Genomic DNA, 72,089 nt, shown 5'->3' with positions numbered 1-72,089 from the left:
ATCTGAGAAGAACCACATATGTCAGACATTCATGAAGATCATCCAGGTCAAGTAACAAGAAGTACAAGAAGGACAAGCAACCTTTCATCAGAACAGAACACACTCAGGCTTTGAGTTTGAGATGAGAGGGGAAAGAATAAAAGTGAATCTGAAGGACAATCTTTTTTTACACAGAGGATGGTATGCATATGGAATGAGCTGCCAGTGGAAGTAATTGAGGCAGGTACGTTAGTAATATTTAAAAGGCATTTGGACAAATACATGGATAGGAAAGGTTTAGGAGGATATGGGCCATGTACAGGGAAATAGCATGGATGGCCATTTTGGTCGGCATGGACCACTTCGGCCTGATGGGCCTGGCTCCATGCTGTCGGACTCTGACTCTATAACGTAAGTAATAATATATTCAAATCACACAAATATCGAGCAATGCCTATCTCCAACAGCAGAGAATCCAATCACTCTCTCCATAATTTTCAATGGAATTATGATTACTGATTCCATCAGTTTCAGCACCCTCAGAGATAGTATTGACCACAATTTGACCAGCAGTTAAAATATAACAATTTTTACAATTAATACTGAATTGCAATGCCAATGAGAAGACATCTTTCAATGAACACTTGAAGTAACCTTGACTACCCAATCCCCATGCACATATTCTGTGTCAGGCTGAACTTTGTGACTAGCCATTATCTTCATTCCTGTCTTACATAGTGCATTAGCAAGATTTTAGAATAAAGATGAATATGTTAATGATGAAGGTGTCAGTGGTGATGCTCCTCTGATATAAGCAGAGACATGTTCAGTGTGCAGAAGAAGAGTGGAAACATTGGACTAGAGCACGGTTATGAGTATAACATAAATCAAAATGTTCAAAAGGAGTTAATAGCATTTACAGAGAATGAAGGTGATTTCATCTTTGCTAAGGCCAAGATAGAGCTGCACAAGCCTAAGAGAATGAGAAGTATGATTAGACAGAGTATCAGCAAAGGTATAATACAGAAACATCCCAAAACCCTTGGCAGAGAGTATTAAAAAAGTAACAACAAATAGGGTCACAACACCTCAGATGAAGGCAACAGTTGTGAAGGAGCAGCCTTCATAGTAATCTCAGCCTGTGTGGGATTTGAACCCAAGCTGTTGGTGTTACTCTGCATCCCAAACCAATCATCCAAAGTCATCTGTATTAGAATTGCTTCAAATTCTTGAGTGATTCACTCAAGCACATCACCAACTTTACTAACTGGTTATTGGTCTAAAACAGACTTGGTTATCAGTGTCAGAAACTTGACCATTGGAGCAAATTGTTTTCAAATCATTAGTTCAAATCAAATGAGAATTTGTAAGCACAAGTTCACTCATAATTAAGCCTTGATATAACCTTACTCTCCCACTGAATTGTCAAGCTCAAGGTATTGGAAAGAAGTAAACCTCTAGTTGCATTTGCTGAAATTCTACTGAGGAATCAGCACTGCTGCTGAGAGAAACCCCTTTGTAACTACCAACCTAATTACTTAAAAATGACTACCTTGCTAAATGGGAGTTTGTTTCTGTTGAACTCTAATCAAAAACCATTTCACTTTAACAATACTTTGCAGGTAAATGCAGAATTCAAAGTGGTCTGCATTGGAAATTAACCCTGAAAGTTAAACCTTAGAACTTCCTCAATCACTAATTTGCTACCTCACTCATTGACTACTAGCATTCAGAGATTTGCGTAGTATTTGCGCTGGCTTAAAATGTGCATTTAACAAAATTGCTTATATTTCTCCAAGGTGAAATTATGGAGAGCTGACCCAACACTGTTGCGAAGAGAATGTTGTTCCAATAAACTTGTACATCACCAAACTTCAGCTGCCTTTCCATATGGGAGATAATTTGCTACTGACTATGATGAGGAGAAGTTTGACTTGAATAGTAAATTATTGTTAAGCATTAAATGCAACTAGTTTAGATTTTAGAAAGCCATGAACACTTAAATTTCACTTATCCACCCATTCCCAAAGCACATAAAGCTACACTCAATGATTTGCTGCTTTGTTTTTTGCTGACATTGTGAATTTAATGAGAAAATCTGCTGAAATTTGGTCGAGGTAAACTAGCATTGCTTTCTTTAGGATTGGCTTCAAAAATCAACGGAATAAGCTAACAGTGTCTATATGAATCAGAGTTTGTTTATTCCTGACAATGGCTGAAACTACTTTAGTAGCGATTTTAATTACTTGCTAAATGTAAACCAAGCTAGATTTTTAAAAAAACTCTTAAAATTAACCTTGAAATACCCTCACTTACCAAATTTCCAAGTGATCTCTCTGTTGATCTACATTCAATGAAATTATGCCACCTTGGTGTTTGGTTTTTATTATACACTTGACAACAACACCAATGTTGGAATAGGTTCAAACTCAACTGAGATGAGTCATTATCACTGACAAGTGAGTTGAATTCAAATGAGCAACCAAATTAATTAACTTTAAATGGGTTAGTCATTAGGGCAGATCAGTAACAGATGGAATTTAACCCTGAAATGTGTGAGTTGATGTACTTTGGAACAAGACAAGGGAACACTCAATAAATGGCCAGGCATGAGGAAATTCAGAGGAACAGTGAAATGTTGTTTTGCTTGATCCCTGAAGGTGGCGGGAAAGATTCATAGGATAGTTTAGAAGGCATAATGGAAACCTTTTATCAAATGTGGCATAGATTATAAGTGCAGGGAAGGTATGTTGGAGGTGTACAAATCTTACAGGCCACAGATAAAAGCCAGTGTGCAGTTCTAGTCACCACAGTTCTGGGTGGCTGTGATTTGCGCTGGAGGGAATGCTAAGGAGATTCACCAGGATGTTGCCTGAGTTGGAGCATTTTAGTTTTGAAGAGAGACTGGATAGGCTCAGGTTGTTTTTTTTTTAAGAGCAAAGAGGGTCAGGGGGAGGGAGGGGCGCTGATTTAGTTGTTTAAGATGATTAGGGACATTTGCACAAGAAACAGTTATTCCTCTCAGTCGATAAAGTCAATATTGAGGGAAAATGAGAGGAGATGTGGCAACAGTGAAAGTGTGAACAGATTGAAAACTAAGTCAATGTGGATTTAAACCCAGAAGAATAAAAGATGGCACTGGAAGACAGTGTACCACATAATGTCACACTTGAGATAATACTCAGCAGTTTATCTGGAACACAAATGTTAAACCCATGGGTTGTGGAAAGAGCTGTCGAAAGGTTAAAGTCTTTTCAGGTCATGCTGCAGGTTGCAAAGGCATCAACAAACTGCAGAAATGAAAATTTGCACAATGAGCCTCAGAGACAGGGCATCTCTTTTCAGAGTCCCCAAAGTGGGATTACAGCAGAGGTGGAGGAATTGGGAGAAAGTGATAGCATTTTTAAAGGATGGGTGTGGGAGGACGTGTAGTCTAGATAGCTGTGGAAGTCAGTGGGTTTGAAGTAGATGTCTGTGTTGAGTCATTTGCTGGAAATGGAGATAGAGAAGTCTAGGAAGCGTAAGGAGGTGTCTGAGTTGGTCCAGGTGAACTTGAGGTCAGGGTGGAAGGTGTTCATGATGTTGATGAACTGCTCTACCTCCTCATGGGAGCATGAGCTGGCACTTTTACATATAGCAGAGGAAATGATGGGAAATAGTGGCAGTGGAACTACAGAAGTTGACTGTTCCATGTGTCCAATGAAGAGGCTAGCATAGCTGGGGCCCATAACTTAGAAAAGGAACCAAGTCAGAGCAAGTTTGTGTTGTGTCTCAAGGTAGTAAGATGAGGCTGTGTGGTCTCTACTGCCAGGAGTGTTAGATGTTAGACAGATGAACTAGGTATGGATTGACCCAAGGAGCTGCAATGTCGTTGCCATCACAGAAACATAATTGGGTGTGGGATAAAGCTCTCAACTTAACATTATAGGTATAAGATCTTTAGGCAGGACATGGAAGTGTGCAAAGGTGGAGGTGGATCAGTGCTGGGTCTGTTATTGTTTGAGATATTCATAAATGTTGTAGGTGAGAATGTGGGGGCGATGTTCAATAAGGTTGTGGATTCCAGGAAGTTTGGCCAGATGATTGACAGTGAGGTGGAAGGTGTTAAGTTACAGGCATTTATATGCAGGTTGGTCAAATGGGCAGATCAGTGGCAGATGGAATTTAACCCTGATAAATGTGAGGCAATGCACTTTGGAAGAAGGAACAAGACAAGGAAGTACTCTATGAACGAGAAGCCACAAGGAAGATCGGGGGAACAGGGAGATTTTGGGATTATTGTCCACAGATTCCTGAAAGCACAGTTTAATGGGGAATCTAAAAAGAGATGTTGGTTACTTACTTTTATCAGATGTGGCATGGATTATAAGAGCAGGGAGGTCATGTTGGAGCTGTACACAACTTTGGTTAGGCCACAGCTGAAGTGCTGTGTGCAATTCTAGGTAACACACAGTTGGAAGGATGTGATTGCACTGGAGAGGATATAAAGGAAGTTCACTAGTGATGAAGCATCTTAGCTTTGAAGAGACACTGGATAAGCTTGGGTTGTTTTCTTTGGAGCAGTGAAGTTTGAATGCGGGAGCTGATAGAGGTGTATAACGTTATGAGGGAAATGAACAGCATGAATTGAGGTTCATGTTGCCCTTAGTTGAAAATTCAAGAACACGGGGGCATATGTTTAGTGTGAAAGGCAGGAGGTTTATGGGAATTTGAGAAAAAATGTTCTCATCCAGAAGGTGGTCAGAGTCTGCAATGTATTGTCTGGTTGGGTAGTTGATGCAAGAAACCCCATAACTATTATGCAGTATTTGGATGAGCACTTGAAGTGTCACAACATTGTAGGCTTGGGGCCATGTGCAAGAAATGGGACAGTGGGCTGAAGAGCATCTTCTGTACTGTATGATTTTATGATTCTGCATGAATGTTGTTAGGATCCATAGCCTTGCTGTGTCCATTGCTTCCAACCAGTTTTGACAAGACATTGAGTGTGTTCAATTGGCAGGTGAAATGCTAGGGACCTCCAGAGGAGACTGGGTTTGATCATCCACTCAGCACTTCTAGCTGAAAGTTGTGATGAATGTATCAGTCTCATCTTTCCAATGATATGTTGGGTCCCCATTATTGTGGATGGAGATATTGGTGGAAGTTCCTCCTTCAATGAATTGTTTAATTGCCCATTCTTCTCATGAATGAATATAGCAGGCCTGTAGATTTTAGATCTGATATGTTGGTTATGGAATCATATATTTCTGTCTGGTACTTGTTTCTTTTGCTGATTAGAATGCAAATTGTCCTGCATTGTGACTTCACAAGGTTCACCAGGGAGACTGCAGACAGACTTGGATAGATGAGGAGAGTGGGCAAAGAAGTGCCAGATGGAATACACAGTGGGAACTGTGAGGTTATGCACTTTGACATAAGTAAACAGGGGTAGACTATTTTCTAAATGGGGAAAGGCTTCAGAAATCTAAAGCACAAAGCATCCTAATTCAGGATTCCTTTCATGTTAACTTGTAGGTTCACTTGCAATTTGGGAAGAAATATACAATGCTAGCATTCATTTTGAGAGGCCTAGAATTGAGTAGATATGTACTGCTAAGGCTGTATGAAGCTCTGTTAAGACCAAATTTGGAATATTGGGAACAGTTTTTGGATCCATGTCTGAGGAAGAATGTGCTGGTCTAGAAAAGGGCCAAAGGAAGTTTACAAGAATGATCTCGGGGATGAAGGGTTTGTCATATGAGGAGTAATTGTGGGCTCTGGGTTTGTGTTTAATAGAGTTTGGAAGGATGAGGAGGATCCCATTGATATTTACAATACTGGGTGGCCTGGAGAGAGGGTATATGGAGAAGATGTTTCCACTGGTAGGAGAGGCTAAAACCCAAGGCCACAGTGAAGGGATGATCCTTTAGAATGCAGATGAGGAGGAGTTTCTTCAACCAGAGGCTGGTGACGATGTGGAATTCACTGCCACAGAAAGTTGTTAAAGCCAAGTCATTGAGTGCCTTTTAAGACAGCGATACATATATTCTTGATGAGTAAAAGAATCAAGGGTTACAGGGAGAATAGGGCTGAGAAAGTATCAGCCATGATGAAATGCTAGAACAATTCCAATGGCCTAATGGCGTAGGTCTGCTCCTATATTTTACGGTCTTATGGGCACTTCATTTTTAGGAATGTGTGGTGGTGCTCTTGGCACCGATTCTTCAGCCGAGGGTGGGCAATAAGTGGTAATCAGCATCTGGTTTCATTGCCCATCTATAATCAGGTGCTATGAGACTTCATGGGGATTGGAGAAATGTTGACGATTCCCAGAGCTGCTCATTCCTGACTGTCTATTACTGTGCTGTTACCTCTGCTAGGTCTACCATTCTAGTAAGACAGGATGCCGCAGGGATGATGACGATGATGGTGCCTGGACCATTATATGTAAAATATGGTTGGTGCAGACCATATTTGGCTCTCCTGGTGTAGTGGTGGTGTTCCTTCTCTAGACCAGCAGACCCAGGTTTGTGTGTCACCAGATCCAGGCACGTGCAATCACATTCTGAAGCAGAAATATACAACAAATAGGTTGTGGAAAAGGGGGTTGAAAGGCTGAAGTCTTTTCAGGTCATGCTGAAGGCATCAACAAATTGGAGTGATGAAAATTTGCATTTAGCTCAGCTGACCAGTTTAGCAGGGTTTACAATGCAAAATGATGCCAATAGCATGGGTTCAATTCCTGCACTGGCTGTGGTGATCATGCAGGTCTCTCTTTTTCAATCTTGCCACGCTTCTGAGACATGGTGATCCTCAGGTTAAACCACCACCAGCTGTTTCTCTCTCTCTCTTAAATGTGACAGTAAGAATACATTAATGTTAACTTTAATGTATTTAATGTGCTCTACATAGGCTGTTGATAAATTTCAACATCGCAAGTTGGAGAAGGAAGTAAGAGGCTGTGGAATAAAAGGCAAAGTAGCATGTCAGATCCAAAATTGGTGACAGGCAGGAGGCAGAGGGTGATGGTAGAGGGATATTTGAGACTCTTTGATGTGCAGACTTTGCTGTTTGTGATGTAGATTAACGATTTGGCCTTAAAAGTAGGAGTATCATCAAGAAGTCTACAGATGGCACAGAAGCTGGTCATAGAGTCAGAGGTGTACCGTATGGAAACAGACCCTTCGGTTCAATTCTTTTATGCTGACTAGATATCCTAAATTAATCTTGTCGCATTTGCCAGCACTTGGCCCATATACCTCTAAACCCTTCCTATTCATATACCTATCCAGATGCCTTTTAAATGTTGTAATTGTACCAGCCTCCATGGGTACTTGAATGGGCCCTAGCTACCCTGCGTCTTTGTCGGTTATGTTGAACAGTCCCTCTTCAACACCTATGCAAGTACTGTGCCTCAACTCTTCCTCCATTACATAAATGACTGGAGCAGTTCACCGACTTTGCTCATAACTTCCACCCCACCCTCAAATTTATGTGGTCCATCTTGGACATCTCCTTCCCCTTTCTTGACCTCTCCACTTCCATCTCCGGTGACAGTTTCCAGATGGACATTTATTATAAGCCTACAGACTCTCACAACTATCTGGAGTACACCTCTTCCCACCCATATCCTGCATGAACTCCATCCCATTCTCCCAATTCCTTTGCCTCGGCTGCATCTGCTTGGGCAAGGAGACATTCCACTCCCAAGCATCCCAGATATCCACCTATTTTGAACAACATGCTTTCCCCCTTTTGTCATCCACAGAGTCCTCCACTGCACCTCTTCCATTGCCCACTCCCCTGCTCTAACTGCTCCCACCCCTCAAAAACAATAAAGACAGAGACCCTCTTGTCCTCACCTATCACCCCACCAGTCTCCACATCCAGCATATCATCCTTAAACACTTCCACCAACTCCAACTAGACACCACCAGTAAGAACACCTTCCCCTCCCCACCCCTCTCTGCTCTCCTCAAGGACCACTGCCTTCACCAATCCTTGGTTTGTGCCACTCTCCCCATCAATCCTCCCCGAAAATCCAGGTATCTTTACCTGCAACTATAAAAAGATGCAAAATCCTGCCAGTGCACCACCCCTCTCATTTCCATCCAAGGCCCCAAACAGTCGTTCCAGGTGAGACAGAGGTTCACCTGCCTCTCCTCCAACCTAGTTTACTGTATCTGGTGCTCCCAATGTGGTCTTCTCTACATCGGGGAGACAAAACGCAATATAAGGGAATGCGTAGGCATTGAAGAGGGACTGTTCAACATAGCTGAGTCCGCAGGGGCCGACCTGACTTCCCAGTCACTGGACATCTTAATTCCCCTTCCCACTCCCCTTTCAACATGAACATCTTTGGCCTCCACCATTGCCACAATGAACCAAACTGCAAATTGGAGGAACAACACCTCATCTTTTGCCTGGGCAGTCTACAGCCCAGACGACTCAACATTGAGTTCTCCAATTTCCATAACCTCCTTTCCCATCCCCCAACTCCTTTCCCAGCCCCTCCTCTTCCCTTCCATTCCTCTGACTGACCCTTCTCTCCAGCTACCAACTGGATTCATTCCTCCCATCGACCAACCAGGTCATACACTCTTCCTGTGTTCACCTATGCCTCTCCAATCACCTCTCCCCTCTCTCCACCCAAAACCCTCCCCCACACCCCCACACATTTACCTGCAGCACCCCTTACCCCCATTCCTGAAGAAGGATTACACCCGGAATATTGACTTCCCGATGCTGCCTGGTTTGCTGTGTTCTTCCAGCCTCCTGCTTGTCCACCTTGGATTCCAGCATCTGCAGTTTCATTGTCTCCACCACATCCTCTGGCAGCTCATTTCATACACGCACCATCCTCTGCATGAAAGATTTTCCTCTGAGATTCTTTTTGAATCTTTCCCCTCTCATTCTGGTAAATATTGAGGAAAATTGTCATAAACTGCAGGAGGATATTAATGGACTGTTCAGGTGGGTGAAGCAGTGGCAAATGGATTTCACCCTGGAAAAGTGTAAAGTAATGCCCTTGGGGAGGGCTTACAATGTAAGGGATTAAATTATGAATGGCAAGGCCCTAGAAAGTACCTAAGATCAAACAGACTTTAGAATTCTTATCCACAGGTAACAGAGCACATAGCTGAGGTGGTTGTGAAGGCATATCTTAAACTTAGCAGTACATCAGAATTCAAGAGCAGGGAAGTTATATTGCAACTGTATAAATTTCAGTTAGGCCACAGATGGAGTATTGTGTGCAGTTCTGATCACCAGGCGCAGAGATTTACCAGGATGTTGCCTCGGCTGGAGAGTCTGAGTAATGCGTCATTGGAAAGGCTGGGGTTGCTTGTGTTGGAGCAGCAAAGGTTGAAAGTGACTTGATAGAGATAAGCCAGATAAGGAACATAATAAGGTGCATAGGAACATTACTTTTTTGAGGGTAGAGGGGTAAATAACCAAGGGGCATAGATTAAAGGTAAGAGGTAGGAGACAAAGGGGAGATTTGAGGAGCATACTTTTCACCCAGAGGGACATGAGAGTCTGGAACTGACTGAATGAATTGTTGAGTTGGAAACCTTCATAACACTTCAGCACTGTTTAGCCGTTCATTTGCATTGTCATTGCGTCAGAGCTATGGGCCAAAGCTGACAAATTGATTGAGTGTTGTCATGCTCTTGTTGACTGCTGGTAGAAAATGAGCTGAATGGTCTCCTGCTGTACTGTAAGTATCTATGAAACAATGGGTCAGTATGGAACGTGAGCTGTTCAAACATCTTCCTTTGGACCAGTGGGTACAGGTGGCTAATGCAGAGATACTGACTGTGATGATGCTGCTCCTTTAACAATGTTATGTTGCCCTTGGTTTTCTTTCAAGAGGGGTGATCAAAGCAGAGGTATTGATATGACTGGAAATGGCTTACTTTGAACAATGAAAGGGGAGTGGTCAGTTCTCCCAGTTCAGGTTTAATCTAGGTTGGTTTAGTTTTTAGTTCGGAGTCCGAAAAACTGCTGGGAACCTAGAGAAGCAGCTACAGTGAAAAGATTTTCCACGCTTCAACAGAGGTCTTGTCTCAACTTCCACTCTGAAAACTGTCTTGCCTGTAAGAACCTGTGTTTGAATTTACCTTTTGCCAAAGCGTCTGTTTATGGGATGTTATGGGGATTGGAACATTAAGTTGTGATGGAGTTGGTTTTGGTTATCAAATAAATTATGTTATTCTAAATTCTGTTTTATTTCATTCATGTTTCATCTGTAATGTTTAAATAAATGCTGGTTTGTTTAAAGCTGATTGGTTTGACCAGCTGCATCACTCCTGGAATATTCACTTTACATCTGCCTAAAAAAAAAGTTAGGGTCTCGGCTACCTTCTTAAAACACTTTGAGGGGGTCTGGCCTCGTCCATACCATGAACCATCTCCTCTTCAACTAATTCTCCTTGAGCAATTTAAAAACTCTATCCCCTTTCCAATAAAAATACACCTTGAGTAACAAAGTGTGACTGGGTCCAGGCAGACAGCCACACTGGCTGAGAATTCTCAGTTGATCCACAAACCCCTGTTCCTGCATAAACCCTCCCCTAGTTACCTCCAACCAACTGGAAAGGATCAAGGTGGGAGAGCAATAGGAAACTAAGCACCTGTGGGAGAGGGGAAATTACTAGGAGCCCTCCTCAGGATAGAAAGGGTAATGCTGAGATGAAAGTGAGATGAAGTATGGCCAAGAAGCCTGTCAGGGAGGATATGATTCACCCATTTAATGCAAATGCAGTTGGATTACCGAGTGCCCAATGCTGTAGGGACCGTTTGAAATTCATCTAACAAAATGAGCATCATCTTAGAAAGAGTACGGAACACACAATTCTATACAGTTTCTTATTTATTTACCATTTTCAAACCATGACCTCTGATGTAGAACATAGCCATCAGTGGGGAGGATACTAGCTGACTGGAGGAAGACACAGACAAACTGGTGACACGGATAGAAATTTGGAAGGTTAAAGTTAATCCAGAGAAGCAGGAGTTGATGGATTTTGGTACGAAAAATGAAGACAGGTAATATAAATTGGAAAAAAAAGTGTCTTAGGTTCTGTGTTATTGTACTGGTCACTCTAGTAAGGACATCAGTAAGACCGCATTGTCTCTATGATCCAGACTGTATTCTTTCTGTCACTGTATATAGGCTGATAATGAGACCCATTGGTATACAAAGAAAATTCATCTCCTGTATACCAGCAGCTGGAATGTGCTATGTGCCACCATTTGAATTTAAAAGGCATTTGGATGTATATGTGATTGGAAGGGTTTAGTGGAGTATGGGCCAAATACAGGCAAATGGGACCTGTTCACTTTAGAATACCGATGGCATGATCAAGTTGGCCCGAAGGGTTTGTTTATGTGCTGTATGACCCTATGACCCCATCTGCTGGAGTCCATTGGGAAAATCCATGGGATTTATCGAGGCACACATACATGGCCTGTGAAGAAATTGGGAATCATTTGGAAAGGCAAGGACTGGTAGGGATGGTCAGCATGGCTTTGTGCATGGAAAATCTTGTCTTACTAACTTGACTGAATTTTTTTGAAGATGTGACAAAGTAGATGAAAGCAGAGCAGTAGACATTGTCTATAAGAACTTTATCAAGGCCTTCAACAAGGTTCTGTATAGTAGACTAGTTAATAAAGCTCGATCACATGGGATCCAGAGAGAACTCGTCAAGTTGAAGAGTGTCACGCAGTCTTGGGCCAATGGGCAGAGAAGTGGGAGATTGAGTTTGATATAGATAAATGTGAAGCATTGCATTTTGGTGAGGCCATTCACTGCAGGGTCCTGGGGAGTGTTGTCGAACCCAAAGACATAGGGATGCAAGCAAGTACGTTATTCCTTGACAATGGAGTTGCAGGTGGACAGGATGGTAAAGAGGGCGTTTGGCATGCTTGCCTTGATGGCTCAAAACATTGAATACAGGGTTGTGGCTGTACAAGACATTGATGAGGCTTCTTTTAGAATGCCGTGCACAGTTCTGGTTGCCCTGTTATAGGAAGGATGTTGTTAAACTGGAAAAGGTGCAGAAAAAAGCAACAAAGATGTTGCTGGAACTGGAGGATTTGAGTTATAGGGGAAGACTGGATAGGCCAGGACTTTTTCCCTGGAGCACCAGGGGTTGCAGGGTGACCTCATCGAAGTTTATAACATCATGAGGGGCATAGATAAGGTGAATAGCCAAGGTCTTTTCTCCAGGGTTGAAGCGTCAAAAACCAGACAGCAGAGATTTAAGGTGAGAATTGAAAGTAGTAAACGGTACCTGAGGGACAACATTTTCACAAATGTGTTTGCTTAGAACAAGCAGCTAGAGAAAGTGGTAGACGTGGGTGTATTTAAAAGGCATTTTAAATTGGAAGGTTTTAGTGGGGTATGGGCCAAATACAGGCAAATGGGACCGATTCAGTTTAGGATACCTGGTTGGCACGATAAAATTGGATCAAAAGGTCAGTTTCTGTGCTGTATGACTCTATGACTCCATCTGCTGGTGTCCATTGGGAAAATCAATGGGATTTATCGAGGCACATACTGTGCAGAAAATGGAAGTCAGCAAATCACTGTAAAACCACTCCTGAGAGAGCAGATGAGATTAATCATATCCCTGAGAGTTACTGGACATTTGTATCTATAGGAAGGGAGCCACACTTCACCAGGGAGAGGTGAGTAAGTCTGTAGTGACACTGAGGGATACCGAGGCCAGTTAAACACTGCTGCTGGGTAAAGGGATGATCTTCCAACCAAAGAGTGTACTGAATGCCAAGGGGAGTGCTGCTGAAAGAGGTTAGAGGCGGGAATATTTCCAACTTCTCTTCCTGGGTAAATTTGGAGTGTGGTTTGATCTATTAAATTTTGAGAGGCAAAGAACTATCCCGAAGTTCACTACTTAAAGTAAAAATTAACAATTTTATTCTTTAAGTCCAACAGAGAATATTAAAACCAACAACTCTTTGTAACTCCTTTCTCTTAAACCTAGCTTTTACCTCCCACTTGACAATACTGGTCCAATAAAACCCTGATTAAGATTTAGCAAAATAAAAATCACGTTCCAAAACCAGTCATCTTTGTCAGTTCCCCTTTGTACATTTTCCTCTGTAGATTTTTCTCTTGGCCAGCTTTGATGTTCTGCTGCACAAACTTCTTACAGACAGGTACCTTTCAGAGAGCTCTTCAGCTAACAGTCTATTTGTTGGTGTCCTTGGCAGTTTTACCCCTAACTGTTCAAAATGTCCTGTTTTACACTCCAAATCATCAGAACATTTCATTGGTTTGATGTCATCCCAAATTCAAATTCGATTGGATTTTGGTATCTAGGGCATAATTTAAACTGATTGGCCAAATTTGAATTTGTTTGTGTTCCATAGCACACAACTCCACCTATTTATTCCAACCAAGTTTTACATTTGTACTTTGTTCAGGACTCTCTGTGCTGTCAGTCAGTCCTTGCTAGCTTTTCAATTATCTTAAAGGTATAGTACACACCTACACCTTCATAATATTACAGACCGAGATCAGAGCATCAAGATGGCAGTGTCTGAGGGATTTCTGATTCTGCAATAGAACTGCTACTGCATGAAGTGGGGAAATAAAGTGTTACAATTCAAGCAACTTCCTAATATTCTCAACATTTGTTAATTTTGTTCATTCTAAACACTAACTGCAATTTCCGAACATGCTCGATTTCTATTACCAGTTCTGCATTTGTATTGTTCTGATCAGTTATATCTGCAGGGGAGTAAAATTCTTTGTTCTTTTGGTGAAGTCACCAATGTTATGCTGGGGACATGGGAGACGATAAAAGGAAGTTAACCCCAATTGTGTTAAAGGATGAGGGGCTTTAGTTATCAGGAAAGACTTGGACCCGTCATTCGAACAAACAGGATTAAGAGAATTGGTGACAATCTTGAGCCGAGAATTTGTTAGGGAGTAGAAGGCAGACAGTTTGAATAATCAGTATGTAATCTAGTAAGCAAAATGTGACTCTGAGATCTATATTGAGGTCTTCAGCTTTTCATTGTATTTCTAAATAGTTTAGATGAAGAGCTGCATATCAAAGGTTGTGTCAAATGCTAAATAGTGTGACATGATGAGCAGCACAGATGCCAGTAGAAATATTCCCAAGTGACTGATCCAATATTAGGAAAACCAATTTGCACTGGTTGCCAACTTGTGGAAGTACTTCACAAGATTTTCCTGGCCCTGAGTCTATAAAATTTCCTGGAGAGCTGGGTTAATGCCGTCAGTTTATGAAATGAACAAAGAACAAAGAACAAAGAAAATTTACAGCCCAGGAGCAGGCCCTACAGCCCGCAAGCCTGAGCCGATCCAAATCCATTGTTTAAACCTGTCGCCCAATTCCTAAGCATTTGTATCCCTCTGCTCCCCACCTACTCATGCAGCTGTCCAGATGAATGAATCTATTATGCCTGCCTCTACTACCTCTGCTGCCAACGGGTTCAAAGCACCTTCCACCCTCTGTGTAAAGTACTTGCCGCATGTTTGCCCCCTTAAACTTTTCACCTCTCACCTTGAAAGCCTGACCTCTCGTCACTGAATCCTTCATCCTGGGAAAAAGCTTATCTCCATCCACCCTGTCTATACCCTTCATGATTTTGTAAACCTCAATCAGGTCGATCCTCAATCTACTTTTTTCTGATGAAAATAATCCTAACGTACTCAACCTCTCTTCATTGCTAGCACCTTCCATACCAGGCAACATCCTCGTAAACCTTCTCTGCACCCTCTCCAAAGTGTCCAAATCCTTTTGGTAATGTGGCAACCAGAACTGTACACAGTACTCTAAGTGCGGCCCAACCAATGTTGTGTATAACTTTAACATGACCTGCTAGCTCTTATACTCAATACCCCATCTGATGAAGGCAAGCCTTCTTGACCACTCTATCCACCTGTGCAGCAAACTTCAGGGTACAATGGACCTGCACACCCAGATCTCAGCTCATCAACTTTTCCCAAGGCACTTCGGTTTACTGTATAATTCGCTCCAGAATTAGACTTCCGAAAATGCATCACCTCACATTTGCCTGGATTGAACTCCATCTGCCACTTCTCCGCCCAACTCTTCAGTCTATCTACATTCTCCTGTATTCTTTGACAGTCGCCTATGCTTTCTGCTACTCCACCAATCTTCATGTCATCTGCAAACTTGCTGATCATACTAACAGTGCCCACTTCCATATCATTTATGTAAATGAGTTCCTTAAGTTGTCATCAATTGGCCACCTCCAACCTTGAATGGTCAGGGAGGAAGCATGGTCAACCATGAGTCATCCTACTCAGAATGTAAATCTAGTGGAGTTAGGAAGGTAGCAGGATTCAGGTACACAATCACCCTGCCTAGCTACATGACATTCCATGGGTGATCTGATGGTGAAGAAGGAAATCTACAGAGAAGTTAGGAAATTTACTTAAAAACATAGAATTATAACTGTATTATTCAATAGATTTTATATGAATTGGTCAGAAGAGTTAGATAAAGGGGATGAGGGGATTGGAGTTCCTGCAATGTTGACAGAAACCTTTTCTACTTCATCGAGTCTCATTCAAAAGCAGGTTCCAAACTTGTTACTTCCATCACTTAGTTGTCTAGGAATACCACATCCTCCATGGTCTTCTCTAAGCCAAACCCACTCTTCCTTCACTGTTGCTGTATTACAATCGTGATGTTCCCTTGGTGCAGGTGTACCTATGTAAACAAGCAGGATGCTGAAAGAACATAGCAAGCCAGGCAGCATCAGGAAGTGGAGAAGTCAATGTATATATCCCTAAAACCTTGACTTCTTCACCTCCTGATGCCTGGCTTGCTGTGTTTTTCCAGCCACCTGCTTGTCTATTTTGGATTCCAGCAGCTGCAGTTTTTTTGTCTCAAATTAAGTACGTGTACCTATACCTGATAAACTGCAATAGCTCAACAATGTGGCTGACTACCAGGTTCTCGACGATAATGAGAAATGAGCACCAAATGCTGTCCTTGTCACAGATGCCCTGCATCACAGGAAAGGATAAAGAAAAACCAGAATCTAATTATCCCATCAAGGAACGGTTGTGTTTTTCTATTACAACCAGTAATAGCCAGAATGAGCCAAAATAGATTAAAAAATAAAATTAGGGAAACACTTAGAGGATAATAAGCATAATATAATACACAATAAGGTGACAAGAGAAGTAGCCATAAGTGTGATCAAACCTCAGTGAATAGATTAGAGAAAATCTGGTTTCAATTGGTACATGCAACATGGTAAAAAAATGGACAATAGTTTGGAAAATATTAATGGAGACTGGCAATGGATTACAGCCTTATGTATTATGTACCTGTGGGACATTGGGGCATTGCATGCTGATCCAGTGTTTATTGCCCATGCATAATTACCCTGGAGAAGAAGGTGATGAGCTGAATACATGACCCAGTGCAGTCCTTTGGGCTGTAGAGACACCTACAGTGCTGTTGGGTAGTGTGTTTTGACCCATCAGTGAATAAATTGTGATATAGTTCCAGATCAGGGTCATGCGTGGCTTGGTGAGGGACATATAGACAATGGTGTTCCCATGCATCTGTTGCATCTACCACTTATAGGTGGTGGAGATCACAGGTTTTCAAGGTGATGTTGAAGGAGCCTTGGTGAGCTGTTACAGTGCAACTTGTAGCTGGTGCACACTTCTGCAACGGTGCATCAATGACAAGGAGTGAATGTTTTAAGATGGTGCGACAATCAATCAATTTCTTTTGAGTGGCTTGTTGAACGTTATTTAGCTTCATCAATAAATGGAGAGTAGGTCATCCCAACCTTCTATGACTGGTGGATAGTGCCTGTAACATGTAAACACTTTTAGACTTCTGTAAAAGTAACTTCCAAAACTGTGAACTCTACCATCTCAAAGAATAGGTATAGTGTTCATTGGGAAAATTACCCTCTGCATCTCTCCCTCCAAGTCATGCACCATCCTACTTTGAAAACATATCACTTTTTCTTCTTCACTGCTAGTTTGAAAAATCTGGAATTTCACAGCAAGCACCTGATCATATAGGATGGTCAAGTTTCATGTAATCAGTGTTGAGTGTACCAGAGACAGAGATATGAAATTAACATTTTAAACAGAGCCAAAGAAACTGGCCAAATCCTCCGGGGGGGGATGGTGGTGTGGTGGGGGTGTTTGGTCATAGTGGAAAAAACACTCCCATGTCCTATTTTAATTGGTACCTTTATGAGAGTGTTCAGATGGTGGAATTGTGAAGCAGTTAACCTAAACAGAAGTGCTGAGGCTGTGAACCTGCAGCTAGAGCATATTCATAGTACAGCAGACCAAGGTTTGCGTTAAGATGATAGATCCTACAGGCACAAGAGCAGAACAATCACAGACAAAGGTCAAGATGTTACAAGAAAAAGGCATATCTAGCATCAGGAAAGCAGTGTTCTCAAAATAAGAAGCTGAAGTACTTTGCACACAAGTGGCTGGCTAAAAAGGAGCACAACAAGCAGACAGTAGAGTTACTGGAGAGATAATGACTTCAATGAATCACTCTACTCCATATAAAAGATTGGGTCAGTCAAGCCAATTATAAGAAATGGTTTGCAACTGTTGGAATGAGGACTGCAGAAGGGGAACACCAGGTCAACATAAAGTCTCAGATTGACACTGCTGTATCATACAACATCAAGACCTCTCAGACCTGTGTGAACTGGTGCAACGTGGCATTGCAAAAATGACACCATTACAATTAAGAATAAGTCCAATCAAACAATTGCCTTGCTGAAAGGATAGATTAACTACAAACCCATTACACAACATGAATGAGGACCTGGAGTTCCAGATTACAGACAGAAAGCCTGAATCAGGGTAAGTCTGAACCTTGGATTGATAACACTCCACATGCCAAAAGAAATTTACAAAGGGTAAGCGCACTAAACGACTGACTGCAAACCAAATCCTAAAGGAGTATTAGGCAAAAGTGGGGACTGCAGATGCTGGAGATTAGAGTCAAGAGTGTGACGCTGGAAAAGCACAGCAGGTCAGGCAGCGTTCAAGGAGGAGGAGAATCGACATTTCAGGCAAAAACCTGATGAAGAACTTTTGCCCGAAACTTAGATTCTCCTGCTCCTCCAAAAAGAATACAGCAATCTGTTTACAATGTTAACATGTCTTCCAGCAGGTACCATCTCAAAGTTGATGAGAATGCAAAACCAATTCAGCATTTGACAAAGATCATTGCAGCTAATTTGAGGCCAGCTTGAAAGACAGGATAGAAGAGCTGGTTAGGAAGGGAATAGTCGCATAAGTGACAAATCCTACAGAACAGATTAGCTGCATGGGAGCAGTGAAACAACATGGAAGGCCAAGAGTATGCCTTAACCCAAATGGTCTCAATAAAGTCCTGAAGAGATCTCATTGCACCATGCCAATCATTGAAGGGATTTTGTCACAACTTGCAAAGGAAAACATGTTCATCACCCCAGATGTCACTGGCGAATGAAGCTGGATGAATGTGGCACTTCCTAACTACGTTCCGACTGTCCTGTGGGAAATGCAGTTGACTCCAGGTGCCATTTGATATTTTCATTTCTCCAGCAGAATATCAACACAGACATCATGATTTAGTGAACTTGAAACTGAAGGGGAATAAATTGTATTCAAAAGGTGTCTGAAGTCAAAATACTTACGCCATGCACCGCCTGAAAGATGTCTTTGCCTGGATCCCCAAAATAATGAGAGTTGTTGCAGTAAAACAGTAATCAAAAAAAGGTATAAATATATTGCACCCATTTGTTGAAATCATCAATAAATTGTCATCAGAGTATGAATCATTATGCAAATTCATGGCCAAGGATGTGCCGTGGTATTGGGATACAGAACAAAGAGCAACATTCACTAAAATCAAGAGTGATAGCAATGTGAAAATATAATGACAAATAATGAAGTTATCCCGCAGTGTAACACCAGTGAAGCAATCAGGAGTGTGATGGAGTACTCCCACTAGCCTGGATGGGTACAGCTCTAACAACACTCCAAAAACCTGACACCATCCAGGAAAAAGCAGCCATTTGTTTGGCACCACATCCACAAACATCCACTTCCTCCACCACCAATGCTCAGGAGCAGCAGCATGTAGTATTTACAAGAAGCAAAAATTCATCAAAGATCCTTACACAGCACCTTCTAAACTCCCAACCACTTCCACCTGAAACGGACAAGGGCAGCAGATACATGGGACCACAATACCGCTTTCAACTTCCCCTCCAAGCCACTCGCCATCCTGACACGACAAGTATAACACATTCCTTCAGTGTTGTTGGGTAAAAATCCTGGCTTGCCCTCCCTAAGGGCACAGTGTGTCAACCCACAGAACGTGAACTGCAGCAATTCAAGAAAGCAGTTCACCACCACCTTATCAAGGCCAGCTAGGGACAGGCAATAAAATGCTGGTCAGCCAGCGACACTCACATCCCACAAGTAAATAAAAAAAGGACATTCATACAAGCCATCAGGATTTCAATAGCGTCTGAGAAAGGCAAAAGATATCCTCTAACCAGGGCCAAATATGAACAACTATGCCAAAGACAACATCTGCTAGTGCATCCCTTGTAATACTTACCAGGCTAACAAGTTAGTGAGCTACCAACGATACATGACTAACCGATAGACCATGGATTAAGCTGAGAGTAGACCTCTAAACACTCACAGGAACATAAATGACAATGGCCCTTATTTCTTGAGTGAAGGAATCGGTCACATAGTGAAAGACAAAAAAAAAGTTTGGGAATCCAGCAATACATCATTTCCATCTTACACCAGTTAAAATACTGAGATGGCAATGGTTATCGCCAAAGGAATCATAAAACAACTGAGTAATTTCCAACCAGCAGTGTACAAGGTAATCAGGAACATGCCTACCCCAAAGACACGGAGAGGAGTCCAGTAATCTGACTAATATCATGCTGAAGACAAGGTACTCTTCCAATAGCAAAAGTGCTACTGATGCCAGAAGCAGTAGTGAATGCAAATGACAAATTCAAGGTGAAACGGCAGAAACCAAATATTATTTTGACAAGAAACCATTAGCCTATTGCCAGAGTTGACTTTTGGAGAGCCATTCAAGTTACAAGCATTCAATGCCTTCAACAAAAAAAGTGTCAAACTGGGACCTCTCTGATGCACTGCTTGGAATTGGCAGACTGGACAATATTCAAGAACTCAGCAGAAAACTTGAACGAGTATGCCACACTGTCACAGACTTCATTAGCAAGTGTGTGGAGGATTGCATGCCAAAGAAGTAAATCCAGATGTTTCCCAACTGGAAACCATGGATGAACTGGGAAATCCATTGCCTATTGAAGACCAGGCGTGCAGCATTCAATTCAGATGATCCAGACCTGTACAGAAAATCCAGATATGAGCTCCACAAAGCCATCAGAGATACCAAGAAGCAACACCAGACCAAGTTAGAGAACCAACCATAAGGATACCTGCTGCCCGTGGCAAGAATTATACAACATGATGGGACACAAAGTGAAGCAGAGCAAGACAGCAGATAAAACTACATCCCTCCCTGATGCACTCATTGCTTTCTCTGTTTGGTTTGAGCAGAATTCCAATGGCATGGTGTCATCTGCCCCAACAACCCCGGATGGACCTGCTCCCTCTGTCACTGAGGCAGTCGTCAGATTAGTCTTTGAGAGTCAACCTAAGGAAAACGATGGGCCTGGACAGAGTTCCTGACTGTGCACTCAGATCCTGTGTGGAGGAACTGGCAGAGGTATTCACCAACATCTTCAAACTCTGCTTCCTAGAAGCTGAAGTCCCTACCTGCGTCAAGAAGACCACCATCATCCAGCACCAGGGAAAGTACATGTAACATGCCTAAGTGACTACCACCCTATGCCTCTGACCTCCATAATCTTGAAGTGCATTGACAGGCCAGTCACAGCCCATATTAACTCGAGCCTCCCAACCTGTCTCGATCCTGCAATTTGCCTACCAACACAACAGGTCCACAGCGGATATCATTTCTCTAGCCTTACAACATCTGGACAACAAGGACACCTATGTCAGACTCTTACTTATCCACCACAGCTTCACCTTCAACACCATAATCTCATAGAATTTCATAGAATCCCTACAGTGTGGAAACAGGTCATTAGGCCCAAGAAGTCCACACTGGCCCTCTGAAGAGTAACCTACCATACCCATTCCCCTGCTACTCTACATTTCCCTTGACTAACATACCTAACCTTCACATTCCTGAAGACTATGGACAATTTAGCATGGCCAATTCACCCTAACCTGCACATCTTTGGATTATGGAAGGAGACCAGACAATCCAGAGGAAGCCCATGCAGACATGGGGAAAATGTGCAAACTCCACACAGGCAGTTGCCCGAGGCTGGAATCGAACTTGGCTCCTGGCACTGTGAGGCAGCAGTGCTAACCACTGAGCCACTGTGCCGCCCAGACAAATCTCATATCTCTGAGATCTAGGTCTCATCTCTCCCCTCTGCAGCTGGATCTTCAGCTTCCTGACCCATAGTGAAAGCTTCCAATCAATGAAAACAGACCTCCTCTATGATAACCCTCAACACTGGAGCCCTCTAAGCATATGTTCTCAGTCCCGTACTGTTTTCCCTGTACACCCACAACCATATGGTCAAATTCCAAATGAATGCCATCTACAAGTTGCTGATGACACCACCGTGGTAGGACAGATATCAAACAATGATGAGTCAGGATACAGAAAGTAGATAGAGGGCTTGGTGACATGGTGTAATGAGAATAACCTTGCTCTCAACATTGGCAAAACTAAAGAACTGACCAGGAACTTCAGGAAGAAAAGAGGAGGTTACGCCCCCATCTACATCAAAGGAGAGGAGGTTGAGAGCATCAAGTTCCAAGGAGTGACGATAACTGACAACTTGTTTGGGACTTTCCATGTAAATGCAATGGTCAAGAAGGCACAACAACACCTTTTCTTCCTCAGGTAGCTTCGGAAATTTGAAATGTTCATGACAACCTTTATCAACCTGTACAGATGCACCATAGGAAGCGTACTATCCACGTGCATAACGGCTTGGTATGGCAACTGCTCTGCCCAGGACCAGAAGAAACCACAGAAGGTTGTGAGCCCAGATCTTCACGGAAGCCAACCTCTTATCCATGGATTCCATTTATACTGCTTGTTACCATGGAAAGGCTGCCAACATCATCTAATATGCTGGTAAAGCACTCCCCCAACCTCTTCCATCAGGCAGAAGATACAGAAGCTTAAAAATATGCACAAATAGGTTCAACGACAGCTTCTTCCCTGTTGTTATTAGACTGATGAATGGACTCTCTGACTTCAAATAATGTTGATCTTGCTAATGTTGACTTTGCTTTGTGAACTTCCTGTGCAGTGTAACCTGTGTAGCCTCGCTCTGTGTGAGCACCCAATGATCTGTATGTCCTTCTTTGCTATGATCTACCTGCACTGCTCACAAAGCTTTTCACTACACTTAGGTACACGTGATCACAATAAATCAAATCAAATCAATTACTTTGGAAGCAAACAAACAGTTTTACAGTTACAATCACAGGCAATACACCCAACTGGAGAAGCTGCTCCTCAACTACAGATGGCTGAAGGCATCGTCTGCCCACACCACACATCAATTATCAGACCCAGTGGTGACCAGAAACCCAACAACTTAAAACAGCAAACTAACAGGTAGCACAGCAACAACACATCAAACAGAAATAAAACCATAGCAAGATGAACAGCAAAAGTAAATAGAACACATACATGCCATTAAAAGACCAGCAAGATTTAAGGACTATTATTTGTGAAATTTATATGCATGGAAATTTATATACCGATGGGAATAACAAGCTGCTAAGGCGAGAGAAAAGTCATGTATATGTCTGAAACTGGTAACTCGAATTGTACAGAGTAATGTGTACAGTTGCCTTGTACAGAAAGGAGGATGTTTTGATTGAAATGAAATCATGAATATATGTCCCTCTGGTCTGCTATAGCCATGAGACTTCTAGCATGAGGCATGCATTTTTTAGGCAGACATCACCAGCTCAGTTCAATGGTATCATTATATTGGACCCATTACTGCATAACTGTTATGACGTGGAAGTCGAACCCTAGTGCTAATTAAAACTAAAACACCCAGAAAAACTCACCTTGCCTCATAATCTGTTAAAAGAGTGAGTGAATGAAAGAAAACCCCTGATTTCCCTGGTTTAAAGGAAAAGAAAGGAATGATTTATTTTCCTAAATGTAACACTGAATACCAAACAGAAATTATTAATTAATCTGAGCGCCTTTTTAATCACTAATCACTATCTGAACTAATTCTATTTAAATGTCACTCCAATAACACAATTATTAAACATTAAATTGACTTAATCTCTCAAAGCTTAAAAATGTGTTGCTGGAAAAGCGCAGCAGGAATGGGCACACCCTCCTCATTCCTGAAGAAGGGCTTATGCCCAAAACGTCGATTCTCCTGCTTCTTTGATGCTGCCTGACCTGCTGCGCTTTTCCAGCAATGCATTTTTAAGCTCTGATCTCCAGCATCTGCAGTCCTCACTTTCTCCTACTTAATCTCTCAAAGTCCATGCAGTCTCTTACGAACCTTCCAGCTCAGCGAGCAAACCTACATCCAGTCTCTTATGCTGTCTTCCTTCTGGTCTTCCGAATCTGCTGCTTCTCCCTGGGTCTTCTCCCTACTATATACTGCAAGTGTCTTTGTATACAATTTCTTGGTACCTTTAATAGATGATGCCTATGGAGAGATTTCTTTTGAGAGCCCCTTCCAGAAGACATGTACTTTCCAGTTCAGAATGCAGTTAGTTCTCACTAATTTTCAAAATACCCTCCTGTACTGAAGCCCCAGTGGCTCAGTAGTTAACACTGCTGCCTCACAGCACCAGGGACCTGGGTTCAATTCCAACCTCAGGGTAGTGTCTGTGTGGAGTTTGCACATTTGCCCTGTGTCTGTGTGTGTTTCCAGTGGATGCTCTGGCTTTCTCCCATAATCCAAAGATGTGCAGGTGAGGTGAATTGGTCATGTTAAATTGTCCATCGTGTTCAGGGATATGTGTTAGTTAGGTGGAAATGTACAGTAATAGGGTAGGGGAATGGGTCTAGGTGGGTTGCTCTTTTGAGGTTGAGTATGGACTTGGTGGGCCAAATGGCCTGTTTCCCTATGATACACTTATAGGGATTTTATGATTGCTTTAAACACCCTACATCGTAACCTCTCATTGGTCTGTTGCTGACAATACAATAAATTCAAATTCAATTGGGTTTTGATAACCTGGGCATAATTTAAATGTATTCATTAAAATCAAATCCAGTTGCCTTAAAAGCAAAACAAAATCTCAAGCTGATTGTTACACATCATCAATTCTCAGCACTCTCTGCACCTGTCAGCTCCTCACAGACATGTGTTGTCATCATCTCTCAGCTCAGAAAAGCACTTTCTGCCTTAAAGTGACCATACCCTCTTTTGACTTTGTAACAATTACAAACTCGAAATATTTGTGATTGCTGATGATCTAGGACACCAAATGAACTATAATGGCCTCAGTTTAACAACTTATGCCTGTATATTATTTTATCTTTGTTTTGATTTTGATGTTAGAACCTTTTCAACTTTGTGTGTATTTGTGTGTGAGTGCGTGTGAGAAACTGCTTGAAGGATATATGCATACTGAGTCAAAACGCATAGCATTGGAAAAGCACAGTAGGTCAGGTAGCACCCAAGGAGCAGGAGAATTGGCGTTTTGGGCACAAGCCCTTCATCAGGAATGTAGGGTGGGGTAGGGGTGAATGGGGCTGAGAGATAAATGGGGGGTGTGGGGTTGGGGGGATGGTGACTGGGAATGTGATAGGTAGATGCAGATGAGGAATGATGGTGATAGGTCGGAGAGGAGGTTGCCTACTGTTTGTCTGTCAGAGTTAGCAGAAGTTTTTCACTAAAAAAATCTATTTGACCCTCTTCTTCCCCTGAAAGTAGAAATTACTCTTAAGATCCTAAAAGTGCAATAGAACAAGACAAGAAAGCTGCTTCAACAGCACCATCCAAACCCATAACCTCGATCACCTAGAAGTACAAGGACAGTAGCAACATGGGAACTCCATTTCTGATAGTTCCTCTCTAAGACACATACCATCCTGACTCAGAACTCCATCGCCATTCCTTAACTGTTGCTAGTCTGGAACTTCCTTCCAAAAAGCAACCATGAGGTTCAAAAAGGCAGTTCATTGCAAACTTCTCAAGAGCAATTAGGGATGGGCAATAAACACTAGTGTAGCCAGCCATGGACACTGCACGAATAAAAAACTTAATTAAGTAACGTCAATTAACTACATTTTAATTGGAAAAAGCTTTAACCTTGCAAGTATATGATCAGTCAATCACATAGATTTTAAAGAGGGGAGCCAATCGATCAGAGTTAACATTTTGAATCAGAACTGAAGAAGAGTTAGTAGACTTGAAAAATTAACTGTGTTTTTTGTCCACAGATGCTACTAGATGTGGTGAGTTTCTCCAGCAATTTCTGTTTTGTTTTTGTTTCAGATCTCCAGCATCTGAAGTTCTTTGTTTGATTATGATGATTTGTGTGCTTGCTCTGTGTTGTTTTTGAGTCTGCATGTGCCAGATTATTCAGGACGAGTTTGTATTTTCTTTCTCCACATTGTAAGAATGTTTTCTGATCTCCTACTCTGAGAGTTGGCCATGCTGTTAAGCCTGTTAGTGATGTCCTCTCGGGCTCTTGTGTGTGGATTGCAGTTCTTCTTCATTCAACATCTTGAGGGGATTTTCCAAACTCAGGGAAAGGCTCGTAACAAGCATTTAAAGAACATGCCACTTTTCCCATGTGAACTTTGCGAAGAAGATGTAATGACTTGTTTTCTCCCCATGGTCTGAGATCAGAGCATCAAGATGCCAGTGTCTGAGAGATTTCTGATTCTGCAATAAAACTGCTGCTGCATGAAGTGGGGAAATGCAGTGTTATAATTCAGGCAACTTCCCAATATTCTGAACATTAGAATCTCCAACCACACTTTCCAAAAGCACTCCATTTCTATTGCCAGTTCTCTATCTGCATTGACCTGATGTTTCTGAAATTGTTACAGTTTCTGTCAGTTCTCCTTTGGGGGTAAAACTCCTTTGGGTTTGACCCAGGGGAATTATCAATGTTATGGCGTGGCAGCAGGAGAGGATCTGAGGAAATTAATTCCACAAGGACAAGGTGTGGGTCTGGTGCTAGCTGGGATGCCCTTTGGAGAGTCGGTGTTGACTTAAGGGGCCAAATGGCTTCTTTCCACACTGTCGGGATTCAATGATTCTACAATTCTATGTCTTATGTTAAAGCATGAGGAGTTTTCATTATGAGGAAAGACTTGACACCTTCATTAGAACAAAGAAGGTTAAGAGAATTGGAGGCAAACTATTGGTCTGAATCAAGAATTTGTGAAGGAATGGAAGGCAGACTGTGGGAATAATCAGTGTGTACGCAACTGGCTGAAGGCGATTAGTAGTTTATCTTAGAGCCGCACATCATCCTAGCTGCCACTGGTAATAATCCTAAACTCGCTTCCCGACATCACTGTAGTTTCATTTATACCCCAAGATCTTCAGCAATTCAGGAAGCCAGCTCGGAACCACTTTCACCAGGGCAGTTAGGATGTGATATACATCCTTGCCCAGGTACTGACTTACAAATCCTACAAATGAAGAAAGAGAAGGTAATACATCCAGAATGCCCCTTCACTTCTCCTAGTGTCTGTTCAATGATTCATGTGCATTTACCTCCTCTCTAGCCAAGAGTTTATTCCATCTATCACACATTCTTTGTGCAGGAGCATTGGAACTGGAGGAGGGTATTTCACCTATTGAGTTTAAGACCATAAGACCATAAGACATAGGAGCGGAAGTAAGGCCATTCGGCCCATCGAGTCCACTCCGCGATTCAATAATGGCTGATGGGCATTTCAATTCCACTTACCTGCATTCTCCCCGTAGCCCTTAATTCATTGTGACATCAAGAATTGATCAATTTCTGTCTTGAAGATATTTAGCGTCCCGGCCTCCACTGCACTCTGTGGCAATGAATTTCACAGGCCCACCACTCCCTGGCTGAAGAAATGTCTCTGCATTTCTGTTCTGAATTTACCCCCTGAATAGATCAGAGTGGAGCTGGAAAAGCACAGCAGGTCAGGCAGCATCTAAGGAGCAGGAAAATCGAGGTTTTGGGCAAAAACCCTGCTTCTTGGATGCTGCCTGACCTGCTGTGCTTTTCCAGCTCCACTTTGATCTAAACTCTGGTTTCCAGCATCTGCAGTCCTCAATTTTGCCTATTTCACCTATTGAGTCTGCTCCACTATTCAATGAGATCCTGGCTGATCTCTGACTGAACTTAATTAGACCCTTTGTCCATGTACACGTTTGCACCTTTTGACAACAAGAAATAGCATTTGAAATTCACAATAGATGGAGAATCAGTTGTCATTTACTAAAGAGTGTTGCAAATTGTACTACACTTTGTACAATAAAAAAATTCCCAAACTCACTTCTGGAACTTCTAATTATGAATATAAGTCAGTCATATCTGTAAATGAGATATCAATCTGGTGAAGCTACAACACAAGACTACATGTGTAGCACACAGGAAAAGCAGTGAGTGATAGCCTGGGCTAAGTGATTCCAATAGAGCTGATCTACATCTAGTTTGTAAATGTGGTGAACAATTAAACAACTAACAGAGGAAGGAGGCTGTACAATTATCCTCATCCTGAATGACAGAGGAGCCCAGCATATTAGAGCCAACTATGAGCCTGGAGTATTTGTATCCATCTTCAGTCAAAGGTACTGAGTGGGTGATATATCTCAGCCTCCTACTGAGGTCCCCAGGGGATAGTCTTCAACAGATTCCATTGTCTCAAAGTGAAAAGAATAATCAGCTAAAGGCACTGAATGCAGAGAACATTCCAACTGCACTTTCTGAGGATAAGTGCCCCAGTACTAGCTGCAGCTCTTTGGTGAGGTATTCCAGTGATGTGATAACACTAACATCTACCCAGAAATACGAGAGATTTTCCATCCACAAAAAAAAAGGACATTTCTAAATACCACCCCATTAATCTTCTCTTGATCAGGAGCAAAGCGAAGGAAAGTGTAATTGACAGTGCCATCAAGTCGTACTTGCTCAGAAATAACATCACATGTGTATATGTACGTTTATACATACGCAAGTAGAATGAGGGAGAGTGAGTCTACAGTGAGCACTGGGCCGGAATAGCAGAGATTTAGATATTGTCCAGATGGGATGTAACTCCAGGCAGGTAAACTGTGTGGTCTACTGGTTAAACAGCAACGGCGGTGAAGTGGTGTTGTATGTACAAGGAGTGTCGACATTACTGGATACATGCTGGGAGCTGGTGTGTCATTATAGTGCTGGTGGGAAAGGTAGCAATGCCAGATTGCTGACACTTATCCAGGTGCACGGTAGCTGGTCCAAGGGACAAGTGATACTAAGCTTTTGGCAGATATACACTGAATGGTGAGTAGTTCCAGTCTGTGGGCAGTCTGATAGCCACATGGGTTCAATCCGTGGTGCCCTAGGAAGCCAATGATGCCCAAAACAGTTGCTCACTCCATCTGGCTCTCCTTATTAGTGGTACATTTCAGCAAGGATCCAAACTCCTGAATGAATACAAGGGGTGGTAGCAGACTGGGACACCCCACAAAGATCTCTACAGAGCCCTGACAGACCTAGAAGTGTAGGAGTTAAGGGTGACTGTCACCTCCAGTACAATTGTCATTGACATCCAATGAAGATTAATGCCAGTGTTCTCAGAAATGGGAGTGACTGTCACCCATAGACTCATGAAATCTACTTCTACATTGTGTCTATGTCATTTTGCAGTTTGTGCACTGTCTGTAAATTTTGTCCATAGCGTAGTGGCCCCTCCGTTGGCCTTGTTTCTCCTGCACCTCTTGCTGGTTTTCAGCTTCTGCAAGTCTGGCTCTTCTGAGGAGAAGCCGCTATCCCTTGTTTCATTCAAGATTGAAGAGGTTGAGCCAAACTGGTTCTTAGCCCCCTACTCCAGAGACTCTACCATTCTCTGAGTGAAGGGAATTGTACTTTTATTCTGAGTATAACTACTGAGCAAGTGCAAAACAATCTGTACCAAAGTGTTGCCTGGTCACATTGAACTGGCTCCAGGCGTGTAAGGCTCCAGGCGTGAAAGTTGTCCTCTTTTACCATCCTCTGTGTGTGGTTGTGTTCAATGGAGCTTGTTAATGTTCACTCAGATAGGTTTGGACCTCATCTTGCCACGTGATGAAAATGGTGCCAAACCCACAGAACCATAATCAAGTGGCTGGAAGATCCCAAAATCCAAGCCAGTATTAGTTCAGAACATTCAAGGGAAGCAGTCAGGGCACCAGGCCAGTTATCTGGATCCAGAGATGGAGGAAACTCAACAGATTAGATTAGATTACATTACAGTGTGGAAACAGGCCCTTCGGCCCAACAAGTCCACACCGACCCGCCGAAGCGCAACCCACCCACACCCCACATTTACCCATTACCTAACACTACGGGCAATTTAGCATGACCAATTCACCTGACCTGCACATCTTTGGATTGTGGGAGGAAACCGGAGCACCCGGAGGAAACCCACGCAGACACGGGGAGAATGTGCAAACTCCACACAGTCAGTCACCTGAGGCAGGAATTGAACCCGGGTCTCAGGTGCTGTGAGGCAGCAGTGCTAACCACTGTGCCGCCCACAAAACAGTGTTTGGAACTGGTGAGCAATAGATTCCAAGGTCTGTCTAGGCCTCTTTCCAGACTGGGAATGCCCGCACAAACATAAGAAAAACTTGGGAGAAGGTGCACAGCAGAGAAAAAGTGAAAAGGATCAATTGGTCAAAGTGAGTCATTACTTGTGAAAACTGGAAGTCCACAGAGATGAATAAACATTTAAGAAAGGTCATCTGCCCAACACTGGAGGAGGGGTGAAAGCTAGGAACAGTTTTGTTGCTTTAATGCACACTCCAAAGACCTTAATAATGGAAAAGTTTTATCCTTTCTAACTCTCTAGAAATTGTGAAAGACCCTGATTAGGCTATGTATCGGGTAAAATGGCACAATCATTCGCAGCCATCATATTAATGATCAGGTCTTCACAAGAAAACAGACAAGCAGCAGTCTAGAATATTGTTGAACACCATCAGTGGCAATACTAATATCATTCTCTCAGTCAAGGTATTGCAGAAGAAATTTCAGGGAATGACAACATAATTAAAGTCTTTGCCTCTTAATTTAGTTAAGAAAGAAGCCCCATTGTAGAGCAGGGAAAATTTAAGCAACACAAGCAATGGTTTGGAGAAATCAGAATTGTCTTTAAGAAGCCCTATACACTCTTGTTCATTCCCAGATCAGAGAGCTGACCAGAAGGAAATGATTGTGAGATTTTCAGCTCTTGTCCTTTCACTCAAGAGACTGTGATCATTTGATTCCTGGAATTTCCAAGATTAGTCTTCACCACTGTTATGTCTTTGTAAGGCCGATTGAGTCTGCACTGCCATTCAGTGAGATCCTAACTGATCCATTCATACTTAATTCCATTTTCCTACCTGCTTCCTTGATTTCCTTACTAATGAAACATCTCCCAATCTCAACCTTCTGTACTTTCTCAGTACACTTAATGACATAACGATTCACTGCGATAAAGAATTGTACAGATTCACTACCCTCTGAGAGAAGGAATTACTGCTCATCCCTGCCTTCAATGTACGGCCCTTTATTCTGAGATTATGTCCACCTGGTCTTAGACTTTCCGTTAAGGGGAAACAACATCTCCACATCGCCCCTATCAAGCTCCTAAAAATTTATAATATTTCAAAAAGATTGCCTCTCATTCATCTAAACTCTAATCTTGCATGGTTCAGTACATTTGTTTCACATTCACCTATATTCCAATAAGTAAAGGCCCAATCAATTGACCCTCTCCTTATAAGACAGCTGTTTCATACTTGGGATCAACCTCGTGAACTTTCTCTGGCCTCCAGTGCCAGTATATCTTTCCTGTTCTATACTGTTCGCAGTATTCCAGGAGTGATCTAAGTAGTGCCCTGTACAGTTTTGGAAATTCCTCCTTACTTTAGACTCCATTCCCTTTGAAATAAAGACCTAAGTTACATTTACCTTCCCTATTACCAAGTGAACTTGGATGCTGGCTCATTGTGATTAACACATGAGTCCTCCCAAATCCCTCTGTTCTGGAGCTTTCTGCAGTCTTTCTCCATTTCATCAATGTTCAGTTCATCTATTCTTCTTGCCAAAAGTGAATAACATTAGCTTTTTCCAAAATATCGTTTTTGCTCACTCACTTAACCCGTCTATATCCATTTGCAAACTCTTTGTGACATCCTCGCCACTTGTTTTCCGATCTATTTTTGTGTCATCTGCAAACTTGGCTGTAGAGTACATTCACTTTCCTCGTTCAAGTCACTGACACATATTGTAGATAACTGTGGCCTCAGTACCAATCTCTGCAGCACTCCAGTAGTTACAGCTTACCATCCTGAAAACACTCCCTTATTCCAACTTTCTGTCTCCTATTAGTTAGTCAGTTATCCAACAAAACTAACATACTGCCTCCATGGGCTCTTTTCTTGTCCAAGTAGCATAATGTGTGGTACATTATATTAGACTTTTCAGAGTGAAGTTAGGAAACACTTTGTCACACAAAGTGAAGTGGAATTTTTGATCTCTCCAATTCCTGGAACAGCAGTTGATGTTAGGTTAAATGTGATTTTAAATTTGAGGTTGATATATTGCTTTTAACCAGTAACTTTAACAGGTATGTAGCTTTCATAAATTTAGGCACAGATTGGACATAATCTTATTTTTATTATTTTTCCATGGGATGTGGACATCATTGGTTAGGCCAACATTAATTGTCCACCTCAAATTACACTTAAGAAGTAGTTGGTGTGCTGCTTGATCTGTTGCAGTTTATAGGGTATAGGGGAACCCACAGGGTTGTTCAGAATGGGTTCCAAAATTTTTGTTCTAGAGACAGTGAACACATAACAATGGATTTCTAATTCAGGATGGTGTCTGTGTCTTAAAGGGGATATTGATGTTCCCAATCATTTGTTGTCCTTCTTCTCAGTTTTTTGAAGGGTGTTTTGGAAGAAGTCTCAGTCATTTGCTACATTGCATCTTGTACACACTACTGCTACTATGCGGAGGAGGTAGCTGTTTGTGGAATTTGGGTGCCAATCAAATAAGCTGCTTCGTTCTGGATGGTATCAAGCTTCTTGAGTCTTGCAGTTGGAACTGCATTCATCCAGGCAAATGGGGAATGTTTAATTACACTCCTGACTTGTGCTTTGTAAACAATGGGCAGGCTTTAGGGAATCAGGAGGTGAGTTACTTGCAACAGGATTCCTAAGATCTGCTCTGCTCTTGTAACTGTTGTGTTTGTGTGGCATGTCCAGTTCAATTTCTTGTCAATGCTAATCCCCAGGATGTTGATACTGTGGAATTCAGTGATAGTAACACCACTGAATGACAAAAGATATGGTTAAACCATCTCTTACTGGAGAAAATCATTGCCTGGCAGTTGTGTAGCATGAATATTACTTGTAATGTTTCAGCCCAAATCTGGATATCATCCAGATCTCCAAAAACAAAAACAAATTGCTGGAAAAAACTCATCAGCTCTGGTAGAAGCTATGAAGAGAAATGATAATTGAGGATGGTTTTTGATGGTTATTAGGGATACATGTCAATGGTTATGGGGGATGGCTGTCTATGGTTATCAGAGTTGGATGTCAAAGTCTAAAGGGGATGGCTGTGAATGATTGTTGGGATGGTTGTCAATGGTTACTGGGGATAGCAGTTGATAACTATTGGAGATGGTGATGGAATTACCTTCCTATGGTGCCCTGAATGGACTGGAAATCAATGTCAAAGTGTTAGGTTTGGTCATATTCAATGTAATGATGTGTAATGAGAAAACATTGCATTATCCATGACAACCAGGAAATCATGCCTTGACCTGAAGAGGTCAGTATTGAGCATGGCCCATGGATCAGTGCATTTGGTGTGAGGCAAGATAAGGCAAAGTTGTTCAGCATGAAGGTTTGGCATGCCTTCATTCCTGTATAGCTTTGTTCTATGACATGGCAGATTTCCGGCTAATATCCCATCTTCCCAGCCAAGTTTCGAGCTTGATCATTTCTTACCTGTATTTGTTGCAATTGTTAAAGGGTATCAGGTCACATGGACCCTCAAATGATGCTTTCCCTTAAAAAAACAGTCTTCTTGAGATATTGTGACTTCAGCCAGAATGGTCTTATCATCTTTTGAATATTCTGAAAACGTTATAGTCATCTGCAAAACTGTATTAAGTGAGGAAGGGTGATTCAGCTCCCTTCTCTTAACTCAAAGTGGCTCGCAACAAATAGTTTTACTTCTTTTTAAAATGCAGCTCTCATGCCTCAACTAAGATTTATTTATCCACATCAAAATGAAGGAGGTAATTCCAATGTTTTCTTGAGAGAAAGAAAGAAGAATTTTGTTACCTGCTATCCCAAGAACAAAAGTAATAAATTACAACATCAAACAGAGACACAGGTAACAAGGTTAAAAGAACGGAGAAGGCTTGAGTATGAAGATAAAAGAACATCTATTTTAAAAATCTTGGAGTCCTGGATATGTAAGAGCGAGAACCGAATCTGCAGTTGTATCGTTGTTGTGTTGCCAACTGAGTAGTAGTGAAATTTGTAGAATCCTGGAGATCTCAGGGAATGGCTGTTTTCCCAAGTATCTTTAGACAAGGCCAGTCTTTTGCAAGATGACATGAAAACACAGAGGGCGGGTGGTGGTGGGGGGGAGAGATAGAGAGACAGAGAGAGAGAGTGAGAGCAAAAGTCTCCAAAATTAAAACTAATTTTCTCTCTCTCCCTCTCTGCTGTACCAAACAAATTAATGAAATATAGTTTGTTGCACAGGCCACAGTTTACTCCACATGCTTCCAAGCTGTATATTTCACGGACACCAATTCATCTCCCAATATAGATGTGAATTTCTTGATACTGATTGAGTTCTCTGATTTTATTGGGCTTTGGATGAGACTTCCTGAACAACTAGAGTCCACAAGTGTGGAGCTGGAAAAGCACAGCAGGTTAGGCATCTCTCAGATGCTGCCTGACCTGCTGTGCTTTATCAGTGCCACGTTTTTTAACTGTGATCTCCAGCATCTGCATTGCTTACATGGGTTTTCTGGACTTCTTCATCTACAGTGGAAAATCACAGCAGCCATTTTAGAGCAGTATTTGTCCTTTTTATATTAAAGAACTGAATTCCATGAAGGTTTCAGATACTAAATTCAGACGATGGAAGTTTAATGTTGATGGTATGCTTGCCATTATAGTAATAGTAATTCACAGTTGGATCACTGTGCATTTACTGCCTCAACATGTAATACTCAGATTGCCTAAAATAAATGAAGCCAATATGCAGAATGTCTTTTCTTTCATTGACCAGGACATCTATTTGTAGATCTATGTATATGTCTGTATTTCTTAGTGAGTTAGGTAGACAGTTTAGGGATTGGATGTGACCATGGAGTTGACCAACTGGCAGCAAAAGTCCAATCATTACCTTATGTTTTGACATAAGGTAATCCTGGATGCACAGTTAGGGGTTTCCACAACAAATCTTTTTCCAAATAACTAAATGCATAATTGCTGTCTGCTGAATATCAATGTTAAAGTTTTGTGTTTTAAATTTGAATATTTAGCTTGGGCAGCAGACAAACTTTTGGAGTGAGAGTTATTTTGGAGAATGCATCCAGCCTAGAAAGATAAATGTACAGGTGTTCAGACTTACATATAGAGTAGAGCCATGCAAATGCTCTCACTTTAATGTGAACCTCCCTTCTCTTAATCTTTGTGCCACGGATAAGCCTGTTCAACTTTGCCTTATAAGATGACTTGCCCATTCCAGATATTACTTTAGTAAACATCCTTCAATTCCCTAACGTCCTTCCTTAAAAAAGGAAACCAATACGGCACACAGTGCTCCAGAAGTCAAAGATCCCACAGGTACGTTGAGAGTGACTGAGGAACGATGAATTCTTAAGCTGAGTGAAGGTGTGGGTAAGGGAATAATGTGCTAAATGGGTGATGGAGACATGGGTTCTGAGGGTAGGTTGGGATTTGGAGCTTGTCATGTTGGGGGAGGGGCAGGTGGTGATGGGATATCAGGTTGAGAAGTGGTATTGTCTCTGCAGAGCCAGGTGAGGGTGTGTGGATGGTGGGGTGCACCATCAGATGTGTAGGTGACTGTTGACCCCAGTATCCCAAGAGGGCTGGTATCTGTTCTAGCAAGACCAGAGATATAAGGATGCTAGCTGCAGCCAGGCTGGCAGAATGGGGAGAACGGTAGGTGAATCACTTCATGGAAGTCTCAGAGAATCAAGGGAGATGTAGTTGGGGTGTCAACAATGACACAAACTTAGCTGGAGGGACAGATAGTGTTGAGGGAGCAGGAAAACTGTAGAAGGACTTGGACAAGCAAGGAGAGTAGGCAAAAAAGTGGCAGTGTGGGAAAATGTGAGGTTATTCAATTTGGTGGGAAGAATAGAGATATAAACATTTTTAAAATGGGGAAAGGCTTTGGAAATGTGAATCACAAAGGGACTTAGCAGACTTAGTTCAGGATTCTCTTCAGGTACATGCTCAGGTTCAGTTAGTAGTTAGAAAGGCAGAGGCAATAGAGTTATAGAGTCATACAGTCATAAAGTCCGACAGCATGGAGACAGGCCTTTGCCCCAAACTGATCCATGCCAACCAAAATGTAAATCAACACTCATCCCATTTCCCTGCACATGGCCCATATCCTTCTAAATATTTCCTATCCATGTATTTGTCCAAATACCTTTTAAATGTTGTTAATGTACCCACCTCAACCACTTCTGCTGGAAGCTCATTCCATATGTGTGCCACCCTCTGTGTAAAATGTTGTCCCTCAGAGGGCTGATATTCTTTCCCCTCTAACTGTAAACTGATACCCTCAAAGGCTGGCACAACATCAAGGGCCAAAGGACCTGTACTGTGCTGTACTGTTCTATGTTCTATGTCTTGTATTCCAGTCCTTGGTTCCCCAACCTTGGGAAAAAGACTGAGTGCATTCACCCTATCCATGCTTCTCATGATCTTAACACATTTCTATAAGATCACCCCCCAGTCTCGTAAGCTCCAAAGAAAAGAGTCCTAGCTTGTGAGTCCTGGCAACATCCTTGTAAATCTCTTCTACACTTTCCAGTTTAATAACCTTCCTATAGCAAGGTGATGAAAAATAAACACAATGTTAACATTCAATTCAAGAGGGCCAGAATACAGGAGCAGATATATATTTGTTGAAGCTGTATATGGCTCTGGACAGATTGCATTTGAAATATTATGAGCAGTTTTGGCCCTGTATCTAAGGAAAGATGTGCTGGCATTAGAGCGAGTTCAGCAGAGGTTTCCAAGAATAATCATGGAGATGAAGGGTTGTCATATAAGGAACAGTTGAGGACTCTGCGTCTGTACTTGATGGAGATGCGAAGAATGAGAGGGAAAGTAATTGAAAACTACTGGATACTGAGAGGCCTGGATAGAGTGGATGTGGAGAACATACTTCCACTAGTAGGAGAGATGGTGACTTGAGGACACAGCCTCGCAACAAATGGATGCTCCTTTAGAACTGAGATGAGAAGACATTTCTTTAGCCAGAAGGTTTGGATCTGTGGAACGCATTACCACAGAAGACTATGATGGCCAAGTCATTGAGTTTCTTTTACTCAGAGATATGTTTTTGATTAGTAAGAGAATCAAGGATTACAGAGAGAAGGCAGGAGAATGGGGTTTAGAAAAATATCAGCCATTGTCAAATGGTGGAGTAGATGTAATAGGGCGAATAGTCTAATTCTGCTCCTTTATCTTATGGTCTTATGGTCTTATGAACTGGTTAACAGTTAACTTGGAGTTTGACTAGAGTTTTAAACCTTTAATCTTTCCTGTGTATCTATTAAACTTAAGTGAATAAGATCCTTTTGAATTCTTTGGTTTTAATGAACACTTTCAGTGAATTTCAGATACAGCAGGATTTCAATTTCATGAGCAGATTCTTGGAGAGTCAGCTATACCGGGATTCTACAGGATCCTGATATGTGACTCCAGTCCAAAAACTCTTTGGCTACCAGAATATCTGAGTTAAATTTCTACACTGCATTATTTAACTCGGAAATGATAGTATTTTGTCACAGTTAAATGACTCAGTTTTCCTGCTGTTCTGTTCAGTGTAGTTTCCTGCCAATCACTGGATAAAAATACATATCAACCTTTGTCTGAACTGAATCTCACTCAGAGGGTGGCAGTCTTAGGCCGGTCAGATTAATCTCTGTTTACAGGAGGCTTCCCAGGTACACCTTATTTACCTCGACAACCCCATTGCATGTGTTCATTAATTATACTGGTGTCAGAAAAGACAGTCATTTTTAAAGTTCTGTGCATTTGTCCACATGATTTTAGGATGTTAGATTTCAAAGAAACAAGACAATTCATGAGACACTTTTTCCTTGAAATAAACAGACTCTCGAAGTGATTGTTGCGGTGTTTACTAAATTGCTCGTCATCAGCAGTACATGCAGGTCATTGTCTCTCCACAAGCTGGAGAATGTAGTCACTCAGACATTACTGTGGTTACATCTATCACAATGACATTGACCTTTCTGTGAAGCTATAGAAATGTATAGAAGCTGTTAGTACTGTATTGCATTTCTTTCAAATTGCAGCAGACAGTGAAAGCAATGGTGTCAATGAGTCGGCTTCAGCAGAAATGGTTCCATCATTTTTTCAGGTGGAATTTGATGAAGCAAGGGTTTTGCACATATACTTTCTCACTATTGGATAGACTCCATAGTTGGCAATTCCACACAAATTCCCTCGATTCTTAGCTATTTTGATGTAACCTTTTTCACCCCAGTGTGTTCCCCAACTGACAAACAAGAAAAAGAAATTAACATCACATCACAATGCTATTTCAAAAGACAGTTGTGGAGAACTGAATTGTTTACTCTTGGAGAGGATTGAGATCTTTTGATACGTTAGATTGAGTACAAGTATGTGGGTGATTTGTGTCAGAGGATTAGGACAACGGTACAAGCTGTGAAGCATAACATTACATTAGAAGCAAGGAAGTACATCTTTGTGATACCTGACAAAGGCTGGCTTCTACACTGTAGGGATTCTATGAGTGAGTTTAAAGACTGTGGTCTCCTGGAGATTGCCTGCTTACTTTATGGGGGAGGGGGTAAAAGCATTTCCTATAGCTTTTACCAACATTGCATTTAAATGTTGGAAATGTAATTGGTTTTGAGCAAGGAGTGGGTGGGACAAGGACAAAACAATAGGGTGGAAGACAGGAGAGATTGAATGACAGAAAAGGTTAGTCCTCCAAGGCCAAAGGGAATGGAGATGGAGCAAGAAATGGAAACAAAAAATATACCTGGCTGAAAAAAATCAAACAGTAATCTAATGTAATCTAAATGGAAGGAAAATGTGGACACATTTTCATCACTTTCAGTGTGATGCCATCACCAAATTTACATTCTCCTTCCCTTTAGCATTCCCAAGGGGCCATTCTCTCTGTGATTCCCTGGTCTACTGCTCAGTCACCCTGAACACTCCATAACTTTGTATAACACCTTTCTTTGTAAATACAAGAGGTACTAAACCTAACCCTTTATACTCTCTCCTCCTTGTCTGAGGTCCACATCATATCTGTTCTAAGTGAAGCAGTGATTAACATGTACTTCTTGCAGTCTAATGTGAATCATAATCACCTTTCACAATGTGGTTGCCTGTACTGTGGGGAGATCAAATGCAGATCAGGTGACTGCTTTCTGACAAGCTCAGTCTGTCCATTGCAAGTTCCTGAGGTCCCAGTGGTCCCACATTTTACTTCTCTACCTGTTTCTGACACTGACATCTCTGTTCTCAGCCTGCTGCAAAGTTCCAGCAAAGTTACAGTGATCATGGGGGATTTTGATACGCAGATGGCCTTGGAAAATCAGGTTGTTAGCAGTTCATATAAAAAGGAATTTGTGGATGTCTACAAGCTTGCTTTTTGGAGCAGCTTGTAGTGGAGCCCCCTAGGGAACAGGCAATACTAGATATATTGTTGTGCACGGAGACAAACTTGATAAGGGCATTTAAGGTAAATGAACCCTTACGGGGCAGTGATCAAAATGTGATTGAATTTACTCTGCAATTTGAAAGGGAGAAGAGGTAATGGTATTACAGCTGAACAAAGGCAACATGAGGGAGGAGCTGACCAGAATTGACTGGGAGATGAGCCTCACAGTAAAGACATGGAACAGCAATGACAGGAGCTTCTGGGAGTAATTCAGGAGACACAGCAGAGATTCATCCTGAGGAAAAAGAAGCATGATACAGGGAAGATGAGGCAACCATCGCTGACTAGGGACGTTAGGGATAGCTTAAAAGCAAAAAAGAAAGCATATAATGTAGCGAAGGGCAGTCAGAAACCAAAGGATTGGGAAGCTCACAAAGACCAACCGAGGGCAACTAAAAAAAGAAATAAGGAGGGAGAAGATTAAATATGAGGGTAAGATGGCCAGTAATATAAAGGAAAATTGTAAGAGTTTCTTTAGATATATAAAGAGCAAAAGAGAGGCAAAGTGGACATTGGACCGCTGGAAAATGATCCTGGAGAGATAATAGTAGGGAACAAGGAAATGGCTGCGGAACTGCATAATTGTTTCATGTCAGTCTTCATGGTGGAAGATGTGAATAATATCCCAAAAAGTTTCTGGTCTTATAAGGATAAAGCCGGGGGGGGGGCGGGTGGAATCTAATTGAAACTTACAGAAAACTGAATGGCCTCGACAGAGTGGATGTTGGAAATGTGGTCGGAGAGACTAGGACCCAAGGGCACAGCCTTAAAGTAAAGGGAAGAACTTTTAGAACGGAGATAAGGCGGAACTTCTTCAGCAAGAGAGTGGTGAAGCTGTGGAATTCACTGCCAAAGAAGGCTGCAGAAGCCAGATTATTGATATTGAGTATTTTTAAGACAGAGATAGATAGGTTTTTTGAGTATCATGAGTTAGGGGGAGAGAGCAGGAGAATGGCATTGAGAAATCTATCCGCCATGATTGAATGACAGAGCAAACCTGATGGGCTGGATGACTTAATTCCTGCTCTGCTCCTATGTCTGATGTCTTATGGTCTAAGCTCAACATAAGCTTGAGGAGCTGCACCTCAGCTTTTGATCAGCCTTTCCCAAGCTTTCTGGACTCAACCTTGAATTCAACAATTGCAAACCATAAACTTTATTCCCATTTTATTTCCATGTTTCACATTTATTTCTTTTAGATAGCCATGTATTTATTCTAAGCACATCTTTAGTTCCTTTTTCATTTCCTGCTCCATTTGGCCTTAGAAAACAAAATTTTCTTTGATCATTTAATCTCTCCTCTTTCACATGCTGAAACCTTTCTTTTGTTCTGTCCCACTCACATCTTGTTCAAAACTATTACATGTCCAATTTTTTCCAGGTATGATGAAAGTTGTCAGACCTGAAACAAAGTTAAAAATCACACAACACCAGGTTATAGACCAACAGGTTTATTTGGAAGGGCAAGCTTTTAGAGCACTGCTCCTTCATCAGGTTGCTAGTGGGGTAGGATCATAGGACACAGAATTTATAGTAAAAGATTCAAATGTCATACAACTGATGTGACTTTTGAACAAACCGAGAATGCTGTTAAGTCTTTAATCACTTAGAATACAGTTGCAAGTTTTGATTCATTAATATGTAAATCCCAGAATTTCTTTCAACCCACATTCTTGAGAAAACTTAAAGTTTTGTTTAAAAAAGGGTGACATCTCAGCTCAGATAATGCATTAAAGGTGTAAGTTTAGAGTCTGTCTGTCTCCCAACCATGAGTTAGACGGGTTCTATTTCCAAAATAGGAATGTATAAAATGCCACATTGACTGACTGCTGACAGATTGTGTGCTTTGTGAACAAAATAGAATACATCTGCAAATACAAATCTTTAAATGTAAATTCACCCCATAGACTTATCAGAGTGTGTGCATGAATGTGAGGTGGGGGAGGGGGCGAGAGAGAGATAGACAGACAGAGAGAGAGAGAGAGAGAGACAGAGACAGAGAGAGAGCGAGACAGAATGTGTGCATATGTGTGTGTGCGAGTGAGTGTGTGAGTGTGCATGTGTATGTGCCTGAGTGTTATGGAGTATATACCCGTGAAAGAGTGTGCCTGTGATTGGGTGCATGCGTGCATGTGTGTCTGTGAGAGAGCATGTGTATGAGGGAGGGTCTGTGTGAGTGTGTGTGTGCGCTTGAGTCTGAATGTGTGCATGAGAGTGTATAGTGTAGTGGGGTCACCTGTAGGGTAACACAAACCCAAGGTCCCAGTTGAGGCCATCCTCATGGGTACCGATCTTGGATATCGGCCTCTGCTTGAGAACTCTGCTTTGTTCCATATCCAAAAGACCACCTTGGAGGACGGTCACCTGACAGTCATTCGGTCTCAGATCTTTGGGTGCCCGTCTACCAAGACGGACTCCAGGATCCGCAACAATGCAGAGTGCCTGAGCAGAGGCTGATAGCCAAGTTTGGTACCCATAAGGATGGCCTCAACCAGGATCTTGGGTTGATGTCACACTACAGGTGACCCCACTTCACTATGCACTCTCACGCACACACCCACACAAAATAATACATACACACATTCACCCACATTCTTACAAATGTTCACACTCACACACACAGCCTCTCACAGGCATATACTCTGTCACACTCGTGTACACACTCTATCAAGCACACACACACATTCACATATGCACACACAAACATTCACATACTCTCTCTCTCTGACACACACAAACTCTGTCCTCTCTCTCACACACATGCACACACACGCACAAACCATACAATCTGTTGGCAGTCAGTAAATGTGACATTTTATAAATTCCTACTTTGGAAATAGAACCCATCTGACTCAAGGTTGTGAAACAGACAGACTCTAACCTCCCAACTTTAATGCATTGTCTGAGATGAAATATCACCTGTTTTTTTATAAGACCTTCCCTTACATCAGGAATGTGAACTGAAATAAGTTCTGGGATTTACATATTAATGAATCAAAACCTGCAACTCTATTCTAAGTGATTAAAGACTAGGTTTGTTCAATATGTCACATTGGTTGTGTGACATTTTGATCTTTTACCATAAGTTCTGTGTCCTCTAATCCTACTCCACTAAGCTACCTGATGAAGGAGCAGTTCTCCAAAAGCCTGTACTTCCAAATGAACCTGTTTGTCTATAACCTGGAGTTGTGTGATTTTTAACTTTGTCCACCCCAGTCAAACACTGGCACCTCCACATTGGATCTGAAACATTAACTCCTTTTCTCTTTCCTCACAGATGCTCTGAGTTTTGCCAACATTTTCTGTTTTTATTTTACATTTCCGGTCTCTGTAGTATTCTTCTTTTCCATTATATTCATACCTGCTATTTTGAAGCCCCCACAAATGAAAACATTTTCTCTCCACCCACCGTTTCACACCTTTTCATTATCTCAAAGTCCTCTATCAAGTTACCTCCTTGCCTTTTCTTTCCTGACGAATAGAGCTCCATTCTGTTTAGCATTTTCTGGTAAATATCTTCTCTCAATTTGAGTGTCAACCTTCTGAATTATTTTATGCACCTCCTCCAGTGCCTTTGGGCAACAGTGGGAATTTTGGCTGATGTTTTTCTCCCTAACCCAACAACACTGCGAATAAATCCAGTGCTCCTGTCACTGCCCAAGCTCTGATCAGCTGTCTGTTGTTTGTATAAAGTACGTACCTGTTTTTAACCAGCCAATAATTAATTCCATTTTCTCTTCCAAATCCAACCACAAGCACTGCATGGCCTCGGCGTTGGGTGCACTTAGGATCAGAGTAAACTCCTGAAAGGAGACATTTATCTTTAATGTAACTTAGTTGTTAAATATATAATCATTTCCTTCCTGTGCTTCTTGATGTGTTTGGCTTTCCAATTGTCTTCTGGTCTACAAAGCCTTCTGCCCTAATATTCCCCTGTCTCACTTTCATTAAAGTTTCCCAGTGTCCTCACCTCTGCCATTCACAACTCCTCAAGGACACATCTCCTGTTACTGTGCTTTTTAGATTAGATTCCCTACTGCGTGGAAACAGGCCCTTAAGCCCAACAAGTCCACACCGACCCTCCGAAGAGTAACCCACCCCCCACTGACTAATGCACCGAACACAATGGGCAATTTAGCATGGCCTATTCACCTGACCTGCATATCTTTGGATTATGGGAGGAAACCAAAGCACCTGGAGGAAACCCATGCAGACACAGGGAGAATGTGCAAACTCCACACAGACAGTTGCCCAAGGCTGGAATTGAATCTGGGATGCAGGCGCTGTGAGGCAGCAGTGCTAACCACTGAGCCACCGTGCCATCCAAATTTATCACTTCTCCTGACCCTGCAGCACTGATTCAGACTTGATTCCCTTTCACAGACTTGCTTTTTTCTTTCTTTTCTGATCCTATCCCTCTTTGCACTCACTCCTTTTGCACTTACTTGACTGCTACCAGGGTGGATGTCTGGGTCTGGGTGTGGGTGAGACGCTCTTCACAGAGTCGGTGTGGACCCAGTGAGCCGAATGGCCTGTTTTTGATGATTCTAAACACTTTAGTAGTAAAACTTTGGATAAGATTAAATCTATCTGTACTGATTCTGGTGACATGATATTCACTTCCTTAAGAAACCTCTTGATCATACTCTGTGAAGACACATTGTGATGGATGTGGAGTTCCTTCACTAAAACTGTATTCTCTTTCTGATAGTCATCAACTCATTCACCTCACATAGACATCACCATGGCTGGAGACCCCTTGACTTTGCTTCAAATTGGAAGACCACGCAGAAAGAGATAGCAATTGCATCTTCTTCAGTGAGCCCATCCTGTCTAGCAGCTGCTGCACAGCCTCCAGAGGGTGAGGAGTAGGACAATAAGCAGAGCTCACATCTACAAGCCTCACCTGACTGTGCAGGCATTGCTCCAGACCAAAATCACCCCAAGCTGACACCTGCTTGAATACGACTTGCCTACAGAAGGAATCGGATGGCTATCTCAGCTTGGTGGCTGTCAAGGGCAAAGTTACTCAGCCATTTTAAGGAGTAACTGAGGACATCTCCCAGTACTGAACACGTAAGTACGTTCTGGATGTAATTTCTTTTTTATTCATTCATGGGATGAGACATCACTGGCTGGGCCAGCATTTATTGCCAATCCTTAATTGCTCAGAGGACAGTTCAGACTCACATGGAAGTCAGACCAATAATCGACAGTGGAGTCATAGTCATCGTTAGAATCTTAATTCCAGATTTTTATTGAATTCAAATTCCACCATCTGTTGCGGCAGAATTCGAACCCAGGTCCCCAGAGTATTATCTAGGTCTCTAACGGTCCAGTGATAACATCACTAGTTCATCGCCTCCTCAATATGATGTCAGGATGTCACTGCCAGTGGTTGTGAAGCTAATTGAGGCCCTGATGTTATTTTCACCTCAGGATCTTTCCAGGTTGGAATAGACTCCATGTCGGACATTTCCCAGTTCACTGTTGTATCAGGGAGGTAAAAGACACTGTCTATACCAGGAGAGGAGAGCCCATTGTGCTCCCTCTGAACAGAGAGAAGGAGGTAGAGAGGGCACATAGTATTGCCAGATATGGACCTCCTCACAGTACATTGTGAAATGGATCCGAATCACAAAGTGTTCCACTCGCTGAACATGCAATTTATTTTTTAATCTTTTTCTTGATTTGTGGGACGAGGCTGCAGGCATTCTCCGTGACAGCTGTCTGCTCCCTCTGCCTTCTTGATGTCCATCTGAAGGGTCTCCTTTTCCCGTAGAGGAAGGGCAAGTCTCTTTTCCTGTTTGCCTCCTGCACCAAGGTCTTCAGTGCTGTCCCAGAGAAACTCAGGGCTGCTGCCTGGCCTGATGCACCATTTTCATTCCTCTTTCTGCTCAGAGTCTCTTCCTGAGTTCCAGCCCCTACTCCTTTAAGAGGGACAGGGTTGTCTTTAAGCCATGCAGACTACTTTAAATGATGCCAACCTGTCATTTCCTTGGACCCAGAGACGAGGTCTGTGTTCACTCAGCAGCACATCAGCTCTGAATTGCACCTCACTGTCATTTACATCAGTGACAGCACAAAGTTTCTGAGCTGCCTGCATGACTCTGAATGGGAGGGGATAATTTTCTCATCTTCAGCTCAATTACCAGTCTGATCCAATTTTAACTCCTTGGTGTCTGACAGCACTGGGCAGCATGTAATATGGGGGAAGAGGGAATCACTAAAAGGGGATGAGATATCTCGTACTCATTATAGATATTGAGACAGCATTAACAGCAACAAACAAATTAACAGAAAATGTGTGCATACGTATGACTTTTCAAGTATTTTATGGGAAACCTGTAGACTGACCAATCAATTTACCTCATCAACACAGTCTGTCTCTTACCTTGTTTATACAAGTGGAAGGACCTTGGATGCGAATTGAGGGATACAGCGATGGGTCCATGTTTCCACAAAGCCTTCGCTAAGTTTTGTTCACCTTTTTTTACTTTGTTGCATTTTTTGATTCTGGCAGCAATCTTATCTTTCCGAAATTTGCAGTGACTTTGCTAATTGTAAAAAAGGAAAAAATTAACATTCATGAATAGTTTGTGATACACTTAATGGTAAGGCACTAGGGAGTGTTACTGAACAAAGAGACCTTGGAGTGCAGGTTCATAGTTCCTTGAAAGTGGAGTCACGTATAGATAGGATAGTGAAGAAGGCATTTGGTATGCTTTCCTTTAGTGGTAAAAGCATTAGGTAGAGGAGTTGGGAGGTCATGTTGTGGCTCTACAAGATGTTGGTTAGGCCACTTTTGGAATATTTTGTGCAATTCTGGTCTCCTTCCTATCAGAAGGATGTTGTGAAATTTGAAAGGGTTCAGAAAAGATTTACAAGGATGTTGCCAGGGTTGGAGGGTTTGAGCTGTAGGGAGAGGCTGAACAGGCTGGGGCTTTTTTCCTTGGAGTGACGGAGGCTGAGGGGTGACCTTGTAGAAGTTTATAAAATCATGAGGGGCATGGATAGGATAAATGGACAAAGTCTCTTCCTTGGGGTGGAGGAGTCCAGAACTAGAGGGCATAGGTTTAGGGTGAGAGGGAAAAGGTATAAAAAAGACCTAAGGAGCAACTTCTTAATGCGGAGGGTGGTATGTGTGTGAAATGAGCTGCCGGGGAAGTGTTTGAGGCTGGTAATTTACAGCACTTAAAAGACATCTGGATAAGTATATGAATAGGAAGGGTTTAGAGAGATAAGGGCCAAGTGCTGGCAAATAGAACTAGATTGGGTTAGGATATCTGGTCGGCATGGACTGAAGGGTTTGTTTCTGTGCTGTACATCTCTATGACTCTATAATTCTATGATAGTTTTTCAGCCCTCAGACTCTCACGATGTCATCAAATGTTTCAATGAAAATATGCTGCATAATCTGGGTTCCATGCTTACTGATGTTACTATACATTAACCAGAATTACTGGCTGTCTCCACTGGCTCCTTAAGATAGGGAGAGTGACTGAAGATGAAGCAAGAGCTTTTATACTGGAACATCATACCTGGTGGTGGCCATGCATCTGCCTTAAGATTTCATGCCTGTCTAGTCAGGGATCTATTCCATAACCATATGGTAACTATTAAAGAGTCTCCCTCTTGCCAAATAGAAGCAATGTTTTCATCATTGTGTCCCTCATTTGCCTTTCTCAGAAGGTAGTATGCTTTCAGAAAGACAGGGTAGAATTTAGTACCATCCTATGTGCTGAGTTTGTAGTGAGGAGGCAGTAGCTAATTGAACAGGAAGGTAACAAGTGTGAATCCTACCCATACCCTGAACAAGTCTATGATGGCCAGTCTATTAATAGTCTTCCAAATCTGACAGCAATTGAGGCTCTTAGGTCTGTAATGACTGACCACTTGTAGGTCTTCTCCCACCTACTGTTGGCATGAACCCATGCAGAGAGCACAACAAGCAAATTACTGTGATGCTGCTTCCTAGCTCCTTATTTTATAGGGGGAGCAGATATTGGGAAATGGGGAGGGGCCCAATTACAGCCACCTACCTGTCAATCGCAAAGATTGTGCACCCTGAGACCTCCATCCTGCCGTCATTCACTGTGTGGGTCTGTTATCCAGCAATCACACAAGGCCAAGAGGTATTGAGTAAAGATTTGGGAGGTCATTGCATGATAAGGGAGAAATGAAATGCGAGTGCTGGCCCTGCCTGTCCTGAAAGGTGATATTCTCTCAGCCTTCCTCATGCTGCTTGTACAATGATACTGGCAGAAACCTGGGAGCAGATTCGCAGGGAAGAATTGATCCAGAGTAGGATGCCAGCTTCCATTTGACTAAGGGGGCATAGCTTTAAATTAAGGGGGGGTAGGTATAGGACAGATGTTAGGAGTAGGTTCTTTACTCAGCGAGTCGTGAGTTCATGGAATGCCCTGCCAGTAGCAGTGGTGGACTCTCCGTCATTATGGGCATTTAAGCGGGCATTGGATAGGCATATGGAGGATAGTGGGCTAGTGTAAGTTAGATGGGCTTGGATCAGCGCAACATCGAGGGCCGAAGGGCCTGTACTGCACTGTATTCTTCTATGTTCTATGTTCTATGTAACATTGGGCTCCATTACCTAGCACCATGAATGTTGGAAACATGTTGCACGTGATTAATTTGAAATACATTGAAAAGTGATTTACCTTTGCTATGTATGGGTAAGCTTTTTCTGATTGAATGCCGTTTTCTTTCACATATTCAAAGGCAGACAGTTTGAATCCACCCATACATCCATAGCTATGTGTGTCACAATCAAGCAAATTCTGTTCACTCAGAGAAACTAGCCTTCTACATTTCTTTGCCCACTGTCCTTCAATGGCACCAGTCACACTGAAAGCCCAGCACGAACCACATCTTCCCTGGTAAGGACAGAAATGCAATACAGTAAAGCGTCCTGATGTAAAAATAAAACCCTCTTTCCATATTTTGTCATCTGGAGTACAGATTTACACCAATGTTGATTAATTTTCTTCATGTGTTTTCCAGAACTTATGTAAGTCCCCACAGATCCTGAGAGCCAGGCAGCTAGAGTGATGTGATTCACTGCTGTCATTGGATTTCAACAGGTATCAGGGCAACTGCATATATGTAGGTCTAGGAACTTCCTGAGAAGTGACAGCAGCATTTTATAAACTGTTGGGAATTTACTCCCTCAATGTGCTGCTGGTCTCTGATCATGAATGAATTGTTCAGTTATTTGCTCATTCCCTGAGAGCACTTGTGATTCTAAAATTGCCACTCACTCTTGGGTGATCATGAAAACGTTGTCAACTGTTTCAGTAATCCATTGATTTCATTGATGTCTTTTAAGGAAGGAAATCTGACATCCTTATCTCTTCTAGCCCATAGATGACTCCAGGCACACAGTGTGGTTGGCTTTTAACTGCCCTCTGAAATGCCCTAGCAAGTCACTCAGTTCCAGGTGCAATTTGGCAATGTATACTGGCCCATCCAATGAAATCTACATCCCATGAATGAAATTAACAAAAAAAAGCCAGATTAACAAACCAATGGAGATGGGGTGTATATGATTCCTGGTCATGTCAAGGTCAATGTCCATAGATTCAGGACATGGTTAGTAAGATGAAAGTGACTGGTTTAAGCCTCCAGCATGGATACTGTGAAAGGAGCATGAGAAGTATCAGAAAGGCACATGGTGAGGCAGAAAGCATTTTTTTTTCAAATGGAAGTTGACGGGGCATTCACCAGGTTAAAGGTCTCCCAGATAATGTTATGGCGCAAAGTGTATCTGAAAAATAAAAGGTCCTTCAATGGAGAAATGAGCCACAGATCAAAACCAGGGGTCTCAGCACTCAAACGAAAGACCTTATAATTCTAAATAAAGTGCATTCTGAATGAGTTTTGAGAAGTCCAGAATCATAGAATCATAGAATCCCTCCAGTATGGAAACAGACCCTTCAGCCCAACAAGTCCACATCGACCCTCCAAAGAGTAACTCACCCAGACCCATTCCCTTACTATCCTACATTTACCCCTTACTTATACATCCCTGAACACAATGAGCAATTTAGCATGGCCAATCCATCTATCCTACACATCTTTGGACTGTGAGAGGAAACTGGAGCACCCGGAGGAAACCCACGCAGACACAGGGAGAATGTGCAAACTTCACACAGGCAGTTACCCGAGGCTGGACCCCAAGAGTCACCAGACCCCCTGAAGTTATGAAATCAGAGATTTGTGGCACTAGTACATCATTATATACATGACTGTATAGCTGTTAGCCATGGAAGATGTTGCACAAGTTAATTTACTGAAAAAGTTATTCCTTAGGTTACATTGGTTCATTACCCATTCCCACTGATGTTACACACTGTAGGTATGTGGAGAGGAGTTTTATTCTAGCTTTCGGAAAGGGCAGGTATATCTGCACCTGCTTCTGAAGGTGTTGGTAATTATACCTGAGCCAAGGTATAGCTGTACCTGTACTAGTACTCATTGCTATCCAGACACCAACCTTCTTGAAGGCTGTCTCTTTTGGTGGATGTGGCAAGTAGCACAAGGTGTCAGGGGTGGTATTTGGGAAAAATGCTGCAGTGCTGGAATCAGAGATGATGGAACACTGGTATACAATTGTGTGGGAGCTTTCCTGAAGGTCCTCAATATTGAATGTGGATCTCATGATAAAACATAAAACATGAGCAAGTGAAGCTCCTGGTGATTAGACAGGAGCTTGCTGGGGTGGTTTGGAATAGTTTGTTTGCAGTGCTATGGACTAAGCCAGACCCCCCTCAAAACATTTCAAGAAAGTAGTCCAGACCCTAACTTTGCTCCTTGCTTTAAGTCGGTGTATTGCGGATATTCCAGGAGGGATGCAGCTGGCCCAACCATTTAGTTTCAAACAAAACAGAATTAATTTATAAGATTACCAAATGAAACACAAATAAAATATAACAATAACAATAGAATAACCTAACATATCTGAAAACCCAACAGATTATCCCAACTTAATGCCACTGTTCAAAATACTTGCAACAATCCCATAAACACCCCTTGGCACAGGGTCTTACAGAAGAAAGAGATGGTGGAGGGATTCAGCATGGAACACCTTCTTCCATGTAGCTATTGTTTGGACCAGCAGCCTCAAAACTGACTGACTACTTTCAGTGAACAGCCAGACTGCTAAAACCAAACCGAACTGGAGTAAAACTGAGCTGAGAGAACTGGCACTCCCAATGCCCTTTCATTGTACAAGTGTTCTATTTTAAACTGAAAGCCTTTTGCCTGAGGCATAATCTGTCAGCTATAATCAAACTGGCCCTAAAAGCCTTCAAATCTAGACTTTTCGAGAATCACTGCTTTTACAACGTCTTTAAAAAAAGCCAAGGACAGCATATCCTTGTTAAAGGAGTAGCATCATCACACCAGGCAAAGGGACCCCCAGTAAGTGGGAAGCCTTTAGAAGTGAGATAGCTAGAGTTAAAGGTCTATATGTTCCCATGAGGGTTAACGGCAATGTTGGCAGGAATAGGGAACCCTGAATGACAAGAGATAATGAAGTTTTGACCAAAAAAGAGGAGGCATGGCTTGGGTATAGGCAACGGGATCAAGGGGATCCCTGGAGGTATATAGTGGATGCAGGAGTTTCCTGAAGAAGGAAAGCAGGATGGTGAAAAGTGGCATGAGATAGCCTTGGCTGAGAAGATTAGGATGAATCCAAAGAGGTTCTTTAGGTATATTAAAGGAAACAGAATAACCACAGAGAGAATAGGATCCTTCAAGGACCAAAGTGGACATGTAGGACTGCAGGAGATGGGCAAGGTCCTCAACAAATATTTTTCCTCTGTGTTTCTATGGAAAAGATATGAGGACTTGGGAACCTGGGGAGGTTAGTGGCGATATCTTGGGGACAGTCCATATCACAATAGAGGAGGTGTTGGACGTATTAGAATGTATGAAGGTGGATAAATCTGCTGGTCCTGACCAGATATATCCAAGAACACTGCAGTACATCAGAGAAAAAAATTGCAGGGGTTCTGGCTGATATTTTTGCCTTGTTGTTAGCCATGGTGAGGACCTGGAAGACTGGAGGATAACGAATGTTGTGCCCTTGTTCAAGAAGAGCTGCAAAGTAAAACGTGGGAACTGTAGACCAGTAAGCTTAACATCTGAGGTAGATAAGTTACTTGAGAATATTCTGAGAGATAAAATATGCATTTGGAAATACAGGGTTTGATTAGGAATAATAAGCATGGCTTCGTGCGTGGGAGATCATGCCTCACAAATTTGTTGGAGTTTTTGATGAAGTGACCAGGAAGATTGATGAGGGCAGGACAGTGAATGTGGTCTGTATGGATTTCAGTAAGACCTTTGATAAGGTTCCATATGGTAGGCTGCTCTGGAAAGTTAGACTGCATGCAATCTAGGGGGGGATGGCAAGTTGGATACACATTTAGCTTGATGGTAAGAAGCAGAGACTAATAGTGAAAGGACGCTTGTCAGACTGGAGGCCTGTGACTAGTAGAGTGCCTCAGGAGAAGGTGCTGGGCCCATTGCTCTTGTTATCCAAATCAATGATTTGGATGAGAATGTACAAGGCAGGATTAGTAAGTTTGCAGATGACACTAAAATAGGAGATATTGGGGACAGTGAGCAAGGTTATCAGAAATTACAGCAGGACCATGATCAGCTGGGGAAGTGGGTCGAGAAATGGCAAATGGAGTTTAATATCGATAAGTGTGAGGTCTTGCATTTTGGAAAGTCAAATCAAGGTAGGGGTTTCACGGTGAATGTTAGGTCTTTAAGGAGCATAGCGGAACAGTAGGAACCTAGAGTTCAAGTGTATGGTTCTCTGAAAGTGGAGTCACAGGTAGACAAGGCAGTGAAGAGGGCTTTTGGTATCCTAGCCTTCATCAGTCAAGGCATTGAGTACAGAAGTTGGGAAATTATGTTGCAGTTGTACAGGACGTTGGTGAGTTCGCATTTGCAGTATTGTGTTCAGTTTTGGCCACATTGCTATAGGAAGGATGTTATTAAATTGGAAAGAGTACAGAAGGAAAATTACAAGGATGTAGTCTAGACTCAATTGTCTGAGTTACAGGGAGAGGTTGGACAAGCTAGGACATTTATCTTTCGAGCGTAAGACACTGAAGGGGGGCTCATACAGAGGTGTATAAGATCATGAGAGGCGTGGATAGGGTGAATGAACACAGTCTTTTTCCCAAGGTTGAGGAATCGCGGACTAGAGGGCATCAGTTTAAGGTTGGGGGAAGCAATAAAAGGGAACATAAGGGGCAACTTTTTGACACAGAGGGTGATACACATATGGAATGATCTGCCAGTGGAAGTGGTTGAGGCAGGTACATTAACAACATTTAAAAGGCATTTGGATAGGAAAGGTTCAAAAAGATGTGGGCTAAGTGCAGGGAAATGGGGTTAGCGTGGACAGACATTTTGGTCGGCATGGACTGTGTTTGGGGCTGAAGGGTCTGTTTCCATGCTGTATATGACTCTATAATTGGCACCTACTAGCCTAAACTCAGTTGATGAATCAGGGATCCTCCACACTAAACCATAAATTGGAAGAAACATTGAGGGTGGGGACATCAATACCCATTATTAAGAGTGGCTCAGTAGCACCTCTGACGAGTGACAGACCTGGACAAGTCCTGAATGTTGTCACAGCACGACTAGATTTGTGTCAGGTTGAGAGGAAATCAACAAGAGGGAAAACCTACTTCACCTCATCCTCACCAATCTATTGGCTACAGAAGTATCTGTCCATGACAACATTGATAGGATTGACCATTACACTGTCTTTGTGGAGACACAAATCCATCTTCAGACTGAAAATATCCACCATTGTTTTATTTGATATTATCGCTGTACTAGATTTTAAACAGGGAGAAAGCGAGGACTGCAGATGCAGGAGTACCAGAGTTGAAAAATGTGGTGTTGGAAAAGCACAGCAGGCCAGACAATGGAGCCTGCTCCTGCCCCACCAAACTCATCTCTGCATACCTCGACACTGTCCTGTCCCCCTTAGTCCAAGAACTCCCCACCTAGGTTCGGGATACCACCCATGCCCTCCACCTCCTCCATGATTTTCGCTTCCCCGGCCCCCAACGCCTTATCTTCACGATGGACATCCAGTCCCTATACACTTTCATCCCCCATCACAAAAGCCTCCAAGCCCTCCGCTTCTTCCTCTCCCGCTGACCCTACCAGTACCCTTCCACTGACACCGTCCTTTGACTGACTGAACTGGCCCTCACTCTAAACAACTTCTCCTTCCAATCCTCCCACTTCCTCCAAACTAAAGGAGTAGCCATGGGCACCCACATGGGCCCTAGCTATGCCTGCCTCTTCGTCGGATATGTGGAACAGTCCATCTTCCGCAACTACACTGGCACCACCCCCCACCTTTTCCTCCGCTACATTGATGATTGTATTGGTGCTACCTTGAGCTCCCATGAGGAGGTTGAACAGTTCATCCGCTTTATTAACACCTTCCACCCCGACCTCAAATTTACCTGGACCATCTCAGATTCCTCCCTCCCCTTACTAGACCACTCCATTTCTATCTCGGGCGACCGACTCAACACAGACATTTACTACAATTTGACCGACTCCCACAGCTACCTAGATTACACCTCCTCCCACCCTGGCCCCTGTAAAAACGCCATCCCATATTTCCAATTCCTTCGCCTCCACCACATCTGCTCCCAGGAGGACCAATTCTACTACCGAACAACCCAGACGGCCTCCTTCTTCAAAGACCGCAATTCCCCCTCCGACGTGGTCGACGATGCTCTCCACCGCATCTCCTCCACTTCCCGCAACTCCGCCCTTGAACCCCGCCCCTCCAATCGCCACCAGGACAGAACCCCACTGATCCTCACCTTCCACCCCACCAACCTCTGGATACATCATATCATTCTCTGTCATTTCCGTCACCTCCAAACAGACCCTACCACCAGGAATATATTTCCCTCCCCACCCCTATCAGCATTCAGGAGAGACCACTCCCTCCGCGACTCCTTCATCAGGACCACTCCCGGCACCATCCCCTGCAACCGCAAGAAGTGCAAAACTTGCGCCAACACCTCCCCCCCCTCACCTCCCTCCAAGGCCCCAATAGATCCTTCCATATCCATTGCAAATTCACCTGCACCTCCATACACATCATTTACTGTATCTGCTGCACCCGATGTGGTCTCCTCTACATTAGGGAGACAGGCCGCCTACTTGCGGAACGTTTCAGGGAACACCTCTGGGACACCCGCACCAACCAACCCAACCGCCCCGTGGCTGAACACTTTAACTCCCCCTCCCACTCCCTGACCTCTCCGCCCCCACCCCCTCTCCGGCCTATCACCCTCACCTTAACCTCCTTCCACCTATTGTATTCCCAGTGCCCCTCCCCCAAATTCCCTCCCCCCTACCTTTTATCTTAGCCCGTTTGGCACACCAGTCTCATTCCTGAAGAAGGGCTTATGCCCGAAACGTCGATTCTCCTGCTCCTCGGATGCTGCCTGACCTGCTGTGTTTTTCCAACACTGCATTTTTCAACTCTAGATTTCAAACACCCCTAACAATGTAGAACAGGGCAACTATGAGACACTATGGACCATCATCGGCAGCAAAATTGTATCCAATTACAATTTGTAACCCCGTGGCATTGCATATCTCTGCTCTGCTGTTACCATCAGGATGGTTCAATGAGTACAGGAAGGCATGCCAGGTCTACCACCCAAATAGAAGTGTCAACCTGGTGAAGCTACAACATGAAATACAGCATAAAATCAACAGGGCTTATCTATCCCACAATGGATCGGATCTAAGCGCTGAGGTCCTGCATGATATTGGACCATTAAACAATTAACTGGAGGCAAAAAGTAGAGAAGTTGCTGGAAACCTTCAGCAGGTCTGGCAGCATCTGTGAAGAGAAATCAGTATAAATCAGTCATACCTGGCAAAAAGAAAGATGGTTCTGATTGTTAGAAATTAATGATCTCTGTTCCAGGAAAGTTCAGTAGGAACTCCTTGGTATAATGTCTCAGAACTAGCCATCCTCTACCCTCAGGTCAGAAATAGTGATGCTTGCTGATGATTGCTGATACACAGCTCTTCAGATACTGAAGCAGTCTGTCTCCATACACATCAAGCTCTGATCAAGACCAAGGCTTGGGCTGATAAGTGGCAAATTAGACTTACACCACACGTCCGTCAACCAATAGATATCTCCAACAGGAGAGCATCTAACCATTGTCTCTTGACAATTTCATCATGAATTTCCTTACATCCTGGGAGTAACATTGACTACAAACTGTCCTGCGCTAACCATATAAGCACTGTGACTACAAAGGCAGGTTAGAGGCAGGGAATTCTGTGACAAACAACTCATCTCCTGATTCCTCAAAGCCCATCATCAATTACAAAGCTCAAATCTGTTGTGTGAAGGAATACCCTGCATTTGCTTCAATGGCTGCAGTTCCTATGACACTCAAGAAATTCAACCCCAACCAGGACATGAATCCCGCTTGATTGGTGTCTTATTTAACATCTTCCAGTTTCACTCCCTCTACCACTAGTGGCTGAAGCTGTCAACCATTTATAAAATGCTCTGCAACAACTTACAACTCTTTGAATGATGTCTTCCAAACTTCCAAGCCCATGACACACACCACCCAGAAGGACAAGGGCAGCAGGTGCATGGGAACACCAACATTTGCAAAATCCCTTCCAATCTACACACTATTCTGACTTGGAAGAGTATCATCATTCCTTCATTGTTGCTAAGTCAATTGTAAATTGTAAATTGTAACTGAAAATTGTAAGAAATCTTGCAAAGTGCCAGGATTGTCTTTCCTTACAATCCAGTACCTCTGCTCAGAATGCCAGTCTGGTCTTTATCCACACTTTCGGTTTTAACTACTATCTCAACTTAAAGTTGTACCATGTTCCCAAATTTATATTGTTCATTTTCTTTTAATTCCACGTTGATCATTGTCCCATTTGATTTCAAGTTAGAAATTCTTCAGTTTGCTTTATATTCATTAACATTGCTGTCGTTAGGAATTCATCTGAAGGTGCTAGCACCATCCATCAGATGGAAGACCAGATTTGACTCTGCCTCCACTGGACTTGGGAATAGGATCTAAAACTGTAAACTAACCTTCCTTATTAGTTGAGACAACTCATGATAACATCAAGATTTGTTTGCTGACTAAACTTTCACATGTAATAATTAACAGAAGAACTCCTGCTGTCTATTACCTGTTTTTTCACTGGAGTAACCAAACCTTTTTTACGCCAGTCAAGTTTTCTATATTTCATAACATCATCACTTTCTTCAATTTCATCAGATTCAAGATCATCAACATCTTCATCATAACCATTTCCTTCATCATCATCTTCTTCAGTCGAGTTATCAGCTGCATCTTGGAAGAATCCATTCATGAGTTCATTAAACTCTTCAGTAGTCTAAAAGTCAAACACATAGACAGTCATTTGTGAAATGAATGACTTTAAATGGGCATTGTTCAGAAGGAGAATCAATAACTTCACCATACATTGTCACCCATTCACGAGGTTTAGCAAGATGAGAGATCAAAGCATCATAGATGCAATGGTGTGGTAACTTATAAAACTTTTCATTTGAATGTTTCATGTAAAAGTACATGTGATGATAAATTTCTATTCTATTCTATTCATGTTGAAAATTTGACTTAAGTAAAGAAATGGAGAAAAATTAGATGAATCAATTTCTTGGCAGTTCAGTGTAAAGGTGAAAAGAGGCCCTGAAGCGGATAAAATATCCCTCTGGACTATTATGCAATGACCAAGATGGCAGCTGAGATTATAAATGTGCTTCACTTTGTTTGAAATTACTTGAGGAGATGATAATTAATATCTTATTAAATTCTATAATTAAAATCTTACAGAGCACTTTCCTTATGAGCGGAATGGGTTGAACCTCCTCCATGATGGTTGAGTTTAAAGGTGCTTTACTAAGCCTTCTTGATAAAGAGCATCTCACATTGCATCACCAACCTTACATTAAATTCCAGGTCATAGCTAAAGAAGCAGGTCTGGAATTGGCCTCAGAACCCATAGATATAAGAGGAAAACGTTTGAGCAATATTCCTACTTCTGATCACTCCAGGAAGCAACGATTATACAAGGATTAGTTTTGGTTTTGAATCACCGACCAACATTAACTGTGTGAGGATGACAAATCCTGTGAAAGTGGAGAGTGCTTCTGGACTAGTTTTCAATGAGTTTTTGTCTTTTTTGCAGGAAAGAAGGGAGGGGAAGGTGCCATTTTGTGCTGAAATCCAACATTCCTCATGTTGGCTTTATTCTATTTTCACAATCCATTTTATTTCTCTTCGATTTTCCAATTATTTTAATGACAAGATATGATCTAAAGTTTAGATCAGAGTGGTGCTGGAAAAACACAGCAGGTCAGGCAGCATCTGAGAAGAAGGAAAATCGATGTTTCGGGCAAAAGCCCTTCCTAAACTCTGGTTTCCAGCATCTGCCTAGATATGATCTAAAGTCTATCTTGCCATTGAACCCAATGATGGGTTTTAGTCCTCATTGTGGGAGATGAGGACCAGGGAGCGATTCATACAGCTGGTGGCTGAGCTCTCTCAGCGCTATCCCATCTTTTTGAAATTGTCTCTTGGTTTGGTGCAGGTGATCCCATTCCCTGTTTATATTTGGAAAGTACAGCAGACATATGGGCAGTGCCCCATGCCATGACAGGCTGTTTGACAAGAGCAAACAGAACGAAAAGGAATGTGAAATGTAATGGAGGATTTATTTTTCCAGAAACATACAAAGGTAAGGGATGTCAGATTCTTTGTTAAAATGAGGTGTTGTGATCTCATTGATCAGATCACATGTCATTCAGTAACAGAACCACAATATCCAATATCTAAACAATCCCAGATGATACATTTTATACACACCAGATCTCCATACTGGTTCATTCCCACAGTGAAGGTGTGTTTCCCCATCGAGTGCTCCAGATTGTGTTGTTTGATGTATCTCATATTGTCTTCCCATACCATTCTCCTGTAGCTCTCTTCATCCTGAATAAACGCATAAAGTAAATGATGTGCCAGTATCTTTCAGTCTTAAAATAATACAATAGCCTTACAAATTCCTGTGCAACACCTGAAATAACACTTTTCAGTTAGGTTTTTATCTTCCCTAACATATCAGAGAAGTTGAACACATTCCCCTTTCCTCTAGACACAAAACAAAATCTGTTTGATCTTCCAGTCTGACAGAGTGACACGGAGAGTATAGGAGGAATAATGAGGTGATAAAGATCAATATCTTTAATCATGAACCAAACACTTGAGTGTCAGCAACAGAAAATTGGATCATGGAGGATGAATGCCACATTGCACAGGTTAGATTTTGTCTCCTTGATTCCATTAATTTTATGGGGTGGAGGTGCTGCTGTTGGACTGGGGTGAACAGTCACACAACACCAGATAACAGTCCAACAGTTTAATTTGAAATTGTAAGCTTGCAAAGAGCTAATTAATTTGACAGATATGTTCTGATTGGTGTGTGCAATGGTAATATCAATGTGAACATACAGTTTAGGCCAATGGACCTCTCTTGCCCTGTTCTGCACCGTCAATACAAACATGGCTGATTTGATTACTCCACATTCTCATCAAACACTGAATGAATGTTAATATATTAAAATAACACCATTACATTGAAATAATGAGTTAACTACAAGTACTTTTTTTTATATAAAAGGGTCTGAACTTTCTCAAAGTATTGTTAATGATTCCATGGTCATTTCACCAGGGATCCAATGGAACATCAATAAACTGAGTTCTTGAAGACAGAATCTTGCAATAGGCACTTTCAATCTGGTAGTGGACACAGAACTAGAATTACTTCAGCAACTTTTAGCCCCTGTTGGGATCTTCTGAGGTTGAAGTCCTGAGTGCCAGACTTAAAGGGCAGTCAGACAGATTTTTACTCCCTGCAAACAAGGGCAGTCAGTCAGAATATGTTAGTCAGCTCATACCCAGAGATGGAATAGACATGACAGAATGTGGCCAGACAGTTTATTGATAACTTAATGGAGAATCGTCTCCAGGCAACTTGGGAAGGACAAGATGTCTGTTCCCCAGTGATCATAACAGTCGGGTCCTCCCTTCAGACCAAACCCGCCTGGACTGTCACAGCAAGAGTGACTGTCCATTAATTGGAAATAAGAATATGGCTGCATTACAGGATGGGGATGAATAGTCTTCTGTACACCAGAAGGATAAGTGACTACGAATTGACAATCATCAGGTATCGCCCAGTCAAACCATACCAATGCAGAGGGATCAAGATAAAGGAGGATCACATGCAAATCTCAAAAACAAGTGGAATATGTGCGCTGAATGGGTGAAAATTACTTTATGCTAGCTAAGTTCTAGCAAGTTCTGGACAATGGTCCTCCTTACCCAAAGACTGCCTCTCCTTTATTCCAATCTTCACTTCATCATGCCCTATTCTAGGGAGAACTTAACTGGAAAAGAAACTTAATTCCTGTGACCGTGTCTGTTAATGGCAAAAACATGCAATAGGCTTCCTGACGTCTGCTAATTGGAAGGTCCACCATCTTTTAATTCGGGGAAAGAATTCTGGATGTTAGCCTCCTGCTTGCTTGAATCCCCACCCAAATCCCATCCTGCCTCCTCTGGGATCAGACGGTTATATCTTCAATCCCTGCTGTTTTACTGTGAGTTTGTTCAGTCCCCATTTGGAGATGGAGGATGGACGAACACACATGGAATTTCAGGATCAATATGCTTTCAGTTTCACTACACATATCTATTGCAGCCAAAAGGAAACACAGCTCTCCCACCTGATCTCAGACTAAAAATTCTCAATAATTTCACAAATGTTTGGAATCTTGCCCTTTCAGAATGAGCTGAATGCTTGAAATAGATTTCTTACTGGAGAAAATTCTCCTTTTACCTGGGTGTACTGCTTCTCATAACATGATTTCCAACTCTTCCAGTCTTCATCCAGTGTTGAATTAAACGTGTGGCCTGAGGCTACAACCAGAATAGACACTGCCACACAGCCCAGAAACAGAGAGAACTTCATGATGCACAATCTAATGGAGCAAAACCATTGTTGTTAATGGACACCATTTAGAGATTATGTAGAGACTCAAATCATTAAGAGATTATATAGTTATTATTCTGTAAAGTGAACTATATAAGCAAACAGTATCCTGTTCAAGCATCTTTCATTTGTCCTTCCCCTTTATCTTAATACGCTTACATTGTGTTTATTGCAAAATCACCACTAGGTACTGCAGTTAAGTGTAAGTCCATAAACGCAGATTATTGTCATATAGTTGAGTGTCCAATCATTAAAGTGTGTCAAATGTACTGTCAATGTGTTGTGATGAAAGGTGCATTGTTATGAGCATGAGATTTTGTGATTTGGTTTTCAAAATAGAGGCAGATGGATTTGGGCCTGTTCTGTGAATATACTTTTAAAATCTGGTCGGAAAGGAATTTGAACTGTGGCCTTTGGTGTCAGTTTGAAAAAAAGCGTGTGATTCCGTCAAGTGCCTGAGCGAACCCCTGTAATGTTAATGGATATAAACATTTCTACTGTTGAGCTGAAGACAAATTGCAAGGTTTGAATTCAAAGGAATCAAGCTTAGAATTCAGAAAAATACATGACCTCAGCAGGAGTGGTTCTCCAACCGGTGAAGCATTCATGTTACAGGAATTAGCATTAGAATTAGGTTTATTGTCACATGAATGTATTGAAAAGTTTACACAGTTGTGAGAGTTTACAGAAGACATAACCAAAATGAAAAAGCATTTTAGAGTTTGGGAGATTTCAGAATTGAAAAAGATTCCTGCCAGCAGACAGGAAGAGTATTCATAAGATTTAACCCCTACGGTGCACAAAGAGGCAATTTGGCCCATTGAGTCGACACTGGCCCTCCGAGACGCATTCCTCCCCATCCCTTTAAACCCTGGAAAGTAAGTAGGAGATGATTAGAGTCATTGGGTCATAAGAATGTACATAAGAATGGAAACAGACCCTTTGGTCCAACTTATCCATGCTGACCAAATATCCTAACTTAATCTAGTCCAATGTGCCAGCACTTGGCCCAATCCCTCTAAACTTTTTCTCTTCATATGCCCATCCAGATTCCTTTTAAATTTGTAATTGCACTAACCTCCACCACTTCCTCTGGCAGTTCATTCCATACATACACCACACTCTGCATGAAAAAGTTTCCCCTTAGGCTAGAAGCATTTCTAAATCCATTATTGACTCATGGTTCTGAGTGTCCAGATTTATTAATCTAGAGTATTTCACACTCCAATTTAGTTGCTGTTTGGATCAATTGGGAACTATCTGTTTTGCCTATCTTAACATCTGCATCTGACTCCACGTCTTTCTTGTCTGAGGAATTAATGGCTGGTCTGTCTTCCTCTCTGCTATGTTGTCCCTGTCATTGAGCACAATTCTGTGGAGCAAGCAAACAATCACTATTCTAGCGATTTTGCCTGGTGAGCTCTGAAGTAGTCCTGAGTGGTTCAGATAACAGAAACTCATTTTCAACAAACCAATTATCTAGTCAATGATGTCTATAGTGCATTCACCTCACTATACTGCAAATGATTGTGGCCCCAGCTCTGATCCCTGTGGCACTCGACTTGTTACAGGTTGACATCTGCCCCAATTATCCCAACACTTTATCTTCTGTGAGTTAGTCAACCCTTCATCCATGTTAATATGCTGCCACCAACTGCATAGGCTCATCTTATTAACTAACCTGATGTGTGGTAACTTGTTAAATGTCTTCTGAAAATTCAAATGTATTATATACATTCTTTCCCCTAAAGCTATCCTGCGTGTAACCTTCTCAAAGATTCTGTCAGGCATCACTTCCCTTCATGAGGCCACGCTGACTCTGCTTGATCTTATTGTGTGTTCCTAAATGCTCTACTGCACCATCTTTTATAGTAAACTCTAAGTTTTGCCCAATTATAGATATCAACCTAACTCATTGATAGTTCCCCGTTTTTTGTTTCCTTCACTTTTGAAATAAAAGTGGTACATTGATACTTTCCCAATCTCTGGGACTTATCCAGTAACTGGGATTCCTGGGAGAATACTCCGATGCATCCATTATCTCTGTAGCTACTTCCTTTCATGTTCTGGCATATATCCCATTAGGACCAGGAAAGCTAGTGATCTTCGGCCCCATTCATTTCCCTGGTATTGTATCTCTAGTGACAGTTACTGCATTTATTTCCTCCCTTCCTTTAGTCCTTGAATATTTAGTAATTTGGAATGATATCAGTGTCCTCTGCCATGATTACTGTTGCAAAGTATTTAAGTAAACTCCTCTGCCATTTCCTAGTTCCTGTTATTATTTTCCTCATTTCATTCTCTCAGGGGCCTATGTGTTGCAATAGATTTGCAATGAACTGACAGACATTGATTACACCTGAGGCATCTGATGGAAGGCGCCTGACTCATAACCTCCTGTGTGACCATTCTGTGCTTTGAAAAACATCAAATGCTTCATGCCCTTGTGAATGTGAGTTACCATTGAATGGAGAGTAGAACATGCCCTTACAGAGTGCAGCGGTTCAGTCCTCTTTTTGTGACTCTGGTTCGAGGCTCTGCTGAGACACCCAAGGGTGCTGACCTTTCCAGTGTCTTTGGTCAACCCTCTGTTAGGATTGCCTCCTGTTCACGTTTCCATGAAACGGAATATCCCTTAATCCTCCGGTTGGTTATAGAGACATCACTGAGGAATGGAGTCACTTTATTTCTGGTCTGAGGGATCTCCAAAAATGTGTGAGTATGGCAGATACAGGCTAACTGATTCTCTGGGAGTGCAGAGTAAAGGGTGAATTCTAGCACCTTTCAGGTATGGAAGTTGGAGCCTGGGAAGTTCCGGTGAGGGGCCGAATTTGCTTCTAGAGCCAGCTATGGGGTTTAGCGTTTTACTTATGCATATACTGAGGTGAGCTGGGAAGATCATAAGCTCATAAATAACTTGACCTGTCCCTCTCAAAAGGACCTCCCACTGTTAGATCTCACACTTTCCCAAAAACAAGACACCTCCCACAATCCTACGCACCTCCACCGGCCTATTTCTAATTCCAAGAGTAAATCTGCCTTTCATGACGTTTCTTTAATCGGGTTAGAAAGCTGTCCTGCGTAAATTATCACAATGACATTCCCTTTCCTACCTCATCTGACCAACTAATATTTGTATTGTTCAACCCTCTCTATAATTATTAGTCTAGATTTTTCACTCAATCCACTTCATTTCATTAATTCGTAGGATGCGAGCATTTCTGTCCAAGGGTCAGTATTTTGGTCCATTCACAAATTGTCTGTGAAGGTAAGATACCTTCTTTAAACTACAGCTACAGTGCTCTAGAGAATAGCCTCAATGACTGTAATGGATATTACTGTTCTAAGTCAGAATGCTGTGTGGTTTGGAGGGAGATGTTTAGTTGATGGTATTCCCATATATTTGCTGCTCTTGTCCCTCAAAGGAGTAGAACTCTTCTTCTTATTTCTCTGTCGATCTCCCTTCCACTATTTGGTAGGCTGTAAACTGCACCTCTTAGTGTGATTAATCCTTTGCTGTATTCCTATCTCTATCTATCTGGATTTTCTTTTGGCTTTGTGTCATATTTTTCTGCATCTGTTCTGCTATCTCTAACATTTACAGCTTCTTGACTCTCCCATTTACCCCTCCCTGTCTTTTCAAATCTATTCTGTGCAATGCTGAATTGCCAAGTCTGGTTTTATGTAACTCAGGAGGTAGCATTGAGCCTCCCGTCTATCGGCTGGAGAGCTGGTGAGAGACCACTTTGCAAGAGACTAATTTCGGGGGTGGGAATGGGGGCAAGCGGTTTAAGGCCATGCATTGGTTTTTCATTAGACGAAGGTGAGGACTGCAGATGCTGGAGATCAGAGTCAAGATGAGAGTGGTGCTGGAAAATCACAGCAGTTCAGGCAGCATCCGAGGAGCAGGAACCTGTTGTGATTTTCCAGCACCATTCTAATTTGACATTGGTTTTTCATTGCCTTACCTTCTATAACTTGCTGATATCAAGTCTGACGATTCAACATCAATCCCGTGTCTCAGTCATCCCAATGATATATTAACCAATGCATCATTGTCTACCCTGTTTCCTTCCAGTCAGCATGTGCCATGTTTAACATTCAGTTTAACATATTTTTCACAGAATTTCCTCCCACTTTAGTGCAAACACCATTTTAGACTTCTGTAACTCTACTAGCTCCCTTGCCATCAATGGCCTCCGTGACTTCATTGTTTCCTCAGCTCTTTCCTGTTTCAGTCACATTTAAGTTAAAGTCACACGACACCAGGTTATAGTCCAACAGGTTTAATTAGAAGCGCACTAGCTTTCGGAGCATCGCTCCTTCATCAGGTGACAGTGGAGGGCTCAGAACTAACACAGAATTTATAGCAAATATTTACAGTGTGATGTAACTGAAATTATACATTGAGAAATTGATTGTTAAGTCTTTCATCTGTTTGAATACCATATAGGTCCACTTCTTTCATGTGTAAATCACAAAACCTTTTTTTAAAAGTTGCATCCTCAGGTTCGGTGTTAACAATGGGTGATAGCTAGACAATATGTTGAAGGTGAGCTGAAAAATGTGTTGCTGGAAAAGTGCAGCAGGTCAGGCAGCATCCAAAGAGCAAGAGAATCAACGTTTTGGGCATAAGCCCTTCTTCAGGAATGAGGAAGATGTGCCAAGCAGGCTGAGATAAAAGGTAGAGAGGAGAGACTTGGGGGAGGGGCGTTGGGAATGCGATAGGCGAAAGGAGGTTAAAGTGAGGGTGATAGGCCGGAGAGGAGGTGGGGATGGAGAGGTCGGGAAGAAGATTGCAGTTCAAGTAGGCGGTGCTGAGTCCGAGGGTTGGGACTGAGATAAGGTGGGGGGGAGGGGAAATGAGGAAGCTGGAGAAATCTGCATTCATCCCTTGTGGTTGGAGGTTTCCTCGGCGGGAGATGAGGCGCTCTTCCTCCAGGTGTTGTGTTGCCATGGTCTGGCGATGGAGGAGGCCAAGGACCTGCATGTCCTTGGCGGAGTGGGAGGGCGAGTTAAAGTGTTTAGCCACGGGGCGGTTGGGTTGGTTGGTGCGGGTGTCCCAGAGGTGTTCTCTGAAACGTTCCGCAAGTAGGCGGCCTGTCTCCCCAATATAGAGGAGGCCACATCGGATGCAACGGATGCAGTAAATGATGTGTGTGGAGGTGCAGGTGAATTTGTGACGGATATGGAAGTGTCCCTTGGGGCCTTGAAGGGAAGTGAGGGGGGAGGTGTGGGCGCAAGTTTTGCATTTCTTGCGGTTGCAGGGGAAGGTGCCGGGAGTGGAGGTTGGGTTGATGGGGGGTGTGGACCTGATGAGGGAGTCATGGAGGGAGTGGTCTTTCCGGAATGCTGATAGGGGTGGGAGGGAAATATATCCCTGGTGGTGGGGTCCGTTTGGAGGTGGCAGAAATGACGAAGGATGATACGATGTATCTGGAGGTTGGTGGGGTGGTAGGTGAGGACCAGTGGGGTTCTGTCCTGGTGGCGATTGGAGGGGCGGGGTTCAAGGGCGGAGGAGTGGGAAGTGGAAGAGATGCGGTGGAGAGCGTCGTCAACCACATCTGAGAGGAAATTGCGGTCTTTGAAGAAGGAGGCCATCTGGTTTGTTCGATATTGGAATTGGTCCTCCTGGGAGCAGATGAGGCAGATGCGAAGGAATTGGGAATATGGGATGGCGTTTTTACAGGGGGCAGGGTTGGAGGAGGTGTAATCTAGGTAGCTGTGAGAGTCGGTCGGTTTATAGTAAATGTCTGTGTTGAGTCGGTCACCCGAGATAGAAATGGAGAGGTCTAGGAAGGGGAGGGAGGAGGATAGAAATGCTCCACCAAGTTTCCTATAAATTCTGTGTGTTAGGGTTGAGCCCTCCACTATCACCTGATGAAGGTGCGACTCTCCGAAAGCTAGTGTGCTTCCAATTAAATCTGTTGGACTATAACCTGGTGTTGTGTGATTTTTAATTTTATAAAAACGTTTTGTGATTTACACATGAAAGAAGTGAAACTATATGATATTCAAGCAGATGAAAGACTTAACAATCAATTTCTCAATGTATAATTTCAGTTACATCACACTGTAAATTTCTGCTATAAATTCTGTGTGTTTGGATTGAGCCCTCCACTATCACCTGATGAAGAAGCGACGCTCTGAAAGCTAGTGTGCTTCCAATTAAACCTGTTGGATTATAACCTGTGTGACTTTTAACTTTGTACACACCAGTCCAACACCGGCATCTCCAAATCATTCATAGTTAGGCTGCTTTTGTTACTTGTCACTCCCACCCTTAATCTCACTCATTGAAATGTAGAGGGATCAGAACTGAAAGGTTTTCCTGATGAAAATATCATTGTATATGTTGAAGATTTTTACTTCAGTAAAGAGAACACTTAGGAGTGAACTAATCAATGTCTTTAAGATTGTGAAAGTGTTTTTGATAGGTTAGCCAGAGTATAAATATAAGGTAATCCCTAGCAAAAGTTAGTGAAGAGTGAACTCAAAAGAAACTACTTTACCCAGAGAGTGTTTAAAATATGGAACTGGCAGCCACAGGAAACAGTTGACACTAAGAGCAGAGATGCAATTAAGTGTAAACTAGATAAGCAGATGAGGGCAAAAGGAAGGAAAGGACAAGCTGACAGAATGAGATAACAAGAGCTGAAAGAAGGTAATTAGAGTTGTGGAATCTTAGAGCTGCATAACACGGAAACAGACCCTTCGGTCCAACTCGTCCATGCTGACCAAATATCCTAAATTAATCTAGTCCCATTTGACCAATATCCCTCTAAATCTTTCCTATTCATATACCCATCCAGATGCCTTTTAAATGTTGTAATTATACCAGCCTCCATGACTTCCTCTGGCAGCTCATTCCAAACACACACCACCCTTTGTATCAAACATTTGCTCCTTAAATCCATTTTAAATCTTTCCCCTTTCACCTAAGACGCCTGCCCTCTAGTTTTGGACTCCCCCACCCTGGGAAAAAGACCTTGACTATTCACCCCTCATGATTCAATAAAACTCTGCAAGGTCACCCATTAGCCTCCCATGATCTAGGGAAAAAAGTCTCAGCATATTCACCTTTCCCTATAGCTCAAACTCTCCAACCATGGCAAACACTTGTACATCTTTTCTGAACCCTTTCAAGTTTCACAACATCTTTTCTGAAGCGGGGAGATCAGAATTGAATGCAATATTCTAAAAGTGGCCCAACTAACGTCCTGTACAGTTGCAACATGACATCCCAATTCCTATACCCAGGTATGTCAAGCACCTTTTTTTCACTACCCTGTCTACCTGCAACTCCACTTTCAAGAAACTGTGCACCTGCGCCCCGAGGTTTATTTGTTTGGCAACTCTCCCCAGGGCCCTGTGATTAACAATCTAAGTCCTGTACCGATTTGCCTGACTAACATATACACTCGAGTGGACCTGAGAAGCGTAAACGCTTGCTTCTGTGCTGTGAATGCTTAGTAATAATTTACAGCTTTCATGTCACCACATTCTCTCCCATTTAGTTAGTAACAGATGAACAAAGGAACAGACATAGGCCATTCAGCCTGTCAAGTCATTTCCAACATTCATTGAGACCAGTTGCCAACTCCATATAACGGCCTTTGGCTCATTTCCCTTCATAGTTTTGTCTGATTCATATCTAACTCAAATTAAAATGAAGAACTGTTTTGTTCATGGGACGTGGACATTGCTGGCTGGGACAGCATTTATCGCCCATCCCTAATTGCCCAGAAGGCAGCTAAGAGTCAATCACATTGCTATGGGTCTGGGGTCACGTGTAGGCTAGCCAGGGAATGATGGCAGTTTCCTTCCCTAAAGGACCTTAGTGAACCAGATGTGTTTTTCCCCAACAAACATTTCATGGTCCTACATTAGATTCTGAGTTCCAGATTTTTAGTGAATTCAATGAGTTTTGTCAGGTATGAGCTGCCTGTCTTGAATCCATGTTGGTTCTCCCTGACTAACTGCAAGATTTTGAGGTGTTCAGTTACCCATTTCTTGATTATAGACTCCTACAGGTTCCCCACTACAAATTTGAAGTGAATTGGTCTGTAATTCCCTGCTTTGCCTCTTCCACCCTTCTTTGTAGGCAGAGTGACATTTGCAATTTTCCAATCCAGAGGGATGACTCCCGAATGTAGGGAACCCCTGTATTTAGTTACCTCCTCCTCCTGTTTTTTTTTAGAAACTTACTATTCTGTTTCATGAATATTTATCTTCCACTGTGTTCTGTTTTATTGAAAAATAGAGCCCTCCTAATGCTCACAGGCACCAGCTTATAGCGTTCCTCATTGCCCGGAAACTGGACTGGAGCAGCCAGATTAACACTATAGTTATAGACACAGGGCAGAGGCTGGGTATTCTGAGACACGTGCCTCACCTCCTGACCCCTCAGTTCTTCCCCAAAGCCAACCAATCAGGAGTGTGATGGAATAATCCCCACTCCCCTGAAAAGTGCAATCACAACAGCACAACACCATCCAGCACACAGCAGCTCACTTGATTGAGGCTCTAGCTACTAGACTGTGTTTCTAATGCAGCATCTAATGCTCCTGCAGCTGCACTACATACTGTCTACAGGATGAGCTGTAGCAGACCACCAAGTTTATTCCTTCCCTTACAAGCTCTCCCACTGAAGGGCGGAGAGCAGCAGTGTACAACCCCCATGTCCACACTCCCCTCTCAATCACACACCATCCTGACTAGGACATATTTTGCTGCTCTCCTGTCTGTGTCATTGCCTCAGAAAGCCCTAAGACCATTGTGGGAGCACCTTCACCACCAGCACTGCAGCAGTTTCAATAGAAGGTCCTGCAACACCCTCAAGGCAGTTAGGAATGGGTGATAAATGCTGACATTGCCAGCATCGTCCACACCCTGAGAATAAATACTAAAACAGAACAGGGAAGAGGAGAAGCTCATCGTGTTGGTGATTTGAAACATGTTTAATCACTTCCCCAAAATAGTGATGCTAAAGCATTTATACCCTATTCAATCTGAACAGATGCACAGAAGGAGCATTGAACATATCCCATTTCATCCAAATAATCAACAAAAACCAGAAGGAATGAGATAGAGGCCTTATATCAGCAAACTCACCTTGCAGTGATCCACTGAGTGCGACTTCACCAAACTCCAAGTGGGCTCCCACATTATATAGACACAGTCTTCCAGTGGGCCCACCCATTTGGACTTATGGCAACATCAGTAATTGGGAAATTAATAAATGTGTTAAAAGCAATTATTTCAGTATGTTGCTAAAATATCCAATTTCACTTTTGCAATGGTGAACAAAAAGAACTCTTTGAAAAGCTTGCTACCTCCTGTTCCTTTTTTTCTGCTTTCTATTTAACTTGATGTCACCATATGTAAGGATGGTACACAGCTTTGCAGGAACACAGGCCAAAATGTAATTGTTACTTTAGATCCTCTCTTTGTTCACTATTTCGGTTGAATTTTCATTTTCAGTAGAAATAGTGTCAGCGCTGGGAAGGTTTCGTAGACTGTTTACATGTAAATGTTGACATCGAGCAGTTCTTCATGGTGTCTCAGTGTTGCGTAACCTTCCTCTACTCTGTCTCAATATCCACCAAACACCCTGCTGCCCCATAGCACCAGGGTCCCAGGTTTGATTCCAGCCTTGGGTGACTGTCTGTGTGGAGTTTGCACGTTTTTCCCGTGTCTGCATGGGTTTCCTCCGTGTGCTCCAGTTTCCTCCCACAGTCCAAAAATGTGCAGGTCAGGTGAATTGGCCATGTTAAATTGCCCATAGTGTTAGGTACTTTAGCCAGAGAGAAATGGGACTGGGTGGGTTACTCTTCGGAGGGTCGGTGTGACTTGTTGGGCCGAAAGGCCTGTTTCCACACTGTAGGGAATCTAATCTAATTGAAAAAAAACCCTGCTAACAACACAGGAATAGGGTGATGCTATCCAGCCCCCTAGCCTGTTCCACCATCACTGAGATAACCTCTGATTTATGACTGTAGCTTACAAGGCACTTCAGAAAAATGACCAACTTTCATTGGTCGCAATTTCCACTCGAATGTCCAGACTTCAATGAAATACATCATTCCATTCTGTTACAGAATTTAATTTATTTCATAACTTAGAGCATAACATACCCTGTGTTGCATACCAACCAACCCAACTGCCCATGGCTGAACACTTTAACTCCCCCTCCCACTCTGCCAAGGACATGCAGTTCCTTGGCCTCCTCCATCACCAGACCTTGGCCACACGACGCCTGGAGGAAGAGCGCCTCATCTTCCGTTTTATCTCAGCCTGCTTGGCATCTCAGCCTCATTCCTGAAGAAGGGCTTATGCCCGAAACGTCGATTCTCCTGCTCCTCGGATGCTGCCTGGCCTGCTGTGCTTTTCCAGCACCACACTTTTCAACTCTGGTCTCCAGCATCTGTAGTCCTCACTTTCTCCTTGCATACTTGTGTGTATATTATAGATCTTGAACAGGTTTAATAGTGTTAATATAATTGACTGACTGAGCTTTCCACTTAAAAAAAACTTTGCTTGCTAACTCAAAATGTTCTGGCTTCATCATTCATAACTTTACACGTGGACAAATACATATTGTCTAAGGCAGATTAAAAACACTTCTTAAAAATTCAAACACTGTTATATCACTGTCAAGACTGAAAAGGGAGGAATTTATTCATTTGTCTGACGCAGTCACAACCATCTCTATCAGACCCATACTGGTCCCTCACACACTCATTGCACTCAATTGCTCGCATTAGCCAAATCTTTCTATGCCTTGGTACAACATGGGTGAAAGAACTGAGCACAATGTTGCTAAGTTTGGAGATGACATAAAGGTAAGTGGAATGACAGATAGTGTTCAGAAAGCAGGAAGACTGCAGATGAACTTGGACTGGCTAGGACAGTGGGCAAAAGTGGCAGATGGAAATCAATGTGGAAGGTGTGAGGTTATGCACATTGGCAGGAAGAATAGAAGTGCAGATGATTTTATAAATGAAGAAAGGCTATGAAAATCCAAAGAACAAAGGGACTTGTAAGTCCTAGTTCAGAATTCTCTTAAGGTTAACATGCAGGTTTATTTGATAGTTAGAAAAGCAAATGCAATGTTAGCATTCATTTTGAGAGGGCCAGAATACAAGAGCTGGGGTGTACTGCTGAAGCTGTATAAGTCTTTGGCCTGAATACGTTTGGAATATTATGAGCAGTTTTGGGTCCTGTATCTAAGGAAGGATGTGCTGGCCTTGTAGGGGGTCCAGAGGAGGATTCACAAGAATGATTGTCATATGAGGAATGTTTGAAGACTCTGGGTGATGGAGTTTAGAAAGATGAGAGGAGATCTGATTGAAACTTACAGGATACTGAGAGGCCTAGTCAGAATGGATGTGGAGAAGATGTTTCCGCTGGTAGGAGAGACTCGGACCCGAGGGCACAGCCTCAAGGTGAATGAACAACCCTTTAGAACAAATGTGGGAGGAATTTCTTCAAGGAGAGGACGGTGAATCTGTGGAACTCACTTCCTCAGAAGCCTGTGGAGGTCAATTCATTGAATGTGGTTACGACAAAGAAATGTATGTTATGTGATTAGTAAGGGGATCAAGGATTATAGGGAGAAGGCAGGCGAAAGTGTTGAGAATCATATCAGCCATGATCGAAT

The 72,089-nt window shown here is 42.4% G+C and overlaps 1 protein-coding gene across 1 annotated transcript; it reads right to left on the bottom strand.

Moving 5' to 3' along the window:
* Nucleotides 1-37,672: 37,672 nt before the first annotated feature.
* Nucleotides 37,673-69,627, bottom strand: LOC122565168 (procathepsin L-like). The gene is made up of 8 exons (XM_043720868.1): nt 69,542-69,627; nt 60,275-60,416; nt 58,243-58,365; nt 56,543-56,749; nt 47,947-48,162; nt 45,663-45,825; nt 42,969-43,071; nt 37,673-38,068 (listed from the first exon to the last, which is right to left on the bottom strand). The coding sequence occupies exons 2-8, from the start codon at nt 60,404-60,406 to the stop codon at nt 37,927-37,929; spliced, it is 1,086 nt and encodes a 361-aa protein (XP_043576803.1). The 5' UTR covers nt 60,407-60,416; nt 69,542-69,627; the 3' UTR covers nt 37,673-37,926.
* Nucleotides 69,628-72,089: the final 2,462 nt, after the last annotated feature.

This window comes from Chiloscyllium plagiosum, chromosome 31 (assembly GCF_004010195.1).
Source record: "Chiloscyllium plagiosum isolate BGI_BamShark_2017 chromosome 31, ASM401019v2, whole genome shotgun sequence".
Taxonomy (NCBI): domain Eukaryota; kingdom Metazoa; phylum Chordata; class Chondrichthyes; order Orectolobiformes; family Hemiscylliidae; genus Chiloscyllium; species Chiloscyllium plagiosum.
Note: the sequence above shows the minus strand (reverse complement) of the source record. Positions and strands in the feature narration are given on the sequence as shown.

What these genes read in the sequence shown, in the direction of transcription:
- LOC122565168 (XM_043720868.1), bottom strand. Translation starts at nt 60,406, where the DNA reads ATGAAGTTCTCTCTGTTTCTGGGCTGTGTGGCAGTGTCTATTCTGGTT. An exon ending in TGAACCAGTATGGAGATCTG is followed by an intron (nt 56,750 to 58,242) that starts GTGTGTATAAAA and finishes TTTGACTTTTAG; the next exon opens with ACTACTGAAGAGTTTAATGA. An exon ending in TTACTCCAGTGAAAAAACAG is followed by an intron (nt 48,163 to 56,542) that starts GTAATAGACAGC and finishes TGTCCTTACCAG; the next exon opens with GGAAGATGTGGTTCGTGCTG.